General features: G+C 40.4%; 6 protein-coding genes across 6 annotated transcripts; 5 read left to right on the top strand and 1 right to left on the bottom strand.

Annotated features, from left to right (window-relative positions):
- The first annotated feature begins 7659 nt into the window (after positions 1-7659).
- On the top strand, positions 7660-8595 carry LOC101967460 (olfactory receptor 2L13). The gene has a single exon (XM_005342363.2). It carries the CDS (start codon positions 7660-7662, stop codon positions 8593-8595), a length of 936 nt encoding a protein of 311 aa, XP_005342420.2.
- Positions 8596-19635: 11040 nt separating this feature from the next.
- Positions 19636-20574, top strand: LOC101967170 (olfactory receptor 2L13). The gene has a single exon (XM_005342362.1). It carries the CDS (start codon positions 19636-19638, stop codon positions 20572-20574), a length of 939 nt encoding a protein of 312 aa, XP_005342419.1.
- Positions 20575-31280: 10706 nt separating this feature from the next.
- LOC101968607 (olfactory receptor 2L13) lies at positions 31281-32219 on the top strand. Its single transcript, XM_005342367.3, has one exon. The coding sequence runs from the start codon at positions 31281-31283 to the stop codon at positions 32217-32219; it is 939 nt and encodes a 312-aa protein (XP_005342424.3).
- Positions 32220-48255: 16036 nt separating this feature from the next.
- On the top strand, positions 48256-49194 carry LOC101966883 (olfactory receptor 2L13). The gene has a single exon (XM_005342361.2). It carries the CDS (start codon positions 48256-48258, stop codon positions 49192-49194), a length of 939 nt encoding a protein of 312 aa, XP_005342418.2.
- A 7547-nt stretch (positions 49195-56741) lies between these two features.
- On the top strand, positions 56742-57680 carry LOC144366665 (olfactory receptor 2L13-like). The gene has a single exon (XM_078021250.1). It carries the CDS (start codon positions 56742-56744, stop codon positions 57678-57680), a length of 939 nt encoding a protein of 312 aa, XP_077877376.1.
- A 9612-nt stretch (positions 57681-67292) lies between these two features.
- LOC101966304 (olfactory receptor 2L3) lies at positions 67293-68225 on the bottom strand. Its single transcript, XM_005342359.3, has one exon. It carries the CDS (start codon positions 68223-68225, stop codon positions 67293-67295), a length of 933 nt encoding a protein of 310 aa, XP_005342416.2.
- Between the last annotated feature and the right edge of the window lie 3864 nt (positions 68226-72089).

Below are 72089 nucleotides of genomic sequence, written 5' to 3'. Positions count from 1 at the left end.
CCAAGAAGGAAAAAACCCACACCATTACTACCTATTATCATAGATTTAACTCCTACATTGCAGCTTCAAGGAACATTTTGTGCTTTCTGCAGCTGATATCATATGAGAATTTTGCCAAGTCTTTCTAATTTTATATTAAGGTAGATACACCTGGCTGATGGTGAAAGTGATAAGAACAGTGGCTTCTATGGGAATGGGTCCACTGCCCTCTTGGTTTCACCAAAATCTGCCTGCTGGCCAGAGATCACACACTAGAGGATTCCATGGATAAGGGCATGTATGTCCAAGAATGGCAGTGCAGATTCTCAGGCTGTGCTACTGCCCACTAAGGCAGTTGCACATGCTGTCAAATACATAGGCTAAAACGTGTGCCCATCTGTTGGACAACAAGCCGACGTCCTCCACAGCATGGAAGAGTCCCGGTGAACCTGCCTCCACTGTGGCTGCTCATTGCTTCAGTGAATGGGTCTGTATTAGAGGCTAAGCTTTGGTTTCTACTGCTGAGAGGCAGGATATGAATCATGTAACTCTTGATAAAATGAAGGAAAACCTGAACAGACTTCTAAATGGATCATGAATGATCAGCCTATGAAAATGCTCAATATCCTAAGTTATCAAGGAAAGGCAAACCTAAACCACAGTGAGACATCATTTAAACCAAGTTAGAAAGGCTTTTATTAAAATGCAAAAAAGGCTGAAATCACAAATGCTGATGAAGATGTGAAGAAAGGGTAAATCTTAACACTGTTGGTGATAATACAAATTGCTACAGCCATTATAGAAAACAGCTTGTGGGTTCCCAGAAAGACCAAAAAGTGAACTCTCACAGGATCCAGCAATCCTGCTACCTGGTATAGAACAAAGGAAAAGGAAGGGATTACATCAAAGGGATGCCTGCAACTTGATGTTTCTTGTAGCAATATTTATAAAGGCCAATATATGGAATCAACCAAGGTGTGCCTCAGTGGGTATATGGGTAAAGAAAATGTTGTGCCATAGAAAGAATGAAGCATCAGGAATGGTACTGGTAGTCATTGAAAGAGACAGACAGACACTGAAAGACAAATGCCATCTGTTATCACTCAATGGTGGAAACTAAAGTGTTGATCTCATAGAAGAATGGGTAAAATGGTGGCGATGAGATTAGCAAGACAGTGGGGAGCAGAGAGAGCAGGAAGTGGGAGAAGTCATAAACATAGGAGGAGGAGGAGGAGCAGCTTTGCTTTTCTCTGCACAGTAGGGTAAAGGCAGGCTACAGTGAGAGGTGGTATATTTAAGAATGTCTAGAGCAACGTGAAGCTTCCCAGGACACTGGAGCAATCAATGTCTGAGGAGTAGAAAGTGTTTATTGCCCACATTTGCTCATTTTACACTATATAAATCCCTAGGATCTCCCAGAATGATGAATCAATATTATGTCTCAGCCATAGGAGCAAATTAGCACTGGCGACGCCAAGCTCATGTTGATGAGCTCCTGCACTGACCCCAAACCACCACAGCCACTTTCTGAAGGGCCCATGGAGTAAGTTGGCATTTCCTGGAGAGGGTGATTATTTGAACCAATTATTGGAGCCCTTCATAAAATTTTTCATGCTGAAGCACTTAGAGCAGATGGATATAATCACTGTCCCAAGGGTCCATTTATACATGCTTTTCCAAAAAGTCACCATTCTTCATCTTGCTCTTACTGGCCACTTGTGGTTGACCACACTGAAGATCTGGTTACTAATAAGTACCTGGCCTCACACTCTTCTAAAATTCATAAGCACCTGTCACCCCAAGTTCCCCTGTGCTGGCAACGTGCTCTCCGAAGGACCTCTTCACCAGCCTCACCTACCCAGTAAGTGTGAAGAATTCCCCATTCAGTCTAAGCTCCCAGATTCCAGGAGACACCACCCAGAGTAGTCCCTTGACTCTCTCTCCCCTCCTTGATCAGAGTCCTGAAACTCCTTATCCATAACAGCCACATCATTCCACCTCAATCATGAGCAACTTCTGTCTCCACAAACAGAATAAGTTGCTCCACAAAATGTCACACCCTTTAATTTTAATATTGGTTTAGAAAGCATGATTAGTTTCCATATGGCCAAACTTTTCCTCTAAAAAATTATGTTTATATAACTATGAGGAGGATATGGCTGAGAGAAAATGGAGAGAGGAGATGAAGAGAGAGAGGAGTCCCGTGCAAGAGCAGGAGGGTGGGCTCAAGCAACAGCAGGGCCACCTCCTGCACTAACCCCAGAAGCAGTCTGAGTATGTGGGTGCAGCGTGAAGAAGGCTAAAGCTGGGAGTGCAGGAGAGTTGAATTTTGACCATCTTGTTTCCCCACCAAGTCTCTTATTTTCCAAGTTGAGTAAAGGGCACCTGAAGGGGTAGTTCACCTGCTACTAATGTAGCCATTACACAGCTGAACACTTGTAAGAGATGCTTGCTTCTTGTTGATCCTTATGTGTCTAACTTGCAAAACCAGAGGATTTGGGTGAACATTACCAAATACTTCTTAGATCTCTCCATCCTGTTCTGGAATAGCTGAGCTCATCCCTCTTGAGGCGAATTCTGGGCAGCAGGCCAGAGCTACAGAGCTGAGCAGGTTGGTGGAGTTGCTCTAAGTCTGAGCTAAGTTCTTTTCAAGTCAGCAGAGTCAGATGATGGCCAAGGATCCTGTGTCTGGGGGCTTGGACATGGGGGATCAATTAGAGGGAAAGGAAAACATGTGAGGCTTGCTGGAGGAAGGTCCTGCACACCAGGGGTGGCAGCTCGTCCTATGTTCCCCGTGTAAAGTCTGAGTAAGGGTGAGATGTTTTGGCTTGTGCAAGGTAATAGGAAAGGGAAATGTGTAAGCAAAGCACTAACTTAGGGAAGCATTGCATAGGGAGAAGAGCTCTGTGAGTTCAGCAGAAGGGAACACTAGAGGTGGGAGCTGTGAGCACTGAAGGTGTTCTCTTAATTTCCTCCTGATGCCTTTGACTTCTCACATGAGGAGAGCTTGCTGAGATCCAGGGCTGCTGCTCAGTGGCAGAACCTAGCTGAGATCCAAGGCTGCTGCTCAGTGGCAGGACCTAGCTGAGATCCAGGGCTGCTGCTCAGTGGCAGGACCTGGCAGAGTGTGAGCGTGGCTTGGGGTTTAAAGAATCCAGTGGACTGTCAGAAGATAGTGTTTTAATTATAGAACTATTTCTCTCAAAATACAAACTCAAGAACCTCAGACAAGGTGAGTCAAGATGATGCTTTTGAACTAAGTTGATTTGGGTTAGATTTAACTAATAGAGACATTTTGGAGATGTGGTTTTCCTATCATAAGGAGACACTTTCTGATGTACAAAGTATACACCATTCTGTAACAAGTTGGACAAACTAAGAACAAACTTAAGAGTAAAATGAAGTCATGTAAACCTGTTAAAATTCTACAATGTGCTGCAATTCTAGTCAAGATAATAGATTTCTCAGGGCCTGAATCTTCTCAAGGTTTGAAGTATGGAAAGAAGAGAGGAGATCAACACATATTCAGGACTTTACATGCTAAACACAGAGGTCACTTAATTCTACCTTATAGCTGTCATATGAGATGGTTGGAATTGAGTTAGTTGAGGCTCAGAGAAACAATTTGCTTATTGGTCTTGGGATATTGTTCATAATATTTTTTAAGGTGTATGTTACCTGTTACTTCTGCAAGATAAACACTTGCTACATTAACATTTATTACGCCCTGTTAAATGAGGGTTTTGCTGACTCTAGATATTTGAGCAATGTGACTCAGGATGATCAAAGGAGATGCTACAAGACCCAACTTGTAGCCATAGGAACAATAATTTCAAGGGTTAACATGCCCAAGAGTGTGATGTTTCATGTAATTCTGGTGCATGAAATAAGTTCTCATATTAAATAATAAAAGTTACGTGGAAAGTCTGTGAAGAGTGTTCCATGGAAATAGACCCTCAGGTCTAACTCCAATGTCATGGATCCTAAAAGTCCCAATCTCAAATACACAGGAACCCGGAAGTGCATGGCCAGCAAGGAGGTCCACAGAACAGGGTAGAGGAGAGTGTGGCTGTGGAGTCACTAATCAAGACCTCTGGAGACCAAGCAGGAAGCAGGTCTGATTTTATTGCGCAGTTATCATTTATATATACTCAGGCAGTAGCTGAGAAAATTACAGGCAGCCACTAGTACAATGTCTGCTAACTGTCCTTGCAGCCACCAATGGAGGAGTGGGTCGTGGAGCAAGTGCAGTGACTGCCACACATGGCCTCACACCCAGGGCTGTGCCTATGGAATAAGTGGCCTGCTGCTCACAGCCTAGCATGAGGGGAAGGCCTGCCACTAAGATGCCCTTAACGTATGTCATGTATGAGTTCTCCATGCACTTGTCCCCACATGGAAGGAAGCATTTTTATCCATTTCCTAACAACAAGGAAGTTTTCTACTTATGAATAAATAGTCATCACCGTATTAAGTATAATCAAACCATTGTTATGATACTTTGAACTGTAACCTACCTGGCAAAGAATCTAACTGTAAACACATTTCCCTTAGAGTGACTGACACGAGGGACACATGACCTTGAAGCAGAATGTGCTCACTGTTTGGCACTGCCAGGGCTGCTGGCACCTTTCTTCCTCTGAAACAGAACATACACTAAACAGAGGGATAAAGGAAGTGCCACACGAGGTTCTCACGTCCTGCTTCACAGGTGTGTGCACTATAGACTGATTAAAACATTACCTAGTCACATTTTATTAGTTTGGTCTACATTACTAATTTATTTCTGAGGTTCATACTTGGTTCAATTAATCAGCAGATTGGCTGAGAGCCTTCTATGCAATAGCCCCTGAGCCAAGGGACAGAGACAGAGGATTCAATGGGTCCCAACCTGTCCCTAAGCAGCACCCAGCTGTGCTGATGTGCCCAGGCCTCAGGGTTCTCTTGCATGCTTGGCTTCCTTTGTTAAACCCAGAGTAGCCCCAGCTATCCTCATTGCCCACTGCCCACTATCTGCCCTGGGCTCCTCCTCTCAGCTCTTTCCTCAACCAGAGCCTCCTGTGTGAGCTCCAGAAGGGGACTAGACCCCATGCCACACCCACTGGCCTCTCACTGGTCCAGAGCAGCGTCTGAGTCCTCACTCCTCCCTATACACTTGCACTGGGGCCTGAGCTTCCAGAGCCCTCTTGTCCCTGATGCTGCCCTGATGACCCAGGCATGATCCCCCAGGGCTGGTCCTGCTCCTCAGTCTGTGCAGAGTAGTCCAGAGCCTGAGGGCTCCAGCAACACCTCCTTGGAGTGGCTTCCTCAGTGCTGCTGCCCAGCTGTCCCTCTGTTCTTCCTTCTCACTTTATCTTTTTCTAATATGAATGAATATATCACCTCATAGTATATATTTGAACGTGTTGTTTTATTACCTATACCACCCATTAATTTTAGCTACAAATTGCAGAATCTTGTATATTTTAGGCACTAGCAAGTCGATACCTAGTGGCGCTGACATAAAACAGAGACAGTGAGCATATTTTTAAAGAACGAATGCATGAGAGTGACGGGAACTCTGTGTTTATACCTTGAGTTTTTGTTTCTGACAGTGGTAGAAGCAGAGAAGCCTGTGATCCCACCTCCCCTACTGCCAGGGACTCAGGGCTCCTCTTGGGCTGCTGCCCGTACACTTCTCACTCTTGACACTTTTTAATTACACAGCTATAAAAGCCCAATCCCAGTTTTTATTGCAAGAGCTCTTTCATAGTTTTACTCATATTCACTAACTATAAAGCAAAACTTGATGTTAAGTTGCCACCTGGGAATGAGGGCTGCTGCCCAGTACTTGCTATTCTTTCCTGTTGAAAAGACCATAATCCAAGATGACTTTCCAATTAACATCATGGACAGGATGTGGCACATACATGTCTTTCAGATGGAAGGACACAAATATAGAAAGCAGAAAGCCACACCAAGACTAGATGAGGGAGGCAGTTAAACATTTATATTGCAAACAGAAGAAATGACACAATCACAGTTAGTGTGTATTTGGGAGAACAAATGAAATAAAAGAGGCACTTGCCAGAATGAGCTGGCATTGAGAGGAGAGCAGAGGCTCTGAGGGACTGAGGGCAGATGCCCATTCACAGGAAGGGTCTGGGCAACAAAAATCAAGAAAAAGATATAAGAACAGAAATTTAATGTTTTTTTTTATGAATTCTCTGTAGGATTGACATGTGGTTTTTGTTTTACTTCCCCTACAAAATCAAGTCTGTGGAGGGCAAGAACAATCATGTAAGCTGAAGTCAGGAAGCTACCTGTGCTTAGGTGACTCCCAAGGTGAACTGCTCCTCAGCAGTACCTCCTGTCTGTGCCTTAGGAAGTTAAACTGCAGGAAAGGAAGAAAGAAACATTCTCTCCATGGTCCATCTGCCTGGCCTAGACTGAATACAGGAATTGGGCATGATTTTTTTTTGAGCAACAAAATAAAAACAAAAGTTATATTGAATAATATTTTTGACACAGAGAAAACAATTACCCAATAATTGTTAAATTTGATATTTAAAATTGGTTAGCACTTGGAAGGCAGAGGCTCAAAGTTTGGTCCAAGGCCTAAACGTATCTGAGAATGTTATTCTTCAAATCTTCTTTTTATGTTTAGAAAATGAAGACATTAGTGCCTAAATTCATGAAATTTGGGCTGTGGGCAGATTATAATCAATTAAGTAATCTGAAAAAGAGTTCATACATGTTATCACTTATCAAAGATTTCTACATAGACAGAAGGAATGTCTGATGGTGTGTTTAATTTTTCCATATCTATGTATGTTTCCATTATGATATGAGTTCTAGCATGCCACCATGTCAGGCAGAATGAAAACCTTGCATATTGTTAAATCTGTCATTTTTATCATTTTAATTTGCTTACTCAAAGAAAGGAAAATTTTTATGAAAATCTATGTGCTTGATTTTAATTTTTTAGGGCTTTAGAAAATGGAAAACTTACTAGGAGAAAATATACAAACAATGCATTATAACTAGGGTGGATCTTAAGGGACTCATGATACCTTTACAACCTAAGAAAGATGCTTTTGAATGATGACCCACTTCTAGGACCAGATGAGCAGCTTCTGTGTAGGAGGTGAACAGCACAGCACCTGGGAGAAGACCCTGGCTTACTCAGCTGCAGCAGTGCTAGTGGGGAGGGGAGAGCAGGCACTAAAGGTGTGGAGGAGGCAAGGTCACTGAGGATGCAGACTCAAGCACACAGGGCACTTCTGTGTCCCACAGGCCATGTCTGTGGTGAACCTGAGTGCTGAGTTGGGCAGCTGGGAAAGCAGGATCCTGGCTTCCTCCAGGGCTGAGCCTGGTGCATAGTCCTAGAAATGCTCCTGCCAGGAGTCAGCAGGCAGGAAGGCTCCAGCTACCTCACTGGGTTTCCTGTGCCTGGTATAGACTTTGTATCCCAAGACCATGTATGTGTCTAGGATGTGCTGAGATGGTTACAGAGAGAACTGGGGCAGGAACATTCTATTCAGGTCTTAAAATCAATAAAACAAAAGCTATGGTGTTGGAGGAAAATAAATTATTAATAAAGTCAATTTCTTCTTATTCTTCCTCTAGTTTCATTTTATCCTTATTGCTTAGCATTAATTTTTTCATTTTCTTTCAAGAAATTTAAAGCAGTAGGTTTTAATGGAGAAATGGAACCAAACTTCAGATGACTTTATTTTGTTGGGGTTGTTTCCCCCAAATCAGAAAGGCCTATTTCTCTTGCTCCTGATCATCTCTGTGTTTGTTCTCGCCTGTTTGGGGAACTCAGGGATGACTGCCCTCATCTTCTTGGACCCCCGGCTCCACATCCCCATGTACTTTCTCCTCAGCCAGCTCTCCCTCATGGACTTGATGTACATCTCCTCCACGGTCCCCAAGATGGCCATCAACTTCCTCTCTGGCCAAAAGAGCATCTCCTTCCTGGGCTGTGGTGTGCAAAGCTTCTTCTTTCTGACAATGGCATGTTCTGAAGGCTTACTTCTGGCCTCCATGGCCTATGATCGCTTTGTGGCCATCTGCCACCCCCTCCACTACCCCATTCACATGAGTAAAATGAAGTGTGTGAAGATGATCCTGGTGTCCTGGACACTGGGCTCCATCAACTCCATGGCACACACTGTCTATGCCCTGCATCTTCCTTACTGCAGGTCCAGGACCATCAATCATTTCTTCTGTGATGTCCCTGCCATGTTGCCCCTGGCCTGTGTGGACACCTGGGACTATGAGTACATGGTGTTTGTGAGCACAAGTCTGTTTCTCCTCCTCCCTTTCCTTGGCATCATGGCCTCCTATGGACGAGTCCTTTTTGCTGTCTTCCACATGCGTTCAAAAGAGGGGAGGAAAAAGGCCTTCACCACGTGCTCCACACATTTAACTGTGGTGACATTTTACTATGCTCCTTTTGTCTACACTTACCTCCGTCCCAGGAATCTCCGCTCCCCAGCAGAGGATAAGATCCTTGCAGTTTTCTACACCATCCTCACTCCCATGCTCAATCCCATCATCTATAGCCTGAGGAACAAGGAGGTCCTGGGGGCCATGAGAAGAGTGTGTGGGATGTTCTCCAAAAAGAAGTGAGCATGGTCATCTCTGCTCCTGTGTATGGCTTCTTTCCATGCAGACTGGAACTCTCTAGAACAGTGCTGACCTATAGATGCATACATAAATATATGTGAGCCATGTATGTCATTTAAGAATTTCTAGTTATATATTTAAAAGCAATATTAATTTAATAGATAATTATATATAGTTATCACAATTATTAATTTATTTCACTGAAGAAAACATTACAGTTAATTTTATTAACAATTAATTAAAATTTTACATTGTGTTCCATTGTCTTATAAGTGGTATGGTTTGTTTGTAAATATACTACTACCAGTGTAATAATATTTATATTGATGTGTAATGTTATAATGTTCTATATATTTGACATACAATTATTACTGTGCTTGCATAGTTTGTTTTCATTTTAAACTGTCAAAGTGTTGTATTTCCCACTCATAGCAAACAGCAACCTGGATCATACACATTTCAAGGGCCCCATTGCCACTATAGCCAGTGTGCATAGAAGTGCAGGACCTCAGGGTGACTTAGAGTCCTCCCCTTCAGGGCTAGATGTGGCTTCTTTTTCTGACTATTATTACTGCTATTGGGTAATTTTACTTTATTTCAAACTGTAAGTTTTTAAAATGTTATTCTTCTATCAATGCAAGATAACTTTAAATAATGTTTGGGTTCATTTTTACAAAAATCATACATTCTGGAATTCTATTTTAGTCTATTTCAGTCCCCAGTGCATCTCCCCTTTCCTTTCCTCTTCCCTCCCTTTTTTAAATTCCTCTACCAGTTTTTATTTTATTCATTTTAAAGTTTTTGATTGATGCTTCCTACATATACAGAAAAAAAATCAAGTTCCCTGTGGTATATTTATATACATATATTGTGATTTTGTTAAATTCATTCTGCATTTCCTCCCTTTCCCCATCCTTCCCTCCGTCTCAATCTCCTTCTTAAATTCCTCTGATCTTTGCTCTATGATATCTATTCCTCTCCTTTTACACTATTTTGTTCTGGTTTCTGCATATGCGAGACAACATTTGATCCTTGATCTGCTGAGTCTGGCTTATTTCACTCAGCATGATGTTCCTCACTTCCATCCATTTATTTGGAAAATGCCATGATTTCATTATTCTTTATGGCTTGAGTAAAACTTCATTGTTTATATGTACCGCATTGTGTTAATCCATTCTTCTATTTAATGGGCAGGCACCTGGAGGAGTTCTATAACTCAGCTATTGTCAATTGTGCTATTATAAACATTCATGTGGCTGCATTGCTGCAGTATGCTGAGTCCAGTTCTTTGGAGGAATCCTGAGCAGTGGCATAACTAGATCTCATGGTGGTTTTCTTCCTAGTTTTGTGAGGAATCTCCCCACTGCTTTCCATAGTGGTTTCACTAATTTGCAGTCCCAATAACAGTAAATGAGTGTGATTTTTCTCCAAATCCCCCACAACATTTATTATTTATATTCCTGATAATTGTCATTATGATTGTAGTGGAGATGGAATTTTAATATGGGTTTATTTTGCATTTCCCCAATTGCTAGAGATAGCAAAATTTTTTCACATTTTTTTTGCATCTGTTCCTTTGAGAAATGTCTGTTGAGTTCTTTGACCCTTCTATTGGTTATCTGTTTTAGTGGTGACCTCTTTGAGTTCTTTTTTAATTCTGGCTATTATTCTCCTGTCAGAGGAAAAGCTGGCAAACATTCTCTCCCACTCTGTAGGCTCTTTATCCTCTTAACCAGTCACTTTTCAGCACTGAATCTTTTTAATTTGATCCATCCAACTTGTTAATTCTTCATTTTATTTCTTGAGCTTTAGTGTTTGTATTAAGGAAAGCAATTCCTGCACCACCATGTTGGAGTGTACATGCTGTTCTTTCCTAGAAGTTGCAAATATTCTGATTTCATTCCTGAGTGTTTGATCCACTTTGATTTGGCTGTTCTTCAGGATAAGAAAATACGAATCTCATTTCATTCTTCTACATGTTTCCTAGCACTATTTGTTAAAAAGGCTATTTCTTCTGCAATAGTCATTTTTTGCACCTTTGTCAAGTATCAGAGGACTGTAAGTATATATATAAGTTTTCTTTTTGTCTTCAATTCTATTCCTTCAGTATTCACGTTTGTTTGATACCACTAATGTACTGTTTTTATTACTAGTGTTCTGTAGCATAATTTGAAATCAAGTATTCTGTTGTGTCCAGCATCCCTCCTCTTGCTCAGGACTGTTTTGGTTATTCTAAGTCTCTTAATCTTTAAAATGAATTTTAGAACTGGATGTTCTTATTATGGTTCTGTGAAGAATGCCCCTGGTATTTTGATGGAGATTGCATTGAATGTGAATACTAATTTTGACAAAATTAATTCTGCTTATCTATGAACATGGGAAGTCTTTCCATATTCTAAGGTCTTCTTCAATTTTTTTCTTCATGGTTCTACAATTTCAATTTTAGAGACCTTTCAACTCCTTTGTTAGATTAATTTCTGAGTATTTTATTTTATTTGTTTGAGGTTATCATGAATGGAACTATTTTCCCGATTTCCTTCTCAGCAGAATCACTTTTGGAGTATATAGAAAAGCTATTGATTTATAAGTGTTGACCTCATATTCTGCTACTTTGCTAAATTCATTTATCAGTTCTAGAAGTCCTCTGGTACTAACTATGGTACCAGAAGCCTTTTCATGGTACCAGTTTTTCAAATACCAACAATGAGTTGGAATTTGAAAAGTTAAATAAGATTCACAAACCCTTAGCCAAACTAACCAAAGAGAGAGAGAGAAGACCCCAAAACAATCCTACATGTCAAAGTATTATTGAGTTCACGTGGGGTTAGTTTATGCGTAGACTTAAACTGCTATTAATTGGTTGAGATTTGAATATTGCTTAGCAACAGGATCTCTACTCCATGAACTTGAATTGTTCCAATCATTTTCCGACCCTTCTTAGAGAAAGGGGAAGCCAGGAATAGAAAGACTGTTAGCACCTGAGGTATAGCTTTAAAATAAATGTCTAGGAATGGTGTGGTCAGAATTTAACATCCACACCATGAAACAACCATGAATTAGATCAGACATAAAGCAGCAGGTGTTGACTATGCCATCTACCGAATTAAAAATTACAAGAAAATGAATGCATCAGAAATTACTTAAACTATATAATTCTATCAAATTGTATAATTATGACTTTTTAAAATTGCATAGACAATAGGGTAGGAAGTCAATGGACAGATTGAAATATCTAAAAAATGAGCAGAGGAGAAACAGAAGTAGCAGGTGGTGGTTATAACGAAAGAGGAGCAGAACATAACTAAGGCAATAAAATAATGAGAGAAGAAGGTAGAACAGGAAAGCTTGGCTGTTAGTTGAGGAAGAAGGGAAAAACCAAGGTGGACACAAGTGAGTGTAAGATGGGAACAACTCAAGCTCACATACAGTTTACCCCATAGAGTCAAACTGAGGCTACATAATAAGTGGGTGAAGAAAGCAATTGAAATGAATGTAAAAATTATATGAAAATATATACCCAATCTACCTATCTGCACAGTGATTGTGAGTACAGTATGTACTCACAATCATGCAAAATGCTAAAACACAACAAATAGATAAAATAAAACAATAAGTACAATTTTTAGAGAGTAAAGAGCTGAAAGACCTCTATAAGAAAAACCACAGTACACTAAAGAAAGAAACTGAAGAAGACCTTAGAAAATGAAAAAATATGAGATGTTCTTGGATAGGCGGAATGAATATTGTCAAAATGGTCATGCTACCAAGAGTACCTTACAGATTTAATGCAATTTCTATTAAAATTCCAATACATCCTTCATAGAACTAGAAAAAGCAAATGTGAAATTCACTTGGAAAAATAAGAGACCCAGAATAGTTCAAGCAATCCTTAGTGAGAAAAGCGAAGCAGGAAGCATCCCAATAACAGACCTTACATTATACTACAGAGCTATAATAACAAAATGGCATGATACTGGAACCAGAACAGACATGAAGACCAATGGTACAGAATAGAAGACACAGTTACAAACCCACATAAATACAGTTACCTTGTACTAGACAAAGATACCATAAACATACTTTGGAGAAGAGATATCCTCTTCAACAAATGGTGCTAGGAGAACTGGAAATCTATATGTTGTAGAATAAAATTTAACCCCTATCTTTCACCCCATGCATAACTCAACTCAAAGTGGATCAAGGATGTAGGCATTAGACCAGAGGCCCTGTGCCTACTAAAAGAAAATGGAGGCCCAACTCTCCATAAAGTCAGCTTAGGAACTGAATTCCTCAACAAGACTTATAAAACGCAAGAAGTAAAATCAAGGATCAGTAAATGGGATGGTATTGAACTATGATACTTCTTCACAGCAAGCAAAGAAAACAATCAGAACTTGAAGAGAGAGCCTATAGAATGGGAAAAAATCTTTACCATATGCACCTCAGATAGAGCACTAATCTCCAGGATATATAAAGAACTCAAACAACACCAAAACAGAAACAAATAACTGAATCAATAAGTGGGCAAAGGAACTGAACAGGCATTTCACAGAAGAATAAGTATAAATGGTAAAAAAAATATTAAAAATATTCAACACCTTTATCAATTAGAGAAATGCTAATTAAAACTACATTGAGATTCCATCTCACTCCAGTCAGAATGACAATTGTCAAAATACAAGCAACAATAAATGTAGGAGAGGATATGGGGGAAAGGTACACTCATACACTACTGGTGGGATTGCAAACTGGTGCAACCACTCTGTAAAGCAGCATGGAGATTCGATAGAAAACTTGTAATGGAATCATTTTGACCCAGTTATCCCACTCATGGATATATATCTAAAGATTTTAAATCAGCAAACTACAATGAAGCAGCCACATCAATGTTTATAGCAGCTCAATTCACAATAGCTAAGCTATGGAGCCAACCTAGGTGCCCTTCAACAGATGAAAGGATAAAGAAATTGTGGTATATTTTCACCACGGAAAATTGCTCAGCCATAAAGAATAATAAAATTATGGCAATTACAGGTCAATAGATGGAACTGGAGACTAACATACTAAGTGAAATAAGCCAAATCCCAAAAGCCAAGGGCCAGTTTTTTTCTCTGATATGTGGATGCTAATACATAATAAACAGGGGAGGGAAGAATAGAAGTTCATTGGATTATATAATGGGAATGAAGGGAAGGGAAGGGGAATGAGAAAAAAGAGAACCTTCTAGGTCAAGGATTTCACAAAGTCATTTCTGATAGCCTCAAAGTTTTCCATATTTGCTGGAAGGAAAATTACTGGTGAGAAAGATTACATCATCTCTGACCTTTGTGGGATGTCAGTGTGGAAGTCAATCAAAAAGTCAAAGACAATTGAGAGATGAGTCTACAGAAAACGAATCTTTTCTGGGAATAAAGAATAGGTTTGTAGCTCAGGACACTGGCTCACAGGTGTGGGTGGACTCCAGCTATGTCTGAAGCCATGGAAGGATCTGTGGTTTGTTGGGAAGGGGAGTGTGCACACACCTTTCATGCAGCTGTGACACCATGAAGCATGTGTCCAGCAGTTACTGTATGAGGTCAGTCTTAAGGTCTTGGGTGGCAGCAGTTCCACCAATCAGATGCTCAGAAAAAACATGCTCTTCAAGATAACAGACTGCCTTCCTGCAGAGGCCTGCTGGGGCAGTTCCTGGGAGAGTTGTTAGGGACCTAAAGTTTAGGATTTTGTGAGACAACTATTTATGACTAAAATGTTTTGCAAGAAATTTGAAGATTTATGGTATAGAACCATCTTTCTTTTAATTTCAGTGGGCTATGAATGCTTTCTAGCCATACAGGAACTTGCAAATTACCTAAGTCAGATGCTCTAGTTAAAAAATCAATAAGTTCATACTGAATGAATATGATCTACTTAGGTTTTTGTTATTGTGATCAAAGACCTGAAAAGAACAATGGAGAGGAGAAAAAGTTTATTTTGGCTCATATTTTTTTTGAACTTTAAAAAAAATTCTTTTTACATATACATGACAATATATTTTGACGTTTGATACATACCTGGGATATAACTTATTCTAATTAGGACCCCATTTTTCTAGTTGTCCATGATATGAAGTTTCACTGGTCATACGTTCATAGATGCACAAATTAAAATTATTTGATCCATTCATTTTACTGTCTTTCTTATTCCCACCCCATCCCTTTCCTTCATTCTCTTTGTCTAATCCAACGAACTTGTATTCTAACCCACCTCACATTATTGTGTGTTAGCATCGGCATATCAGAAAGAACATTTGGCGGTTGGTTTTGGAGACTGGTTTATTTCACTAAGTATGTTAGTCTTCGGTTCCTCTGTTTACCGGCAAATGTCATAATACATAATTTTTCTTTAAGGAAGAGTAATATTCCATTGTGTATAGATACCGCATTTTCTTTATCCATTCATCAATTGAAGGGCATCTAGGTTGGTTCCATAGCTTAGATATTGTGAGTTGTTGGCTCACAGTTTTTGAGGTTCAGTCCATGGTTGGCTGACTCTGCAGCTGTGGGCCCAAGTGTGAGGTGGAGCACATGGTGGAAGATGTGTTGGAGGGATGCAGCTTAGGACACAGCAGTCAGGACGTGGAGAGAAGCTCCACTCACCAGGCACTGAATCAAACACTGAATCAAACACTCGGAGCAAATGAAAATAATCACATACCTGAGGAGTCCATATACATGTGCCAACCCAAAAAGTCACCATTCTACATCTTGCTATTCCCAATCCCCTCTAGCCATTTGTCATCACCTACTGTGAAGAGCTGGGACTCATTGTACCTGCTTCAATGAGTCCCTTCTCTGCCATCCTAATCTTCCAAAGTAAGCTGGACCTGAATGCCATTCTCTTGAGGAGGGACTGTCATACCAAGTGCCCCTGTGCTGGCAAAGTCTCCTCAGGAGGACCTCTTCACCCTGGGGAACCCAGGATCACCTTCCCAGTAAGTGTGAAGAATTTCTCCCTTCAGCCTAATTCCCCAGACTGAGGTGGACTCCACCTGGAATAGTCTCTTATACTCTGGATCTCCTCCTTGATCACATTCTTAAAACTCCTTCCCACAATATATGGGAGGGGCTGGGTATGGTGGTGCTCACTTGTAATCCCAACAGCTTGGGAGGCTGAGCCAGGAGGATCACAATTTGAAGGTCAACAACTAAGCAAGGCCTGTATCAAAATAAAAATATAAAAAAGGGCTGTGTTTGTGGCTCAGTGGTTGGCATCCCTGGACACAATTCCTGAGACCAAAAGAAACAAAACATAAAACCATATTGTGACACATTACAGGGGCCAAGATGAGGTTTATGATCTGAAATGAAAAGAGTTCAGTCATCATGGCCTGCTGTCTCTCCAGCCATGTGTCAGTGACCCACATGGATTCTCATAGCCTGCTGACAGGCCGGAGGTGGGATCAGCTGGGCTGGCATCGAGCAGGTAAAGGCAGTGGGTGACACTGCCCAGGGGAAGACAGAAGCTTCACACAGAAGTCAGCAGTGACAGTGACAATAGAAACCTCTGTTTCTGTACCTTATCCAGTCACCTTATCTAAAACTTGTTGAGTTTTGCACTTCATCCTATTTCCATGATACTGGCCACAAATATTTATTGAATACAATCTCACAGAATGATATTGCTGTCTCTTTTCATGATAAAAGGCCACAGGACACAGACAAGTACCCCAAAACTTCAAATGCTCACCTCTCTGGTTTACAATCTGTTGACTGGATGGGAGGCTGAGGGATCCTATGTCTGCCCATTCCGACCCTGTAACAGACACTTTGCAAACACTTGGCAGCCATACTTCCAGGCACGTCTAAATTATCCCTCCATTAGTCTTGTTTTAAGACTTGGCAACAAACTAATATCTTCTGTATATTTTCCAATATAGTGTCCTAATAAGGGGTAGACCTAAGGCCTCATTTCATCACAAGGCCTCTGAGATTACTTTTCTTCCAGGCACATCTAGACTATCCCTTGTCTTGTTTTAAGGACTTGGCAACAAACTAATGTCTCAAGTCAACCTCTCAGCTCAGTCTCCTTGTCAGGGTGGCGCTGGCGGGTTAGACCTCTCTCTCTGTGTCTAAGGCCTCATTTTATCACAAGACTCTCAGTCTCCTTTCTACATTTGCATATTTGCTGAGTGCATGAGTTATTTCACTAATCATCTGTCTGCCTCTCAAAGAGAAGGAAGTATGTTGCCATAGCATAATTTAATTTCGTCACAATCACCAATAAATGCGGTGGAAACTAGACTGTAGGAGGTAACTGCTCCTGCTATCATGCATCTGTTACTCATCTGAACACTCGTAAGAGCTGCCTGCATCTTGTTGATCATGAAGTCTCTCACTTCCAAAACCAGAGGATTTTCATGAACATTAGAAAATATCACTTAGCTCTCCATTCTCTTCTGAGATAGCTCGGTTCCTCCCTCCTGAGACTAACCTGGGCAGCAGGCCAGAGCTTCAGAGCTGAGCAGGTTTGAACTGAGCTCATCTCCAAGTCAGAAAAGTCAGGAGAAATGGCCACAGCTCCTGTCCCTGTGGATTTTGACATTGGGGATCAATTAGAGGGAAAGGAGGCCATGTAAGGCTTGCAGGAGGAAGGTTGTGCACACCTTCCTGAGGGGCAGCAGCTCATCCTTCTTCTGTAGAACCTGAATACGTAAGTATGACATGTCTTAATTTATTTTGGCTTTGGATAATAGCAAAGGAAGATTATAGAAAGAATAATAGGATGGGGAATACTGCACAACATGAAGGCTTTGTGATTTCAGCATGAGGATGATGGCTACAGGAGGGAGCAGTGGGAACCACATGTGTCCTGAGGATTCCTTCCTGGTGCCTTTGGCTTCTCCTGTCAGGGGAGCTTGGTGGGATCCAGGCCTGCTGCTCAGTGGCAGGAACCAGCTGCCAAGCCTGGCAGCTTGTGTGGGCGTGGCTTTGGTTTAAACCTTTGAAGAGTTCAATAAGTTCTCAAGCAGGGTGTCTTCTAATTATGAGGCTACTTCTTCTCTCAAAATGCAAACTCACGGACTTCAGGCAAGGTGAGTCAAAGATGACATTATTATACTGAGTTGATCTGAGCTGAGTTTAAATAAGGGAGACATTTTGTCCATGTGGTTTTCCTATCATACGGAAACTCAGTTTAACAAGGAACAGATTGTTACATAACGAATTGGAATAACTTAGAGCAATCTTAAATGTAAAGTGAATTGATGTGAGTCCATTAAAATTTATTAAAATTCTTCCATGCCCTGCTCTCCTGTGGTGTGCCTTTAATTGACATCTACATTTTTCTGGGGCTGAGAGTCCTCAGAGCTTAAAGTATGGAAGGAAGAGGGGAGATGGTCACACCTTCAAGTCCTGCTGGACCCACAGAGCTCACCTACTCCATCTCCACAGCTCTCACCTGTGGATATTAGGACCGAGTGAGCAGAGGCTCAACAGTTTCCCAATTAGTCATGGACTGATTGTCCATAAGACTCTTAAAACTCTTTTCCTTACAAGTTCTAAAAAGAAACTTAGCGTGTTAGACTTGATACTCTTACATATATTAGGCCACATCAGAAAATTATTCATAGATGAAAGTAGACACTTACGTCTAACTCCCAGGTCCCAAAAGCTTCAAACCTCAGATTCACACCATTCTGAAAATTACAGATACACAGACTTGTGTCATGGATGGACCATAATAAATGTAATCATGGGAAGAAGAGTCGAGAGAAGTTCTGGAGTTGTAATGTCACACACACAGAAAGTAAAGTGAGTGTGTGTTTCCATTGTCCACACCATGTTATATTTCTGTTGCCACCCTGGTTCTAGCTGCTGTAAGCAAACAGTGTGAAAGCCATGTGCATTATTCATTCTGTTCACCTTTACCATGGTCATTGGCTTACACAAAGAAAAGAGAGATGTGTGTGGATATTGGGTTTGTAAGCCTCAGAAAATAGAAACTTTATTCTGGCAGAAACAGTAACTAAGGAGCACCTTATGATCAGGCGGGTCTCATAGGGCACAGAAGACCTGTACAGGTCAAGAACAATGATTGTGTATGGTGATACACTGAGAGACCAGGAGTGGACTGTCTTTTAGAAGGTTAGCGGTACAGTCCTGGGGAGAAGATCCCAGTTTACTGAGTGGCAAGAGTGACATCAGGGGAGGGAAGGTCAGAAATGAGGGATGCAAAGAGGCAAGGTCCCGAGCACCTAGCGTCACGCCCACAGGTGTGAGGAGAGTCTGTGCTGGGACTGGGTGCTGAGGCTGCTGTGTGGCCCTGGGGAAGGCTCCTGCCATGAGTGCTCTAGGAAGAAGGCTCCAGCGGCCCCTTTTGTGTTTGATACCTGGGCCACTTTGTCTTCTTAGAATTTATACATGGCTGTAGGATGTATTTATATGCATACAATGAGTATCATTTCCCATTATTCTCCTTGTGGATGAGTTACATTGTTCATGTGTTCATATGTGCACCCAGGGAAGTTATGTCCAAATCATTCTATTATCTTTCCTATTCCCTTTCCCTCTCCCTTCTCTTCATTTCCCTTTATCTAATTTAAAGTACTTATAATCTTCCCTAACAACCCCCTGACATGTGTTAGCATCCACATATCAGAGAAAACATTTGGCCTTTGCTTCTTCATTCAGCATAACAGTCCCAAATTCTATCTATTTACCAGCAGATGCCATAATTCCATTTCTCTTTATGGCTGAGTAGAATTCCATCGTGTAAATGTACCACATTTTCTTTATCCACTCATCCAGATTGTACTTGACTTTATATTTCTTATGTTTGTCTATTGTGTCGTACTCAGGTGGTTACCAGAAGCAATTGCAACAGGAACAAGCAATTTAGATTTTAAAGTCAATTCTGGAAAAGGTACAGTGTTGAAGAAAAAGCAATTCATTCTAAACAATAATAAAGTTGACTTCTTTTTATTTTCCTTTTCTGCTTCATTGCAGGTGTAGTGGATAGTTTCTTGCTTCTGTTTTTCTTTCAAACAAATCAAAGCAGTGCATTTCCATGGAGAAATGGAACCAAACTTCAAATGATTTTATTTTGTTGGGGCTGTTACCCCATAACCAAACTGGCCTCCTTCTCTTGCTCTTGATCATCTCTGTGTTTGTTCTCGCCTGTTTGGGGAACTCAGGGATGACTGCCCTCATCTTCTTGGACCTGCGGCTCCATACCCCCATGTACTTTCTCCTAAGCCAGCTCTCCCTCATGGACCTTATGTACATCTCCTCCACCGTCCCCAAAATGACATATAACTTCCTCTCTGGCCAGAGAAGCATCTCTGTCCTGGGGTGTGCCATGCAGATCTTCTTCTTCATAACCATGGGATGTTCTGAAGGCTTACTCCTGGCCTCCATGGCCTATGACCGCTTTGTGGCCATCTGCCACCCCCTCCACTACCCCATACACATGAATAAAAGGGTATGTGTGAAGATGATCCTGGGGTCCTGGGCACTGGGCTCCATCAACTCCCTGGCACACACCATCTATACTTTTCAGATTCCTTACTGCAGATCTAGAGAAATCAATCATTTCTTCTGTGACATCCCAGCCATGATGCCTCTGGCCTGTATGGACACCTGGGTCTATGAGTACATGGTGTTTGTGAGCACCACCCTGTTTCTCTTCCTGCCTTTCCTTGGCATCATGGTCTCCTATGGACGGGTCCTTTTTGCTGTCTTCCACATGCGTTCAAAAGAGGGAAGGAAAAAGGCCTTCACCACGTGCGCCACACATTTAACTGTGGTGACATTTTACTATGCTCCTTTTGTCTACACTTATCTCCGTCCCAGGAGTCTCCGCTCACCAGAAGAGGACAAAATTCTTGCAGTTTTCTACAGCGTCCTCACCCCCATGCTCAACCCAATTGTCTACAGCCTGAGGAACAAGGAGGTGCTGGGGGCCATGAGGAGAGTGTGTGGGATGCTCTCCTCCAGGAAGAAGTGAGCATGGCTGTCCCTGCTCCTCTGTATGGCTTCTCTCCATGCAGACTAAGCAGTGTTCAGAAGGGCTGACCAATACAAGTATGAGACACATATGCAATTAAAGTTTACTAGTCAAACATGTAAAAATAAATAAAATTCATTATGATATCTTGGTGATTATTAAAAATTGCATTAATTATTGATATTTGTATTGAATTGAAAACATTGCAATCAATGTTAATATTAACAGTGATGAATTAATTGAAGATCAATTTATATCATAGGATATTTTACACCATCTGTTTGTACACACATTGATATTTATATAATAGTATTTGTTATGACATTGACATTATGTCTACCTATTTATGCATTATATTATTACTGTGATTTATATTTTATTTTTATTCTAAATTTTCAAGGCCTGTGTGTACATTATATTTTTAGCACATAGAAATATGTATTGTCCACATTTCAAGTGTCCACAGCACATGTGATCTGGCCAGAGTCTACAAAAGTGCAAGACTGGTGGGATTTTTAATCCTCTCCTTCAGAGACTGTTTTTCAAAGATTTCTGTTTTGGGGGCAAAGAATTTTCTGTTGAACTCTAAAACACAGCCATTTATTATTTTCTTCTAATTTTAATTTTATTCTTGTAGAGATATGGAACCATGTGGCTCCTAAAACCTCAGTTATTCCCACCTCTAATTGGTCTCCTGGCATGTTATATGTAAAGAAGCTTTCTTTGTCTTGAGGACAAATGCTAGACTTTTTCCTGTTGTTGTTTACTTCCCTGTTTAACTCCTTGATTCAACACTGTGGATGCTCCTTGGCTTTACTGAAACAGTCATCCTTGGCTTTTATCATCATTGGCTCATCTGAGCTGGATTTTGGGGTCTCAGGTTTGCTAAACTATGGATAGATACTGATATGTGCCTCTCTACAGCACATGCATTTCCAAGGCAAAGCATCACAGAGAGACTTGTGCATAGAGTTGTGTTTTCATTAGCAGCTTAACACATGACAATCAGGAAGCAGAGAGAGTGCTAGCTCTCCAAGAAGAACATATACCCACAAAGGCATGCCCCCATGACACAACACCTCTACACACCTTCTACATGACTGCAGCTGTCACCCAGTTAATCATAATCACACTCTCATAACCTGGTCATTTCACTTCTGAACTTTCTGGCATTGTCTCAAACATGAACTTTTGGGGGACACCTAATACTAAACCATAACAAGTTATCACTGTGTCTCATCCTTTCTAACCGGTTTACCTGACCATTTTGGTGAGCCATCTGCAACATGCCCAGATCTCCCTGGGGTAACTCTCCTTCTTGTGCCCTGTCCACATTCCCAAGTCCATGCTCATGAGCTGCCATCCTGCTTTTTAAATTTTTTAAGTGTAGATGGACACAACACCTTTATTTTCTTTATTCATTTTATGTGGTTCTGAGGCTTGAACCCAGTGCCTTCAATGTATGCGACACTTAGATATCTAACTTTGGTTGATATACAATTTTTTATGTAATCACTATTAAAAGACTGATGAAACACTTATTCCTTGAAGTATTTCCTCCACACAACATTTTAAAGGCAAATAGAAAAAAAAACTGTATAACTGCGTTGAAGTAAATCTCAAAACAGGAAGTTCATTATTATTATATTCCACCATATCACAGTGCTGAAAGCCCCATTGTGATAAAAAGATACTCATCTGTCAAAATTGAAAGGAAAGTAATACTATATTTCCTCAAATCAAACTTATTAAATTAATTTATAATAAAACTGTAAATGCACACACTGCCTGTTATAAAACCATAAAATAAGATACAACATGCTATAAAATTTGCCTCTCACAGTTGAAGGAGAAAATATAATGCATGAGAGGAAGGGCAATATAATGACTACATATTGATAGTTGTCTGAAAATGGCCAAAATTGTGCACAGTGAAGTGGGCTCTAGGGACACTGTGAGGTGCAGATGATGTGGGTGAGTCTTCCCAAGAGGCATCCTTGCTCACCACTTGAGGTTGACTAGAAGCTACTAAAGAAGGTATAGGAAATCTGAATTCTCCGTGTTACCTACATTCTACTGTCATGGGCTAAGAGGAAAGGAGTGCCCCTGGTTCAGTCCCATGTCAGTGCTCTTCTCATTCATATGCTGGGCACTGCTCTTGGTGTGCACCTGCAGCCTGATTGCTCTTCTCATTCATGTGCTGGACATTGTCCTTGGTGTGCACCTGCAGGATGATTGCTCTTCTCATTCACATGTTGCTTCATTTTGTTCCTGAGCCAGAGGACTTGGTAGGGCAAGGGATTTTAGAAAGTTTCTGGTAATTAAGATTTACAAGCACGAAAATTGGATTAAATGTGACATTTGCAGCAGTGTCAATGTGAAAGTCAACCAAACAGGCAAAAAGTAAAAAAAAAATAAGTCTTAAAAAAAGGAATTTCCTCTGGGAATGGAGCGTGTAGGACACCAGTGCACAGGCTGGGCGGACTGCAGTGTGTCTGGAGAACACAGAACAGGCTGCGGGTTTATTAGGAGGAGGAATCATCAGGATTGTTCAGCAAGCTCTGAAAGGAGGTCCAGCAGGTCCAGCAGCTACCTGGAGAGCTAGTCTCAAGGTCATGGTAGAAAGTTCCATCAACAGTTGTTAAGGAAGAAAATGTAGTCTTGAAGATCAGAAACTGCTCCCCTGGATTGTCCTGCTGGGGCTGTTGTGCTGTGCTTGTGTGTCACCTTGGTGCCTCCTCCTTCTGGCACCTCAGCTCTGCCTTAGAGGGTGTTACAAGAGTGTTTCTTGTACCGTGTGCTGAACTTCCACATCAGCAAGAGGGGCTTGAGAGACTCCACTGCAGACGTGGTGGGGCACAGTGCTCCCATTCGTTCAAAGACATGCACGGGTTCCACAAGGCTATGGTCTTTGAGAGAAGAGTGGACCAGGCTTTCCATTCCCCTGTCATTCCCTACCCAGAAGGAGCACAGGGCCCGCACTCAGCACCTCTACTGAATTCAATGTCCTTCCAGTTTGTTCCAGGGACAGCAAGAGACCAGAACAGCAGTGACTTCACCTTAGAGCAAACAAGCTGTGGTGACAAGAGACCTTCATGTAGGAAGCCTATCAGCAATGCACATCTATTTCTGATTCAGTGTGTGGTGGGGGCTGCATCCTGGTGAAACATGGGGCCCTCTTGCTGTGTCCTCACATGGTGGAATGGGAACAAACTCTAGGAGCTGGTCCATTTGTCAGATCTGACATTCATAACTATTGATTTCTTCCCAAAGACCCTCCCTCCAATGCCATCCCTGTGCGGTTAGAATTTTAACACGCATTTGGGGAGGACACAAACTTTCCCCATTTAACATTCTCATCTATACCTGCATTTCCATAATGTCCTTATTATCCTACCCCTTTGTTCTTTCCTTCCTCAGGTTGCCTTGGGACATATGACCTGGGCACTGGCCTGGTATGTTATGCTCTAAAGCCCCCACATTGATTTATGGCTGTGCTGCTGCCACATTGGAGTTCCTAATTATTTCATCTCTGGTCATGCATAAAATCTGAGTTGCTCAGCAAGTGGCAGCATCAGCGGGGTATAGTCCAGCAGCAGGGCTCGCATGTTTGCTCTCAAGCAACATGTACATGAAGAAATCAGCTGTGCTTCTCATGGGCACACAGACTCCTTGGAGCAGCTCATGGTTCCATGGAACCCAGGGAGCTGCAGACATGTGATGGGGTGAGATGATGCTAGTGATGGCAGCAGCAGCAGATGTAAGAGGTGTGCCTAGTGGACAGTCCCCAGAGAGAGCAGGAGCCTCGGCTGGCAGAGGTTCTACCCATGGAGGAGGCTGGTTTCCTCCTCTGTTCATAGCCCTTTCCTGTGGAGTCTGTAAAACTCTTTCCATCTCATCTACATTCTAGGAAAGGAGATACCTGACAGGCTAAAGATCAAACATCACCATGAAATTATTACAAAATTAAAGTGTACATATAAGCACATAACGATTCTATGGATTTGGACATGGAAATTACAAAGGGAACTCTTACCACTTGAAATATTGAAACAAAATGATGGATCACCTGGAGATTTAAGAAATTAAAAGGAAAGATTTTTGAGACTTAAAATGCTCTTTAATTACAAAGAACAGAATGAACCGAGTATTAACAGTAAAGTAAATCTGTAGTTTACCTTGTAGTTGAAGATAGATCAGGTGATAAAATGCATAAATAAGCATTGAAGTATGCATTCCCTCTGGGCTTTTCTTAAACAGAAACAAAACAACACAAAAAAAAACAACAAAACAACTTCTATGCATTACCAGAAGGTGAGAATCATGCTACTGGCAAGTTTGTATTTAAATCAAGGCCTCAGGTACAGCTCAGTGGAGAAGCCCTTGCCTCCTAGGCAAGAGACACTGGGTTAGACAGTCAGCACTGCCAAAATCCAAATAACCAATGGACAGCAACAAATACCTCCCGGAGGATTACACACTTCAGTCACCATGAACACTTTATTTAGAAAAACATTTATCAGAAATTCATCACAATACTTTTTTACCTGTAACCCTCTGGACAACCCTAGAGCTATAAGAAATATTTTTCTCGGAATTAAACTATTAAAATGGATTGTCATATAGCATGGTAAGAATGAGTGAGACCACTTGGTCCACACCTGTTCACTGTCCCCGACCCTCTTCAATAGACACATGAAGCACAGCACCTGGGAAGCAAAGTCTCTTTGCAGACATGGTCTGGTCCACGAGTAGCCATGCCCCGTGGGGTGTAAGTGGGTTGTGTGCTGAACATGGGGAGGATGCCAGGAATGGCCTCCATATTCCTAACTCCACTCGCCACACTAAACCCTCGACCCATCCATCTTAGAGTCCACCTCCCCTCACTCTTTCCTATGCTGGTCCCTCCCATGTTTGATTGTTGGACATTGCCTTAGACTTCATCCCCTATAAGAAACATTACACTATCGTGTCATCAAAAGTGAAAACTTCAGAAACACTACAGGGCTGGGGACGTGGTGCAGTGGTGAAGCACCCCTTGGCTCAATTCTTGTGACCAAAAGAAATAAAACACAAAACAAAAAGTCTTCTTGTGACACACTACAGGAGCCAAGATGAGGTTTGTGCTCCTAAATGACAAGAGTTCAGTCATCATGGCCTGCTGTCTCTCCAGCCATGTGTCAGTGACCCTCATGGATTCTCATAGCCTGCTGACAGGCCGGAAGTGGGATCAGCTGGGCTGGCATCGAGCAGGTAAAGGCAGTGGGTGACACTGCCCAGAGGAAGACAGAAGCTGCACACAGAAGTCAGCAGTGACAGTGACAATAGAAACCTCTACATTTCTGTACCTTATCCACTCGCCTTGTCCAAAACTTGTTGAGTTTTTGCACTTCATCCTATTTCCATGATACTGGCCACAAATATTTATTGAATACAGTCTCATGGAATGATATTGCTGTCTCTTTTCATGATAAAAGGCCACAGGACATAGACAAGTACCCCATAAATTTCAAATGCTCACCTCTCTGGTTTACAATCTGTGGACTGGATGGGAGACTGAGGGATCCTATGTCTGCCCATTCTGACCCTGCAACAGACACTTTGCAAACACTTGGCAGCCATACTTCCAGGCACGTCTAGACTATCCCTCCATTAGTCTTGTTTTAAGGACTTGGCAACAAACTAATGTCTTCTGTATATTTTCCAGTATAGTGTCCTAATAAGGGGTAGACCTAAGACCTCATTTCATCACAAGGCCTCTAAGATTACTTTCTACTTTAGTATAACTTCTGAGTGCATTGGGATTTTTAGTATTCATCTGTCTGCTTCTCAAAGAGAAGGAAGGATGTTGTCATAGCAAATTTAATTTAGTCACAATCACCAATAAATGCCTCTGGAAACTATGTTGGACAAGGTCATTGCTCCTGCTACTATAACTCAGCAAAGTACTAGTAAGAGCTGCCTGCTTCATGTTGATCCTGAGTTCTATTGCTTATAAACCAGAGGATTTTGATGAACATTACTAAATATCTCATACAGCTCTCCATCCTGTTCTAGAATAGCTGGGTTCATCCCCCTGGAGACTAATTCTGGGCAGCAGGCCAGAGCTGCAGAGCTGAGCAGGTGGGTGGAGTTGCTCTTAAGTTTGAGCTGAGTTCATCTCCAAGTCAGCAGAGTCAGGTGAAATGGCCAATACACCTGTCCCTGTGAGCTTTGACATTGAGGGTCCATTAGAGGCAAAGGGAGGGCATGTGAGGCTTGGTAGAGGAAGGTTCTGCATATCTGGTGCAGCAGCTCATCCTTCTGTCCTCCTGTAGACCTTGAGGAAGCAAGTGTGACATGTCTTACTGTGTGAGCAAAGCAATAACAGAGGGAACACTGCACAAGGTGAAGAGCTTTGAGATTTCAGCATAAAGACTTGGTAGAGATTGGAGCAGTGGGCGCTGCATGTGTCCTGAGGATTCTCTCCTGTGTCTTTGTTTTCTCCTGTCAGGAGAGCTTGGTGAGATCCAGGCCTGTTGCTCAGTGGCAGGAGCTAGCTGCTGAACGCTGCAGACTATTTAAACATATTGAAGAATTCATTAAACTCTCAGCAGACAAACTTTTAATTATAAACCTATTCCTTTCATAGTGCAAACTCAAGAACTTCAGACAAGGTGAGTCAAACTGATACTATGAAACCCAGTCGATTTGGGCTAGATGTAAACAAGAGACATATTTTTGAAGTGTGACTTTCCTAACATAAGGACACACTTTCTGTTGAACAGAGATCAGTTTGTTCCATAACACACTGGAAAAAGCAAGAACAATCTTAAGTGACTGTATTGATGTGAACTGTTAAAATTCTACCCTGGGGTACCCGCCAGTGGTGTGAATTTAATTGAGATATGGATTTTTCTGTGTCTGAGTGTCCTCATGGATTAATGCAGGGAAGAAAGAGGGGAGAGGGACATACCTTCAGGCCCCTCTATGAGCTGGATACACACAAGTTACTTACTCTATCCCCACAGCTCTTACCTGAGGATGTTGAGACCAAGTCAGCTGCAGGTCAATAATTTCCCGATTAGTCTTGGACTGACTGTCTACAAGACTTTTAAAATTATTTTCTTATGACTTCCAGAGATAAACTCAGAGTGCCACACTTGGTACTCATACATGTATTTTGCCCTATCACATGAGGTTAGTTTTTTTTTAAATTCTATATATTTAAGCAGTATGACTTGTAGCATGGTCAAGAGGGACACAGATCTTGCACCCAACTGAAGTCACAAGAACAACACTGTCCAAGTTATATTGTTACCCAGAAGTCGGTGTTTCATGTAATTGTGATGCATGAAATAAGGAAGTCTCCCACAAGAAAAAAAATCAGTATTCCTGGATGGAAATAGACCCTCTGGCTAGCTCCAATGTCTCAGATCCTAAAAGCTTCAAATACCAGATATTCAGGATTCCGAAAATCACTGTCTGCAATGATTGCCTGACAACGTGAAACTTGTCAGTGTAGATAAAAAATGTACAGCTGTAGTAACTATCATTGAACCATTGATATAATACTCTGAACTCCAATTACTCAGCAGATAATCTAAATATAAACAAAAGCCTTCCTTCAAAATGACTGGTTCAGAGAAAACGTAAATTTACAGTAGACTGTGTGCTCCGGGCTTGGCACTACCAGGACTATTGGTATCTTTCCTCCTCTGAAATTAAGTGAGGACTAAACCTAGAAAGGAGGAAGGCAGCACAAGAGGTTCTCATGCCCTACACGAAAGGATCTATATGTTAAATGTTGATATATAAAATGATCTAGTCACTTTTTCGTAGTTTGGTCTATTTTGCTAATTTACCTCTGAGGTTCATATTTGGTTCTGTTAATCAGCAGAACTTCTGAGAGCCCACTGTGAACTAACCCCTGAGCCAAGCAGCAGAGAGGGGTGGTTCAATGGGTCCTACCCTGTCCCTAAGCAGCCCCCAGCTGAGCTGATGTGCCCAGGGGTCCCTGGCATGCTTGGCTTCCTTTGCTAAACCCAGGGTAGCCCCAGCTGTCCTCATTGCCCACTGCCCAGTCTCTGCCCTAGGCTCCTCCTCTCAGCTCTCTCCTCAACCAGAGCCTCCTGTGTGAGCTCCAGAAGGGGACCTGACCCCATGCCACACCCACTGGCCTCTCACCTGGTCCAGAGCAGAGTCTGAGTCCTCTCCTCCTTACACACTTGCCCTGGGGCCTGAGCTTCCAGAGCCTTCTTGTTCCTGCTGCTGCACTGATGACCCAGGCAGGCTCCCTCCAGGACTGGTCCTGCTCCTCAGTCTGTGCAGAGTGGTCCAGAGCCTGAGGGCCCCAATAGCACCTCCTTGGAGTGGTATTCAGTGCTGTTGCCCAGCTGTCCCTCTGTCCTTCCTCCTTGCACTTTGGTTCTTGGTGTCACTAATGTCCACACAACTCACAGCATGTGTCTGAGCTGCTGCTCTGTTGTCTGTCACCCACTAAATATGAGCTCTAGATTGTGGAATGTTGTCTATTTTAACCACTAAAGTAAGTCGATACCTGAAGCACGGCCACAAAACAGAAGCAGTGAGCACATTAAGGATGAATGTGTCATGATGGTGGGATCAATGCTTTTTATTTTTCTATGAGGTCATGAGTCTTTGCTTCTCAAAGTTGTTAGAAGCAAAGGAGCCTGGGGATCCCACCCCTCCTGTTGCCCAGGGCTTGGTGCTGCTGCTGGGGACATGAGCAGGTATTCTCACTCTCAGCATCTGACAACTGCAGAGATCTAACAATGTACTTTCATTTTTATGATAAACTCTCTTTCAAAATTTTATTCCTGTTTACCCAGTTACAAAAAGCAACAATTTTGTTTAAGTTACCAAAGGTGATTAATAGTATCAAACTATCAATTACTGTTTTTTTCTGAGAAAATAGCAATGATCCAAGATGACTATCAAAATTAATATCTAAGACAGGATCTGGCACCATTGTGGCTTTCAGATGGAAGAGCACCAACATATTAAGTGCAAAAGCCAAAACCAAGTGCAGGGAAGAAGTCAGACTCACATACTGAAATTGAAAGAAATGCTATGATACGTTTTATGCATATTTGGAAAAATGAAAGAAGAACAAAAGCAATTGCCAGACATGGATGGCAGAAAGGGAAAAAGAAAGGCTGTAATGAGTTGAGATAAAAGTTGCCAAGTAAAGACCTGTACATAAAAAGTAAGAAAAAAATATCAAGAAAGGTAAAGTCACTCATTTTTTCATCTTTTTCATTTTTTTTGCTGTCCATGCGGAACGTCTAGTTTTTGTTATTCTCTTGTATAATGCACACAGCTCACATCCTTCCTCCTTGAACAGCTTAGCTGCACAGTCGCCCTCCTGCCTGCTCATCTGACAACCATCCACAGGACAGGAAGTGCAGGTGATCAGTCCCCCTTAGCTCTGTGCGCCTTAATTAACCTAGGTGGAAATATGGAATGCAATATGATTTATTTTGGGGAGGACTAGTAATTACACATATTGAATTGAATGAATAAATTTACACACAGTAAATCATTCATCAATTACTAAATTTGGCATTTTAGAAGATTAGAAATGTGAACTAGGCACACAGATTCAGGGTCTGATCCCAGGCATAGCTGTATTCTTCACATCAATGAGCACTACCATTTGCATTTGGAAAATGAGGGTATTAACACAGAAATATACAGATTAGTGTTAGGGATGGGCAATAATAAGTGTAATTATGTGAAAAATAGTTCAGAGAATTTAGGGAATGTCAATGTTTCATACATAGAAAGAATATGTGAGTGTGTGGTTCTGTTGTCCACATCCACAATATATTTCTGTTACCACACTGGTTCTAGGTGATTCAAGCAAAGAGCACAAAATCTACATGAATTATTTACTCTGTCACTCTAATCATGGGTCATTGGTTTACACAAAGAAAAGAAAAATATGCATGAAAATCTAGATGTTGGATATTGGGTTTGTAGGGCCTCAGATAATGGAAGACTCGTTAGGAAAAAAAAAAACACTAAAGAACACATTATGACCAGGTGGATCTCACAGGACATAGAAGCCTTTTACAGTTTGATTGTGTTTGGTGACACACTGAGGGACCAGGAGAGGACTGTCTTTTAGAAGGTGAGCTGTACAGTACTGGGGAGAAGATCCCAGTTTATTGAGTGTCAAGAGTGACATCTGGGGAGGAAAGGTCAGAAATGAGGGATGTGGAAGAGGCAAGATCATGAGCACCTAGCGTCACATGAGCCCATAGGGGTCTTCTGAGCACACAGGTCGTGTGTGTGGTAAACGTGAGTGTTGAATTAAGGAGGCCAGAAAGGAGGGATCCCGGCTTCCTCAGTGCTGAGACCATTCATACAGCCTTGAGGAAGGTCCCCTGCAGGAGTCACCAGGAAGGAGCCTCCAGCTGCTTCACTGAGTTTGCTGTGCCTGTTACTAGGCTGTATTTCAGGACTATGTTTGTGTCTATGACTTGTTAAGATGCTTACCAGTGAGGACTGGGAAAGGAATGTTTAATTCAGGTTAAAATCAATTCAACAAGAGCTGTGATGTTGAATGAAAAAAGATTTCAATCTAAACAAGGTTTCATAAAGTCAATTCCTTGTTATTCTCCTGTGCTGATTCATTTGATGTTTCATTCTTAGCTTTTCTATTTATTTTTCTTTCAAGCATATCAAAGCAGTGCATTTCCATGGAGAAATGGAACCAAACTTCAAGTGATTTCATTTTATTGGGGCTGTTACCGCAAAACCAAGCTGGTCTACTTCTCTTGCTCCTGATCGTCTCTGTGTTTGTTTTTGCCTGTTTGGGGAACTCAGGGATGACTGCCCTCATCTTCTTGGACCCCCGGCTCCACACCCCCATGTACTTTCTCCTCAGCCAGCTCTCCCTCATGGACCTGATGTACATCTCCTCCACGGTCCCCAAGATGGTATACAACTTCCTCTCTGGGCAGAAAAGCATCTCCTTCCTGGGCTGTGGTGTACAAATCTTCTTCTTTGTGACATTGGCATGTTCTGAAGGCTTACTTCTGGCCTCCATGGCCTATGATCGCTTTGTGGCCATCTGCCACCCCCTCCACTACCCCATACGCATGAGTAAAAGGGTATGTGTGAAGATGATCCTGGGGTCCTGGACGCTGAGCTCCATCAACTCCCTGGCACACACCATCTATACTTTTCAGATTCCTTACTGCAGATCTAGAGCCATCAATCATTTCTACTGTGACATCCCAGCCATGATGCCTCTGGCCTGTGTGGACACCTGGGACTATGAGTACATGGTGTTTGTGAGTGCAGTCCTGTTTCTCCTCCTCCCATTCCTTGGCATCACGGCCTCCTATGGACGGGTCCTTTTTGCTGTCTTCCACATGCGCTCAAAAGAGGGGAGAAAAAAGGCCTTCACCACGTGTGCCACACATTTAACTGTGGTGATATTTTACTACACACCTTTTGTCTACACTTATCTGCGTCCCAGGAGTCTCCGCTTACCTGAAGAGGACAAGATCCTTGCAGTTTTCTACAGTGTCCTCACTCCCATGCTCAACCCAATTGTCTACAGCCTGAGGAACAAGGAGGTCCTGGGGGCCATGAGGAGAGTGTGGGGGATGTTCTCCTCCAGGAAGAATTGACGGTGGCTATCCCTGCTCTTTGCTGTTGCTTCTCCCAGGCAGATTCAAGAGGTGTGATGTCCAATAGAAAGTATAAGACACATATGCAATTAAAGTTTTCCAGTTACACGTTTAACTGTAAAATAAATTTAAATGATATTTGATGTTTATAAGCTTCTATATTTATTATTAATATTTTTATTTAATTGAAAATATTGCAATCCATGTTAATATTAATCAAACTGATATTTTTTAATTTTTAAAAATTATTAATTAAAGATAATAATTATAGATTATTTTATATCATACTCTATTTTACACCATTTGATTGTATACATATTAATATTAGTGTAATAAAATTCTTATGAGATTGATATTTACTATGGCTTCATATTACTTTCCACATTTCAAGTGTCCACACCACATATGGTCAGTGTCTACAACAATGCAAGAGCTGGTTGATTCATAATCCTCTACCTCTGGGAGAGTTGTTCCATGATTTCTGTTCTTGGGATAAAGCATTGTCCTATGTACTCTTAAAATCAAGCATTCATTTTTAAAAATTTTTAATGTTAGTCTTGTAGTGATGTGGAACTCCATGTGGGTCCTAGAAACCAGTTTTTCACATCTCTAATTATTCTGTGGCCATGTTGTGTGTAATTTTGCCTTGAGGACAAATGCTACAATTTGTGTGTGTGTGTGTGTGTGTGTGTGTGTGTGTGTGTGTGTTTATTGCCCTGTTCACCTTCTTCAACACTTTGGATGGTCCTGGACATGCAGCTTGATTGCTCTTCTTATGTGTGTGCTGAGCACTGTCCTTGGTGTATACCTGCAGCCTGATTGCTCTGAGCCACCATTTGGCTTTCAAGTGTTCCTTCCTTTTTCTTTTAGTGGGTGCTAATTTCTTTCATTCTCCTTCAATTTAAAATCGTGTGTGATACAATCTGATTTCAAGGCCAATTTGAATGTAACTAGAAAATTCTATGGACATTAAGGGCCGTGGTTATAATGATGGAGGTGGATAAAAATATTTTTGAATAATTAGGAGACGGAAGTATGAAGTTTTTTTTTTTATTTTTTGGACTTGTGAAAGTGGAATAAAAGGACTCATTGAAGGCCAAAATGTTAATCTGACCTCCATTTTATGAAACATTACATACCCACCTTTGGGTGACAGGCAATGTTGTATGTACTCACTACTCAGAGACTTTTGATAAAACACCTACTCCTGGATATAATTGTTTTTTTTTTCCCACACACACATTTGAAAAGCAAAGAGAAAAAAGTGAGTATCTTGGTTGAGGTTTTTCTTAAATCAGGAATTAATCATTACTACATTCCACATTATCACACTGCTGAAAAATATTTGTGAAAAAAGATTTCCATCTGTCAATATAGAAAGAAAGCAGTACCTTTTTCTTTCCATAAATTAAACTTTATTAAATCAATTTATATCAAACTGTGAATGCACACACTGTCCATTATAAAACAGATAACACGTGCTCTAAATTTTGCATCTCACAGTTGGAGGATACAATTTAATTAATGAGAGGAAGGGCAATATAATGACTGCAGATTCATAGTTGTCTGAAATGGCTAAAATGATGCATAGTGAAGAGGGCTCTAGGGACACTGTGAGGTGGAGATGATGTGGGTGAGTCTCCTCAAGAGGTAACATTGCCCAACACTCAAGATTTCTACAGTAGAAGCTTCTAGAGAAGGTATTGGATGGCAGAAATTTGAACTTCTCTCTGTGTTTTCTACATTCAGTTTTCTAAGTCATGGGCTAAGAGGAAAAAACTGCCCTTGGTGCAGTCCCATGCCAGTGGGTGTTGCTTTATTGTGCTCCTGAGCCAGAGGACTTGCTAGGGCAAAGGATTCCACAAAGTCATTTCTGAGATCCTGTGGTTCTCCATATTTGCTGGTCGTCCAGAGTTATGGGCATAACATATTAGATTAACTGTGACCTCTGCAGCAAAATCAGTGTGACAAATCAATCAAACATGAAAACATAGGTGAATCTTCAGAAATATATTTTTCTCTGGGAATAAAGCATGCAGGATACCAGTGCACGGCTGGGTAGACTGCAGTGTGTCTGGAGAACACAGGGAGGTTGAGGGCTTATTAGGAGGAGTCTGCAGGAGTTGTTCAGTGAGCAGGCAAGCTCTGAAGGGAGTCCAGCAGCTACTTGATAAACCTAGTCTCCAGGTCATGGTGGACAGCTCCATCAACAGTGGTAGTGGCAGTTTTGAAGGTAACAGTTTCCCTTGATTGTCCTGCTGGGGCTGTTCTGCAGGAGTTGTGTGTCACCTTGGTGCTTCCTCCTTCTGGCACCCCAGCTCTGCCTTAGAGGGGTGTTACAAGGGTGGTTTTGTTTGTGTGCTTAGCTTCCACATCAGCAAGAGGGGATTGAGAGATTCCAGTGCTGATATTACAGGGCACAGTGCTGACATGAGTTCCCCAAGACCATGGTGTTTCAGAGGGGAGTGGACCAGGCTCCTGGTGGCCTCCACCATTCACTATCTAGTATGAACACAGGGCCTGCACTCAGCACCTTGCTGATTTCCGTATCCTTTGGATTCGTTCCAGGGACAGCAAGCGACCAGAAAAGATTGTACCTTCGTGCATTGAAGCTGCGATAACAAGACACCTTTAGGTAGGAGGCATATGAGCAATACAAATCTATCCCTGAAGATTCTGTGCAAGGTGAGGGCCGCATTCAGGTTAAATGTGGTGCCCACGTCCTGTGTCCCCATGTGAGGTGAGGGTGAACAAGCTCCCCAGAAGCGATTTTCAGAGCTCCCACTCATTTGTGAGGTCTTGCATTATGACTGATGGAGCACCTCCTGAACACCCCACCTCCAATACTACCACAGTGGGGTCGCATTTAATATGTGTTGGGGAGGACACAAACTTTCCGTGGTGTTCATTCTTGTCTCTACCTACAGCAGCAGAGCTCACACTTTTGCTTTCAAGCAACATGTGCACAGAGCAATTAAATTGTGCCTCTCATGTATTTACACACATCTTGGAGCTGCTCATGGTTTCCCTGCACCATGATGGCAGTGATGGCAGCAGCAGCAGACGTCCCAGAGGGCAGCAAGTGCCTTTGCCTGGGAGAGACAAAGAGCCTCTGTGGAGTCTGCAAGAAGTTTACCATGCAACCTGCTTGCCAAGACAGGAAATGCCCGTTCTTGGGCACTATATTTCACTAGAAAATTATAACTAAATAAGAGTATATATGTGATCATTGCAAAAATAGAAAAAAGGCACTTGTAAGAATTCATCAAGTTCATAATCTATGAATTTGAATACTCTGCACTACAAAGTAAACACCCACCTGTTATAAAACAGAGGTAAGAATAAAGGTCATTTAAAGATTTAAGTAATTATTAGTAGAGATTTTTGGATGGATAAAACATTATTTCATTATGAAGGGCCAGTTTAATCAGTTATTAATAGTAAAGAATTACTTGAATTTACCCTGTAATTGAGAAACCTGTTATAAAATATATAAATAGGCTTTGAATCATACATCCATACTATGTGTTTCAGATTTTTAAATATAATTTCTATAAATTACCATAAATGTAAGATTCATTTAAATATTATTGACTGTTTTTTCAATTTAAATCTAAAGCCTGATGTATATACCTTTCTGGTGGAGATCTTACTTCACAGACATAAGAACCCAAGTTAGATCCTTATAATTGCACAAAATCAACCAAACAAATTACAACATCAATAGCAATTCCCTCCACCCTCAATCAATCAGTCAATCAATAAATCTACCTATCTATCCACTTCTCTCTCTCTGACTCTCTTTCTCCAGGTTGACATGAAATTCATTTCCACAAAGAATTACATCTTTTTAGAAAAAAATTGCTCCATGAGAACCATCAGAATCAGACATATTGAAATTTGTATTTTGAAGTAATCATCAATTTATCTCAATGATTTTAAAATTTTTAAAGATTATAAAAAACACTAGAAAAACAAGGAAGAATATTATTCTCAAAATTAATCACAATTAAATCTAATTGCCACCTAACAGGTGTTAGGAGTGCCCACACATGTTCACTTTCTCTAATCCACTTGAATAGATGTTTGATACATAGTATACCTGTCATCTTTTTTGTTGCTATGATCAAAAGACTTGACAAAAACAATTTCAAGGAGGAATAGTTTATTTGGGGGTCACATTCTCAGAGGTCTCAGTCCGTAGATGGCTGACTCCATTCCTCAGGGCTGCAGAAGGATAGGGTACATGGCCACAGGAAGCAGAGAGAGACTACTCTGCTCAACAAAAACAAAATAAAATCCCCAAAGGCACACCCCTATGGACCCACCTTCTTCAACCACACCCTTCCTGCCAACAGTTGCCACCAGGTCATCCCTCAGTGGATAAATGCACCCAGTAGGCTAAGCGGCTCACAACCCAATTGTTGCACCTCTACATCCTCTTACATTGCCTCACACTTGAGCTTTTGGGAAACATGTCACATCTAAACCATCACATGGAGCAATGGGACATCTTGTCTGACAGACATGGCCTGATCCAGGAGTAGCAGTATCCATGTGTGATGTAAATGGAGTATGCTGAGGGTGGAGGAGAACTCTTGATAGAGGAGTGATCAGGTGCCTGTGAAAGAGGAGATAGTATCCAGAGAATCTCGGCAGAGATGCATAGGAAGTTCTGCTCCTGAAAAAAGATGAACATTGGACAATTTGCAAAACATTCCCCAAAAGCCTAAAATTTTTATGTGTTATCTTATAGCCAAAGTCACTGAATTTATGAGGAAATCTAACATCAGGAAGCAGTAAGTCCACACAGTGGAAACTTGCACTAAGACACAAAACCCACATATATGCATATATGTTAAGTTGAAAGTGATTTGAAGAATAAGCAAGAGAATGATCATTTTAAATAAAAGTTCAAAATTTCAGAGATATTTCAAGATATTACTGAAAGGACACACGTATCCTATCCTCAAGTTTTATAAGAGGAAGAGAAAATAAAATTCTGTTGGAAATCAAATTATACTTATTGAGAAATGAAGAAGAAAAAAGTTAAAAGACAAACTTGTTAAAATCTCCCAGAAGGAAAACAAAGCAGAAGCAATAATACTAGAGGACTGACATTTAGAAAAGGTAGAAAATCTAGGGGAGGAAAAAAAGAGAACTGATGTATGCTTGTTGGCTTTCCTAGAAATGTTTATAACGAAATAATAATAAGTTTCATATTGTGAAAGAAAAATTCTCAGAAATCAAATATCTGTGCTATTGTTTGAAAGCAGCATGAAAACATCACACAATGAATGAGGAATGTTTTATTGAAAGAATTTTCATGAGAAACTCTCTTTGGAAATGATATCCTAAAGTGTCAGAGAGAGCACTAGTGTTGACAATGAGAAGCCTGGAGTCCACCTTCCCCTGAGCCATTGAGAGGGACTCAGCCCCATGAAAGCCTGGGAGGAGGGTGAGCACCATGCAGAGGGTGATGTGGCCAGGAGCCAGTTCCCAGCCCCGGGCCAAGACCTGAGCCAGGAGTTGGTGCGTGGGCTGTGGGATTTGAAGAAGAAAAGCATGTGACTTGAGAACAAGTGGGCAAATATGGAGAAAAATGTAGAACTATTTGATGTCATTGCCTGGTGGTAGGAAGACACTTTGTCCTGTGCATTGCTGATCATGTCCACGCATTACCTGAGCTAAATCTTAATGTGGAATCATGTTGAGAATTTAACTCAGAGCGGCATCTTTGTACACAGTGAAAGGTTAAAATCTTATGCATTATGTAGAACAGGATGAATACACTCGCTTTCCTGGGCTCCATTCAATGAGCAATTGGAGGTGGAGCCTCAGAAGTCACACAAGAAGAATTAAATACAATTTTCCTATTTTGGGAAAAAAATAACACCATTGTTATTTTTATATGACATCATAACATACATGGGAAACCTCATGATTCCACACTCAGAAAACTGTTAGAGATAATAAATGACCAGGAGAGTTTGCCCAACAAAGATCCCAGTGACTCAGGAGGCTGAGGCAAGACGATCGAAAGTTCAAGGGCAGCCGCAGAAAAGTAGTGAGACGTTAAGCAACTTAGATTGTATCTCAGTGGCCAAACACCCCTGGGTTTAATTCTGAGGAAAGAAAGAAAGAAAGAAAGAAAGAAAGAAAGAAAGAAAGAAAGAAAGAAAGAAAGAAAGGAAGGAAGGAAGGAAGGAAGGAAGGAAGGAAGGAAGGAAGGAAGGAAGGAAGGAAGGAAGGAAGGAAGGAAGGAAGGAAGGAAGGAGAGAGAGAGGAAGGAAGGAAGGAAGGAAGGAAGGAAGAGGAAGGAAGGAAGGAAGGAAGGAAGAAAGAAAGAAAGAAAGAAAGAAAGAAAGAAAGAAAGAAAGGAAGGAAGGAAGGAAGAAAGGAAGGAAGGAAGGAAGGCCGGGTGCAGTGGCACCCGCCTGTAATTCCAGCAGCTCAGGAGGCTAACACAGGAGGATCATGAGTTCAAAGCCAGCCTCAGCAAAACTGAGGTGCTAAGTAGCTCAGTGAGACCCGAAATAAAATACACAGTAAGGCTGGGGATGTGGCTCAGTGATCAGGTTGCCCTGAGTTCAACCCCTAGTACCAATGAAAAAGAGAGATGAAAAGGAAAAAAGTGAAAATTTCAAAGTCTCAGCATCCAAAATTAATAATGATTACATGTTGTATTACTATAAACCAAAAATGACTCTGAAAATGTTTTTGTTAGAACAGTTCTATTCACAGAATCAATTAAAATAAATAAAGCACTTACAAGTAAACTACAGAGGCAAAAGGCTTGAACATTGACAGTGGTTGAGAGTTGATGAATCCAATTGAAGAAGACAACTAGATAGAAATAGAGCGGCAGTCATCGTCTGGAAGGCTTAACCCCATGTCACAATACACAAGTTGCCTAAAGTCATAAGGCAATCCCAATTAAAATCTGACTCCCCCCCTCCCCGGAAATAGAAATCCCATCATAAAATCTATATGAAATGTGCAGGCATTCTGAACAGCAAACACAATCTCAATTAACTTTTTTCTTTTTTTTAGATCGAGAGAAAAGAGAGAGAGAGAGAGAGAGAGAGAGAGAGAGAGAGAGAGAGAGAGAGAGAGAGAGAATTTTTTAATATTTATTTTTCAGTTTTCGGTGGACACAACATCTTCATTTTATTTTTTTTAATGTGGTGCTGAGGATCGAACCCAGCACCCCGCGCATGCCAGGCAAGCACGCTTCCACTTGAGCCACATCCTCAGCCCTTAATTTTCTTTTTTTAAAATAAAATTTCAAGACTGGTGGAAGGAGCAGAGGGAGGACGCGAACCCTCCACTTACACACAATTATCTATTGAGTGTTGTATTAGGGCGTCGTGATCATGCACAGCGTTGGGGCTCCTTTGACACACAATATGAATACAATCCACTCCAGGTCAGTGTCTAATACCTCCCTCTTTCTTCCCCTCCTCCCTATTCCTGTTCCCTTTCTGCTACTGAACTGGTTCTCTTCTATTTATTATAAACTTTTTAGCAATGGTGTATACTAAGAATATAAGTGAAGGTGAAGTTCACTGTGGAACATTCATGTGAGCACAAAGGAAGTTTGCTCAGATTCATCCCACTGTTCTTCCCTTATCCCATCCCTCCTGCCTCCCCCTCAATCCCTTCCTTTACACCACTGATCTCTATTCTATTTTCATGGGATTCCAATGGGAAGGAGTTCTCTGCCCACTTTGCTTCCCACAAGATCTGCCTGTTGGCCAGAGTCACACACTAGAGGATTCCATGGTTAGGTTTGTCCATCCAGGAATGACAGACAGTGCAGACTCCTGGAAGGGCTTCTGCCCACTGAAGTAATTGCACAGGCTGCCAAACCCAGAAGATGAACCGACTGACACCCTCTGAGGCTTGGAAGATTCCAGACAATCAGCCTGCCTCCAGGAGGCTGCTCAGTTTCTCTGAAGGAGGCCATGTTGAAGGCTAAGCTTTGGTTTACCTTGTTGGGAGATCAGATAGTAACTAAATCAGTCCTGAAGGAAAAAGTAACTATTGGTAAATGGGTAAAGATCTGAATAGATACTCTCAATGACGTGGGAATGGCAAAGTCTGTAAAAAGTGGTCAAAATGTCATGATGAAAATGCAAATTTAAACTGCATTTAAATAATTTAAATCATTAAAATCATCTCACTTATGTTAGAGAGGCTATAAAAAAGCAAAAATATATGAATAAATAAAAATATAAATAATTATGAGGCGATGGAAAAGGCGATCTCTTATTCACTGTTGGTGGAGATATAAATTAGCATAGCCATTATGGAAAACAGTTTGTGGGTTCTTAGAAATTAAAAATAGAACTCTCTCAGGATCCAGCAGTCCTATCACTGGGTATATGTCCAGGGGAAATAAAGTGATTCTGTCCAAGGCAGGGCTGTACTCCATGGACATTGCAGTACTATGCACAGGAGCCACGAGGTGGGATCCACCAAGGTTCCCAGCAAGAGATACGTGGGTGAGGAAATGTACTGATTCAAAACGGAATATTAAAGAGTGAAACCCTGTCATTTGCAGCAACATTAGATGCACTCATAGTTACTAAGTGACATAAGACAGTCACAGAAAGACAAATATCATATGCTGGCTACTGTCATCCATAATATATTCTAAAATAGCTGGAAGCCTGTGAAAATTCCCAACACAGAGAAATGATTAATGTTTGAGGAGCTTGAAGTGCTTACTGCCCTGATTTTTCTATAACATACTATAAAATGTATCAATTGTTTTGTGGGACCCCAGAAAGATGAATCAATATTAGGTCTCAATAATAATAACAACTTAGCCCTGGTGAGGTCAACCTCTTGCTGATAAGCTCCTGCACTGACTCTGTCTAAGCCACCATAGCCACTTCTAAAGGACCCGTGGAATAAACAACAAGGGACTAGAGGGACTGCTGGAATGCCCTGGAGAGTGTAAATATCTGCAGCTGTTTGGGGGCCTGAACAAACTTTTTGTACTGAAATCAGCATATAAATATGCTAAAAACATAATAACATTCCAAAAGGACCTATTTAAATATACCCATTTCCACAAAATCATAGAATTTGGAGGGAAATGGATGGCATTAGAGCAGATTATGCTAAGTGAAGCTAGTCAATCTTTAAAAAACAAATACCAAATGACCCCTTTGATATAAGGGGAGTAAACAAGGACAGGGTAGGGACGAAGAGCTTGAGAAGAAGATTTACATTAAACAGGGATGAAAGGTGGGAGGGAAAGGGAGTGAGAAGGGAAATCGCATGGAAATGGAAGGCGATCCTCAGGGTTATACAAAATGATATATAAGAGGAAAGGAGGGGTAAGACAAGATAATATAAATGGAAGAAATGATTTACAGTAGAAGGGGTAGAGAAAAGGGGAGGGGAGGGGAGGGGAGGGGAGGGGAGGGGAGGGGGGATAGTAGAGAATAGGATAGACAGCAGAATACATCAGACACTAGAAAGGCAATATGTCAATCAATGGAAGGGTAACTGATGGGATACAGCAATCTGTATACGGGGTAAAGTTGGGAGTTCATAACCCCGCTTGAATCAAACTGTGAAATATGATGTATTAAGAACTATGTAATGTTTTGAACGACCAACAATAAAAAAAAAAAACCAAGGCGCAAAGCAAAAATATATATATATATATATACCCATTTCCCAAAGTCACTATTCATCACCTAGTTGTTTCCCAACCCCTTAGTAGCCATTTGTCATTATCCACAATGGTAACTGGTGTATACCCTTTTCCTGGCCTCCTAGTCTTCCAAAGTCAGCCTGACGTGCTCTTGGGGAGTGCCCGTCACACCAGCTTTCACTGTCAAAGTCCTCCCAGGGGCCTCTTCACCTTGGCAACCCACCTTCCCTTGAACATGAAGTGGAAAGGATCTCTCCATATACACAAGGTCCTCTGGTCCTGGAGACACCACCCTGGAGCCGTCTCTTTCACCCTGGGCACCCTCTTGATCACCATCGTTGAAAACCCTTCTCCATCATTTCCGCCATTATTCTACCTTAAAAATGAGCCACTTCCATCTCTACAGGCAGAAAAAGAAACTCAATGTCAGGTCAGCTCCTTAAATATTTTTTGTAGGTTTAAAGAGCATTATTGAATTCCATAAACCCACCAATGGGCTAAAAATATTATGTTGCAATTTTTTAAAAAGATGCAGCTGAGAGAAAACTAGAACTAGGAGATGAAGGGCAGAATAAAGGCAGAAGGGTGGACTTGCTCAAGCACAGCTGCTTCCTGCACTGTCCCTGGACAAGAGGCTGAGCATGTGGGTGCAGAGTGCAGGAGGCCAGGTTCAGTGGAAGGAGGCGTCAATGCTGGCTGACCAGGTGCTGTGAACCCACTCATTCTTTTCCACATGGAGTGAGTCAAGAATGTGGAAGGACACTCGCATTCAGACAGGGAATGCCCCCCCTAAGTTTTAGGGAGGAAGAACATACTGTGACAAGCCAAAGGGGTCAGTGTGGGACCTGTGTTCATAAATGTGAGCCAAGATCCATCACCCTGGATGGCACTCTTCTCCAGCTCCACTCCCTGGTTCCCCATGGACTGTGCAGGTACAAGGCTCAGAAGTTCTGTAGGTCTACAGCAGAAGAACCTGCACATAGGGGAGACAGAAGTCATCCACAAAAGAAAAGCAGAAATGACAAGAACTTTCCTATGTTTATAACTGATCTACTCCTGAGATTTAAAGCAACAGAATCATTTGGATACTTCCATCTATGGGTCACAACTATGTATTGAATCCAATCTTATTAAATTAAATAATATCCTATAATTTCTTCTTCTGATAAAAGGTTCTATGTCACAGGAAAGTATCAAAAATACCTTGAAATGTGCATTTCTCTCTTTTGACAATGTGTGAAGTGAACAAGATAATAAAAGATTCTCATGTCTATTCATCCTATCTCTGCAACTGACACTTTTTGAACTCTTGGCGTACATACTTCCACCTAATTTCCAGATACTATTAGTCATTATTTTAAAATAATTTGGCAACAAACCATTGTCTTAAAAAAATCCAAATCAGTCTCCCAATCAGTGGTGGATGTGGCAGGCTAGACTCATCTTTCCAAGTCTAAATCCTCATTGTATCATGAGACCTCTGAGTCAACTTTTCACCTTAGTAGAATGTCTGACTGCATTAGTATTTTCATGAATCACTTACCTACCTCTCCTCAAATAGAAGAAAGTATTTTGTGATAGCATAATTTAAATTGATTACAAACATTTTAACTGCTTGTTTCATTCCATGAAAAAACATTAGTCACAAACAATAATTTGCTCTGGAAACTGACTATAGAAGGGATTGCTCCTGGTCAGCAGAAGGTTCATGTGATTCCCACCTATTGTTGATCCTGAGGTCTCTAACATACACAACAAGGGGTTTCAGTGATCTCTGCATGTCACCCCTTACAGCCCTTCAAACATGTTCTGGGATAACTGGTTCTTTCCTCCTGAGGCTAGTTTTGGGCAGCAGGCGACAGAGGCAGAGCTGAGCAGGTTGGTGGATTTGCTCTGAACTTGAGCTGATTGCATCTCCAAGTCAGCAAAGTCAGGTGATTGCTGAGGCTTCTTTCCCTGTGGGCATGGACATTGGGGATCAATTAGAGGGGATGGAGGACATGTAAAGCTCCTGAAGGAAGGCTCTGCACACCAGGTGGAGCAGCTGTCCTTCTCTCCCGCTGTGGAACCCCAGGAAGTGTGACAGGTCTCTTTGTTCTCACTTGAACAAGGTAATAGCAAAGGAGGATGTTTGAGCAAAATGGTAACATAGGGGACACTGCAAAAGGATGAAAGGCTCTGTGATTCAGCCTAAGGGAGTGCCATCAGTGGGGGTGGTCAATGCTAAATGTGTTCTAATGATTCCTTCGTCGTTGGTGCCTTTGGCTTCTTGTGCCAGAAGAGATTGGTGACATCCAGGGCTGCTGCTCAGAGGCAGAACCTAGTTGCTTAGCCTGGCAGTCTGGAACATGGCTTGGGGTTTTAATATTTTAAGGAACTCAATGAACTTTCAGCAATGAATGTCATAATTATAAAATTACTTCTCTCAAATAAAAACTCAGAACCTCAGACAAGGTAAGATCATGTGATATTATTGAATCGAGTTAAGTTTGGGTCAGGTTTATCTAAGGGGGACATTCTGGAGGCTTGTTTTTTCTAGGGTCAGGACACACTTTCTGCTGTTAAAGGATGGGCAGTTCCACAGCAAATTGGAAAAGCTAAGGTTAAGCTTCAACTTAAATGTAGGTGATAGGTACTTGTTAAAATTCAACAATGTGCTTCTCTCAGGGGGGCTGACCATAATTGAGACAGTCAATGCCTCTGGGCATGAGTTTCCTCCATTTTTGAGGTATGAAAGGAAAAGGGGAGGTGGATACAGCTTCAGGCCCTACTGTGTGCTGAACACACAGAGCTCGCTTACTCTCTCCACAGCTCCCACTTGGGGATGCTGGAAATGAGTTGGGTAAAGTTCAGGCAGCTTGCTCATTGGTCTTGCTCATTGGTGACTGGCTGCGATGTTTTTAAAACTGCATTACTTTTAATACTTGGAAGGTAAATCAAAGTCCTACACTTGTTACACTATATGTCCTGGTGAACTGAGGGTCGTTAAATTATATATTTGAAACATGTGCTTTGTAAGATGGTCAAAGAAAGACTCTCATCTTAGACCCACCTTGAAATCCCAGAAACTATATTCTCCAAGTTATATTGTAACCAGAGGGTTGTGTTTTATGTAATTCTGTTGCAAAAAATAACACCTCAACCCAATAAAGAATGAATAGACCCCCATGTCTAATTCCAAAGCCCCAGATCCTAAAAAATTCAGGTCCAAAGTGAATTATGGGATCCTGATGGAACTCTTCTCATTTATACTTGACAACATAAATATTTTCAATTTAGGGAAAAAATAGTTTTTCTGGTAACTAATATCAATCTATTTTATGATACTCTGAACTCTAATCTATATAAGAAAGAATCTAATATAAACATAGCCTACCTTTAAAATGACTAGCCCATGGAAGACATAAACTTAAAGCAAGAGTGTCTTCAGGGATTGATCCTACCAGGCTGTTGGCACCTTCCTTTCTCTCAATTTAAAATAGACACAGAGGACTCAGTGGGTCCCACCCTGTCCCTAAGAAGCACCCAGCTGTGCTGATGTGCAGGCCTCAAGGGTGTCCCTAGAATGCTTGGGATCCTTTAATAAACCCAGGGTAGCCCCAGCTGTACTCATTGCCCACTTCCCAGTCTCTTCCCTGGGCTCCTCCTCTCAACTCTCTGCTCAAGCAGAGCCTCCCATGTGAGCTCCAGAAGGGGACCTGACCCCATGCCACACCCACTGGCCTCTCACCTGGTCCAGAGCAGAGTCTGAGTCCTCCCCTCCCTACACACTTGCCCTGGGGCCTGGAGCTTCCAGAGCCCTGTTGTCTCTGCTGATGCTCTGATGACCCAGGCAGGCTCCCTCCAGGGCTGGTCCTGCTCCTCAGTCTGCGCAGAGTGGTCCAGAGCCTGAGGGCTCTAGCAGCACCTCCTTGGAGTGGTGTTCAGTGCTGCTGCCCTCTGTCCTTCTTCTTGATGTCACTAATGTCCACACACCTCACAGCGTGTGTCTGAGCTGCTGCTCTATTGTCTGTGTCACCCGCTAAATATGAGCTCCAGAGTGTGGAATCTTGTGTATTTTAACCACTAGAGCAAGTTGATACCCAGCAACAATGCCCCCAAATGGGAAACGTAATTTGAAGGAATGGATACATTGTGAAGATGGCGCCTTGCAGTTGTCTTTTCCTATGATGTCATTGGTTTTTATCTCTAAGTCATTCAAAACACAGCTGCCTGGGACCCCACCTCTCCTGCTACCCAGTGACCTAGTGGTTCTACTGTAGTCCTGTCCATGCAGGTTTTCACTGTCATATTTTGTCAACTAGCTAGTTCTAACAATGCATTGATACTTTTTATGATAAGCTCTCTTGCACAGTTTTTTTCATGATTACCACAGTTATATGAAGCAACAATTGTTCACATTTACTAAATGTGAATTTTTATAACAAAGAATTAATAATTTTTTAAAAAAATTAGTAACCCAGTTACTGGTTACCCAGTGGATATCTGTTACAAAATGGGACATCAACATTTCAGTTGGAAGAGCACAAATATGTAAAGCAGAAAATCCCATTCTGACACAAGATGTGAGAAAATGGAAATCACATATGTTGGGAACTTAAGAAATGATGCAATCACAGTGTACTTGGGAGAAGGAAAAACAAATTGTCAGAATTGAGATGACTTAATTTGGAAAGGATGCTACAAAGAGGAGCTGATTGACAGATGTAAGTTCCCAATTACAGGCCTGGGCATTTTAAGTCAGAAAAAAAAATTATCTAGGAAGGAAAGTTAATCATTAATTTCTGATTTTGATCTCTTTACTGTGAATGTTGACATCTAATTTATGTTGCTTTACTTAAATAAGTTCCTCTGAACAGGGCAAAAACACAACTGTCTAAACTATAGCCTGGAAGCCACCTCTGTTCACGTTCCCTCCTAGGTGAACAGCTCAGCAGCAGAGTCACCTCCTGCCTACACCTGGTGAAATTAAACCACTGGACAGGAAGGGAAATGAACATTCTCCCCCAGGTCTACATGCCTGACCTAGCCCAGAGTATGGAATTAGGCCTGACCTAGCCTGACTGAGCCTGGAGTATGGAGGAGAGCAATATTTATATAAACTGATTGAATGACTCTTGTATACATGGTAAAGCATTTAATAAACCCCTAGCATACAATTACAAACATGAAGTAGGCACACAGACTCGAAATCTGATCCTAAGCAAAATTTTATTTGAAAATGCTATCATGCCCATCAATGAATTCTACTGGTAATTTATGAAAAATGAAGACAATAAGACTTGAATTTATAGAACTGGGAGTACAAAGATGTGATGAATGAAGTGCTGTAAATGAAGGTAGGGCATCTCAAAGATTCACCTAAAAACAGGAAGAATATCTGAGTGTATGATTCTGTTTTTCATACTTATGTTACATGTCCATTATCACACTAGTTCTAGATGGTTGCTGGGAAAGATAGGGTGAAAACCTTGCATAATATTTCATCTTACTCATGTGCGATTTGTTTCTATGAAAAAAAAAGAAAAAAATGTGTATGAATATCTATGTGTTTGATTTTGAGATTGTGGGGATTCTAAAATGAAAACCTTATTGGGAATGAGAGACTGGCCAAAGAGCACATTATCATTAGCATGGATATTATATAATACCTGTATGTTATTAATGATATTACATAATGCTTACAATACCTTTATATTATTAATGATATTATAATATAATATCATTAATAATGTTTTTGAATGTTTTTGGATGGTAGCCTACCTTGAGGGTCAGCAGAGCAGCTTCTGTTTAGGAGGTGAGCAGCACAGCTCTGGGAGAAGACCCTGGCTTACTCAGCTGCAGCAGTGCCAGTGGGGAGGGGAGAGCAAGCACTAAAGGTGTGGAGGAGGCGAGGTCACTGAGGATGCAGACTCAAGCACACAGGGCACTTCTGCGCCCCACAGGCCATGTCTGCGGTGAACCTGAGTGCTGAGTTGAGGAGCTGGGAAAGCAGGATCCTGGCTTCCTCCAGGGCTGAGCCTAGTGCATAGTCCTAGGAATGCTTTTGCCAGGAGTCAGCAGGCAGGAAGGCTCCAGCTACCTCACTGAGTTTGACACAAATGGTACTTGAGTTTATATCTTAAGATCTTACATCTGTCTACAACTTCTGAGGTGATTACCTGAGAGAACTGGGCAGGAACATGGAAAACAAGTCTTAAAAGCAATTGAACAGAGTCTAAGGTATTGAAGGAAAAATAATTCATTTTAAAAAACACTAATAAAACTAATGTCTTTTTATTCCACTTTTATGCTTTATTTAATATTTAGTCGTTAGTTTCTATTTTTGTTCTTCTTTCAAGGAAAGTAATGCAGTACAATTTCATGGAGAAATGGAACCAAACTTCAAATGACTTTATTTTGTTGGGGTTGTTACCCCCAAATCAGAAAGGCCTACTTCTCTTGCTCCTGATCATCTTTGTGTTTGTTCTCGCCTGTTTGGGGAACTCAGGGATGACTGCCCTCATCTTCTTGGACCCCCGGCTCCACACCCCCATGTACTTTCTCCTCAGCCAGCTCTCCCTCATGGACCTGATGTACATCTCCTCCACTGTCCCCAAGATGGCCTTCAACTTCCTCTCTGGCCAGATGAGCATCTCCTTCCTGGGGTGTGCCATGCAGTTCTTTTTCTTTGCCACCATGGCATGTTCTGAAGGCTTACTTCTGGCCTCCATGGCCTATGACCGCTTTGTGGCCATCTGCCACCCCCTCCACTACCCCATCCGCATGAGTAAAAGGGTATGTTTGAAGATGATCCTCGGGTCCTGGACACTGGGCTCCATCAACTCTGTGTCACACACCACCTATACCCTTCATCTTCCTTACTGCAGGTCTAGGGCCATCAATCATTTCTACTGTGACATTACAGCCATGGTGCCTTTAGCCTGTGCAGATATCTCGGTCTACGAGTACATGATTTTTTTTAGTACAGTCATATTTCTTCTCCTCCCTTTCCTTGGCATCACGGCCTCCTATGGACGGGTCCTTTTTGCTGTCTTCCACATGCGCTCAAAAGAGGGGAGGAAAAAGGCCTTCACCACGTGCTCCACACATTTAACTGTGGTGATATTTTACTATGCTCCTTTTGCCTTCACTTATCTCCAGCCCAAGACTCTCCGCTCACCTGAAGAAGATAAGAACATGGCTGTCTTCTACACCATCCTCACCCCCATGCTCAATCCAATCATCTACAGCCTGAGGAACAAGGAGGTGCTGGGGGCCATGAGAAGAGTGTATGGGATGTTCTCCTCCAGGAAGAAATGAGCAGGGCTGTCCCTGCTCCTCAATATTTCCTCCTTCCATTCAAACTAAGACCTAGAGCTGCAATGACCAAGCTAAATGTAAGATATAGAGTCATAGCTTTTGTTGGACACACTTCAATGTGAAATTAATTTACAATATAATGATCATCACATATAACCATTTGTAAGGATTATTAATATATTAATTAGTTGAAAACATAAATAATTTAAAATTAACTGTTGTAATTAATTCTGGTATTTATAGTTTGTTATTATAACACATTGTTTGTTCCAATAGTATTATTAATGTAGTAAAACTTGTACTGATATTTACACGTTTTCATTTCTGTGAATTTATTATGAAAATATCACTTTTATTGTTGTCATTCTAAGTTGTCCACCCGTGTGTGCATTTTAAATTCATGGTACATAGCAAAGGACAGAAAATGCACTTCAAGTGTCTACTGCCATATGGGGCTGGTATTTCCAAAGTTCAGGACCTCTGTCAGGAACTGAAGGGGAAGGAGAGCCTCTGTGTGAATCACATGGCAGTGGGCATGACTAAAGTATTCTCTCACTCCAGAGGACCTACTGGTGAAGAATTTCAGAGTCATTTCTGAGTGCCTTAAAGTTTTCCATATTTGCTGGTAATAAAAAGTTCTTAGCATGAAAAGTTACACTATCTCTGATCTTTGAAGGAAAGTCAATCAATCAATCAATTTTATTGATTGCAAATCAATCAATCATAGAAACAAAAAAAGAGATGGACCTTCAAACAAGGCTTTTTCTCTGGGAATGAAGAATAGGTTCATAATACAGGGCACTGTTCACAGGTTGGAGGGACTCCGCTATGTCTGGAAAAAGGGGGAAAGGAGGAAGGGCTCATTAGGAAGAGGAATGTTCCTGAGTCATGGTGGGAGCAGGCAAGCTCTGAAAGTTAAGTCTAGCAGCTGTTTCATAAAATTAGTCTTAAGGTCACATTTTGCAGTTCCATCAAAACCTGCTGAGAACAACAAATGTAGTCATGAAGATAAACTGCTGGGCAGTTTGTGAAGCAGTTGTTTGTGATATTAGACTATCTTAGATCAGTCTTATCAGATTGCTTTTCTTTGTGTGCATGTTAAAATACACAAATAGGCACTATAAGCAAGAGGGGCTTGAGTGTGAGTCCATCACTGACATTGCAGGGCATAATGCTCCAGGTTGGCTCCCTAGCAAACGATGTTCAGAGAGATGCCAGGGTTCCCCAAGGCATGGTTGTTTCAGAGTGGACTACATTCCTGATTCCTTCTACTATTCACTGTCCGGAAGGAGGACAGGGCCTACACTAAACACTTTCACTTAATTTGCTCAGTATTTCTTAGGTCCTTTCCAAAGGAGAGCAACTGACAAGAACAGAAGAAACTGTACCTCAATCTGCTTTAACAGGATGTTTTAAACTAACTTATAAGTGACATAGTCCATTGCTCATGACCCTGGAACCCGGGAAGCTCAGGATCATGAGGCCTGCAGATTCAGTGTGTGGTGCGGACCGTGTCCTGATTAACCCTGGTGACTTCTCCTGTGTCCTCTAAAAAGTTCATATTTGGTGCTTCTGAGGCTTCTGAGGACAACTGAGCTGATAGGAGCCCACAAAGGAGAGGTGAAAGGAAGAAATGAGCTCCCTGCCAAAACAGGAGGGAATAGACTAGAGAAGGGACACTTCCTGCTCTGTCAGTGGAAACAAGGCTGCGTACCTGGGCCCAGAGTGAAGGAGACCAGTGACTTAGTGCAAGAGATCTGACTTTTGACTGTTGGTGTTTTCCTAACAACATTTTTCTTTTCCAAGCTTAGTTAAAGGAATGTAGAAGGCTGTTGGAGCTTGGTCAAGGCAAGCATTGCTAGATTTGGAGATTAAGAACACATAGTGACATCCAAAGGGAAAAATGGAGAGTTGTGTCCATCAAACTGAGCTCAGACCTGTCACTGTGGCTTGCAGTCCTCTCCAGCAACGTTTCATCCTGCCAAATGGACTTGACTGGCTGCAGGCTGGAGGTGGAGTTTAGCTGGCAGTTCTGCAGGCATATGCAATGGGAACCACTCTGAGCAAGGGGGCGGGGGAGAGAATGTATCCACAAAGATGAACAGCAATGGTAAAATATCTCTTTACAACTGATCCTCTAATGAGATTTAAAGCGGGGATAGTTCCATTACATGGGTAAAGTGTTTACAAAGTCCTATTTCATTAAACAATATTCTGCCATCACTTCCTAGCACAGGAATCTCCATGTCACAGATAAATGCCCGAGATAACATGAAATGTACACTTACATTGTTCCCAAATCTGAGGTTTTGTAAGATAATAAGAAATCCTCATTTTCATTAATTTCCACCCCTGCAAAAGATACTTGGCAGTCTTGTTAGTCTAATTAATCTTTAAGATAGTTCTTCAGTTAGTCTTATGTAATTTCCTAGCTTAGTTTCCCAGTCGGGGGTAAAGTTGGCAGTCTAGATTGTCTCTGAGCCCAAATCCTATTATTATCCCAGGACCTGTGTGTCAACTTTTCACTTTAGCCAAATCAGGGTATTTGTTCATAGAATAATTTAGTTTAGTCATGAATGCAAATTTTCCTTTGGGAACTGACAAGACAATAAAAGGTAATTATCCCTTCTTCTAATATTGCTGTTATTCAACTGAGCACTCATAATTAATTTCTGCATCTTCTTGATCCTACGTTCTCCAACTTATGCAAAGAGGGGATTTCAGAAATCACTACCTAGTATCCTTTACAGCTCTGCAATCACATTCTGGAGTAAGTGCTTACAACCCTGTAGAAATTAATTCTGGGTACAAAGACAGTGGCTCAAAATTCAATGAGTTGGTTGATATGTCCGAACTTAAACTGGAGTTGATCAGGCTAAAAAAATCAAGGATTCTCTTTTCTTGGGCTTGGGGATCAATTAGAGGAGAAAAAAAGGACATCTAAGAATTGACAGAAGAATATCATATGCATTAGCTTTTCCTATCCCTCTTATATAATCTAAGGAAGTAAGTGTGTCATTTCTATCTGTTTTCACTTGAACAAGATAATAGCAAAAGAAGATGTGTGAGCAAAGCAAAGGGAACACTGCACAAGGTGAAGAGCTTTGTGATTTCAGCATAAAGACAGTGGTAGAGGTGGGAGCAGTGAGTGCTCAATGTGTTGTGAGTGTCCCTTCCTGCTACCTGTGGTTTCTCTGCTCGGGAAGGCTTGGTGAGATTCAGGGCTGCTGTCCAGTGGCAGGACCAAGATGCTTAGCCTGGTTGACTATGAACATGGCCTTAGGTTTAAATATTTTAAATAGTTCAATGGACTCTCAGGAGGGGATCTTGTTGTTATAAAACTACATCTCCCACAATAAAAACTTCAGAACTCCAGACAATGTGAGTTGCGATGATACTATTGATCTCAGTTGATTTGGGTTAGCGTTAACTCAGGTTGATATTTTATTTTAGAGATGTGGTTTTTCTTTCATGAGGAAACACTTTATGTTGCACTCAGACACACACACACACACACACACACACACACACACACACATGCAATACTATAGTAAACCAGAAAGAATATGAGTAAACTTAATGTAAAATGAGGCTATGTAAACCTGGTGAAATTCCATGTGATGTGATCTTGAAATCATGAATTTCTCTGGGCTTGAGTGTCCTCAGTGTTTAATGTATGAGAGGAAGTGAAGGGATGGACACACAGTCAGCCCCTCTATGTGCTACACACAAAGTTCATTCAATTTCATCTTCTCAGCTCTCATATGAAACTGTTGGGACTGAGTTAGCTGAGGCTCAGAGGAAAAAATTACTTATAGGTCTTGGACTGATTATCTACAACACTTCTAAAAGTGTGCATTACGGGCTGGGGATATAGCTCAGTTGGTAGAGTGCTTGCCTCACATGTATGAGGCCCTGGGTTTAATCCACAGCACCAGAAAAAAAATAAAGTATGCATTTCTTGTGACTTTACCAAGATAAACTTAGCTTTCTACATTTGCTGCATCTACATGTATTAGGCCCTTTCCGGTGAGTTTCTTCACTTTCTGTATTTGAGCAGTGTGTCTTGTAGGATAATGAAGGGAGAGATTAAACTTCAACCTGGCTTATAGGAACAGGAAGGATATTATGCAAGAAATACAGTAGCCAAGAGCAGGTGTATTATGTAATTCTGGGGTATGGAATAAAATTCCATGCATGATTAAGTAAGCCACTGGTAATCAATGAAAATTGACCCTCATGTCTAATTCCAATGACCCAGATCCTAGAAGCTTAGACTCACAGATGTACGTGCCCTGAGATGATCTCAACTGTTGCCTGAAATGTGAGAGTTTAAATTTAGAAAAAAAAATTATTCTAGTAAACTACCATCAAAATTTCTTAATAATATTCTGAGTTGTAATGTATACAGTAGATAGTCTAAATGTAAGCACAGGTGTCTCTTCAAAATGAGGCATAAATTTATAGCATACTAAGTATTCAGGGTTGGCACTGCCAGGGCTATTGGCTTCTGTCTGCCTCTTAAGTTAAACTTGGACCAACCAAAGGAGTGGAGAAAGTCTCTGAGAGACGCTCATGCATACTTTTCAGGGTCTATAGGCTAAAGAAGGACTGATAACACTAGTCACATTTTCTCAGTTTGGTCTATATTCTGACTTACATCTGACGCTAATATTTGGTTCAGTTAATCCACAGATCTGCTAAGAGCCTACGGTGAAATAGTTCCTGAGCCAGGGGGCAGAGACAAAGGACTCAATGGGTCCCACCCTTTCCCTAAGCAGCACCCAACTGTAGTGATGTGCCCCGGCCTCAGGGGTCCCTGGCATGCTTGGCTTCCTTTGCTAAACCCAGGGTAACCCCAGCTGTCCTCATTGCCCACTGCCCCGTCTCTGGGCTCCTCCTCTCAGCTCTCTCCTCAACCAGAGCCTCCTGTGTGAGCTCCAGAAGGGGACCTGATCCCATGCCATACCCACTGGCCTCTCACCTGCTCCAGAGCAGAGTCTGAGTCCTCCCCTCCCTACACACTTACCCTGGGGCCTGAGCTTCCAGAGCCCTCTTGTCCCTGTTGCTGCCCTGATGACCCAGGCAGGCTCCCCCCAGGACTGGTCCTGCTCCTCAGTCTGTGCAGAGTGGTTCAGAGCCTGAGGGCCCCTGAAGCACCTCCTTGGAGTGGTGCTCAGTGCTGCTGCCCAGTTGTCCCTCTGCCCTTCCTTCCTGCTCTATGGTTCTTGCTGTCACTAATGTCCACACACCTCACAGCATGCATCTGAGCTACTGCTCTGTTGTCTGTGTCACCCACTAAATATGAGCTCCAGAATGTTGAATGTTGTCTATTTTAACCATTAAACCAAGTCAATAGCCAGGAACACTGCCATCAATAATTACTCAATACGAAGGAACAAATGTGTCACATGCTGTGGATCTGGTGTTTTTATCTTCTCTGTGAGATCTTGAGTTTTTGTTCCTAAAGTTATTAGAAGCAGAGGAGCCTGTGTTCCCATCTCTTTTGTGCTGTAATTCTATGCTCTTGGTGGGCTCCTGATCATGAATATTTAACTATCAGTATTTGTCAATTTCATAGCTATCAAAATTTTTTCTAAGTTTTATGATAAATTCTCACAGTTTTATTCATTCTTACTAAAGTTTTATAAAGTGATAGTTGATTTTAAATTATTAAATGTGAATAATGGCAAAAATTATTAATATCTTTTCCTTTCTTTTCAACATTGATAATGCAAAATAAGCATCAAAAGTAATAGCTGGGACAGGATGTGTCATCAGTATTTTTTTAAGATGGAAGACAAAAACATATAAAGTAGAAAATCTCATACCAAGTCTAGATAAATAAAGAAGTCAAAACACATAGACTAGAAATATAAGACATAATTCTGCATATTTTGGAGACTGAATGATAGAAAAACTTGCCATGACAGGAATGATACAAAGAGAAAAGAGAGGCCATGAAGGGTCCAAGTTCCAGGTATAAATTTCCTAGTTATGGCATGGGCAGAAGAAGCAATGATGTTATCTAGGAAGGGAATTTTACTCGTTTTTATTTTACTCCAAATGATTAACACCTAACTTTTGTTTTCTTTTTCTTAAATGATTAACTATGAAGATGATAATTACAAACATGTAAGCTACAAGTCAGTAAGGCACCACTGCTCCCCTTCCTAGTTGGACAGCTCAGCATAAGACCCACTCTCCTGCCTGGACTAGGTGAAATGTAACTATAGGACAGGAAAATAAAATGATCACCTGAAGTTCCCGTGATCTCATCTGGTCCCCATGTGGAATCAGGCATGATCTCTTGGAGGAGTCCAATGCTAACACGAATTGAATGAATCCTATACAGAAGAAAGCTTTTTCCAAAACATTACTAAATGATTAAAATAGGAAGTAGACGAGCTCATAGCCTGTTACCCAGAAGAACTCAGTATAACAATGTTATTCTTCACATTAATGAATTCCATTTTTAAAATGAAGACATTAATGCTTAAATTTACAGAATTTGAGCTGTTGATAAATTATAGGAAATAATGGAATATGATGAACAGTTCACAAAGTTGGGGCATCTAAAGATTCCCATAAAAATAAGAATTTCTGAGTGTGTGTATTTCCCATATCTACACCCATGTTTTATTTCCATTACTATATCTACACCGATGCTATATTTCCATTACCATGCTAGTTCTAACTGGTGCTCTGAAAATCAAGGTGAAAACTATTTTGCACATTATTTAATCTGTCACTTTTAACATGTTATTTGCTTATATGAAGACAATAAAAATGTATATGGATTTCTATGTGTTTGTTTTGGGTCTTTAGGCCATCAGAAAAAGGACACCTCTTCAGGAAAGAGACTATGCAAAGAACTTAGTGTAATTTGGTTGGATCTTATATAACATAAGATACCCTTAAATTTAAGAACAATGCTTTGGATGGTGACCGACTTCTAGGACCAGCCGAGCAGCTTCTGTTTAGGAGGTGAGCAGCACAGCTCTGGGAGAAGACCCTGGCTTACTCAGCTGCAGCAGTGCCAGTCAGGAGGGGAGAGCAGGCACTAAAGGTGTGGAGGAGGCGAGGTCACTGAGGATGCAGACTCAAGCACACAGGGCACTTCTGCACCCCACAGGCCATGTCTGTGGTGAACCTGAGTGCTGAGTTGGGGAGCTGGGAAAGCAGATCCTGGCTTCCTCCAGGGCTGAGCCTAGTGCATAGTCCTAGGAATTCTCTTGCCAGGAGTCAGCAGGCAGGAAGGCTCCAGCTATCTCACTGGGTTTCCTGTGCCTGGTATAGACTTTGTATTGCAAGACCATGTATGTGTCCAGGATATGCTGAGATGGTTACAGAGAGAACTGGGGCAGGAACATTCTATTCAGGTCTTAAATACAGTTGAACAAGGATATGGTGTTGAAGGAAAAATAATTCATTCTAAAAAACACAAATGAAGTCATTTCATTTTTTTTCTTTGCTGTGTCTTTTCAGGTTTAGGTCTTAGTGTTAATTTTGCTAATATTTCAAAGACATTAAAGCAGTACATTTTCATGGAGAAATGGAACCAAACTTTAAATGACTTTATTTTAATGGGCCTGTTACCCCAAAACCAAACTGGCCTCCTTCTCTTGCTCCTGATCATCTTTGTGTTTGTTCTCGCCTGTTTGGGGAACTCAGGGATGACTGCCCTCATCTTCTTGGACCCACGGCTCCACACCCCCATGTACTTTCTTCTCAGCCAGCTCTCCCTCATGGACCTGATGTACATCTCCACCACTGTCCCCAAGATGGCCATCAACTTCCTCTCTGGCCAGAAGAGCATCTCCTTCCTGGGCTGTGGTGTGCAAATGTTCTTCTTTGTCACCATTGCATGTTCTGAAGGCTTACTTCTGGCTTCTATGGCCTATGACCGCTTTGTGGCCATCTGCTACCCCCTCCATTACCCTGTCCGCATGAGTAAAATCATGTGTTTGAAGATGATCATAGGAACCTGGATACTGGGGTCCATTCACTCTCTGGTACATACCATCTATGCCCTTCATCTTCCTTACTGCAGGTCTAGGGTCATCAATCACTTTTTCTGTGAGGTCCCCACCATGTTGCCTCTGGTCTGTATGGACACCTGGGTCTATGAGTACACAATTTTTGGGAGCACAGTCATATTTCTTCTCCTCCCTTTCCTTGGCATCATGGCCTCCTATGGACGGGTCCTTTTTGCTGTCTTCCACATGCGCTCAAAAGAGGGGAGGAAAAAGGCCTTCACCACATGCTCCACACATTTAACTGTGGTGACATTTTACTATGCTCCTTTTGTCTACACTTATCTCCGGCCCAGGAGTCTCCGCACCCCAGCAGAGGATAAAAGCCTGGCTGTCTTCTACACCATCCTCACCCCCATGCTCAACCCCATCATCTATAGCCTGAGGAACAAGGAGGTGCTGGGGGCCATCAGAAGAGTGTGGGGGATGCTCTCTTCCAGAAAGAAGTGAGCATGGTCATCTCTGCTCTTCTGTATGGCTTCTCTCCATGCAGACTGGAACTCTCTAGAACAGTGCTGACCTATAGATGTATACTATAATCTACATATGTAATTACAGTTTTAGTAACATATTTATTAGCAAAATTAATTAGATATGTCAATTTCTAAGCATAAGTATAATAATTATTACATGTGTTTTTACAGGAAATGCTATAATTAATACAGCATGAACAATTAATTGATTTAATATTGTACTGTTGTTACAACTTTTTTACATAAAGTAATATTAATGTGAATATAGTTGTACTGAATTTGGCATTTATTATTTCTACATATCTGATATTATTACTGTGCTTTTATATCTTGTTTTCAATCTAATTTTGAAGACCCTTGTGTGGATTTTATAACTTATACCAACTTGCACTTTACATATTTCAGGTGCCCCAAGGTCACATGGCTCAGTGTCTACAGATGATAGGACCTCTGGTGACTTGCAGTCTTCTCCTTTAGTACACAATGTGCCTTATTGTTCTGACTATGTTCCTTTGTCTTGGGACAAAGAATTGTATTTGAAACTCTTAAAAAAGCCATTTTTCTTTTAATTTTTAGTTTTAATACTTACAACAATAGTTAGTTTCAAGAGGCTCCTAGTGTTATGCGCCAGGCTATATGGGCAGTGAGCAAACAGACTCCATTTTACCCTTAGACTTCATGTCATGTCATGTAAGAAATGCTTCTCCCATGGGAAAGCCCAGCCTCTGTACCCATTAATAGTTACCTAGCATAACATGCTTGGCAACACAAAATATCAATTCTTATACAATGTAAAATTGTTCTCTTTGGTTTCATTTTTCTTGGGCATGTACCCTGTCAGAGATTGATTTTCCAGATGTTAGTAACCACTCTCTAACTTGTACTCAACTAGGGTCATTTTGAACCACTTCCCTTCTGCTTCCTTGCTCCTTATGCCAACCTGGAAAGTCCCATGGGAAATACCAATGTACCCATTGCAATGCCGCTCTGACTGCCCAGTTCAGCTTCTGTACCTGCTTGCTTGCAGCTATATCAACTCCGATCTGGGTTTTGCAGTTTTTGTCTTTAAATATCTAAAATGCTTAGGCTTGGGGCTGTTCCTTGCAGAGTCAGTTATGGGTCCTGAGGGGATCAGTTGCCAGATGGCTAAATAAAGATTCTTCAATTTAGACAGAACTGGGACTTGGTGTGTTTTCTGAATGACCTGCCCCACAGCATCTGGAGGTCCCACCAAGACCTTCTTTTCTTGCATTCTTCAGATCACTCAGGACCACCAATGGAGGGGCCTTGGCAGAGAGATCACCTAGGGAAAGGCCTCTGAGAAGATGTTCCTCACTCCTGACCCCCACCACCTAAAACTACCAAGAGTTGTCTGTGTTTCCCTGGGAAAGTAAGTCTGGTCTGTGTGGATCCGCACCTGGAGAGGCTGGGGAAAGCTGGATGCGGCATTATTTTCTGAGTCTAGGGCTAGCAAGAGGTTGCTTAGTCCTCTGGTCTGTTTTTTCCTCACTCCTCTGCTCTGAGTCAGGTTTTTACTCAGCCCTCTGCTCCAAGTCTGGTTTTTACTCCGTCCTCTGGTCTCAGCCTGGTTTTCTTTCAGTCAAATTTGTCTTTGGCGCCTTACCTGTTGTGTGTTTTATTGTCTGTCTTGTGTTTTTGTCTTGTTTGTTATTGTTGTTCCCTTTTTGTTTTGTGTTAGTTTCTACCTCAGTTTGTCTTTTTAATATATATATATATATATATATATATATATATATATATATATAATATATAATATATATTTAGTTGTAGTTGGACACAATACCTTTATTTTATGTATGCATATGTGGTGCTGAGGACCCAGTGCTCTACCCCTGAACCACAAACCCAGCCCTACCTCAGTTTGTTTCTAGTGTTAAAAAATGGTTAAAAGGTTTTTAACTGTGCTCACTAAAGCTTGCATTAAAATGTAAATGGCTGCCAACAGCTCTAAAAAAAGGTCAAAAGTAAAAGCTAGAGGTTTAAAAAGAAAGCATTCTAGAGATTGCCTTCATTTAGGAACTGTGCCAAGTAGCCTGCAGGGTAGATAATGTCAGTTCCTACAGAGGGCAGATTAGAACTAAAGTGTTTTATAAAAGTATTATTTCTAAATTGTATAACAAAAAGCATAATTTTGTCTAGAAAATTTGGCTTTTGTTTCTCAGTATTTTCAAGCATGAAAAACTCCCAACTATTAAAAATGTCAGGCAAAAATTTGGTGGCTCCAATCCAAGACACCAGAAAAAACAGTTTAGAATGGGACCCCAACCTGGGGACTTTCCCAAGGAGACCAATGGAGCTGCATCTTTGGGAAGTTTCCTTCAGAGAGGAATATGGCCCCATCATTTGTCTTATGTTTCCTTAACTGGTTTCACCTTTGATGAACAGGACCACCTCAGGAAAAAGGCCAGGAAGACTTTAACAAATTCTATATTTGTTAAATTCATGATTTTGATCTGAAATGCCTAGGTTAATGTGTTTTTCTGATTATATTCTGCATTGTTCTGAGGGTTAACTCTCAATCTAATAGGTTTTTTAAAAATAACCTATGAGGCTTTTGTTTATCTGTTTGTTTTGTGTAGGTGTATTGGTGTACTGTCCATCTACATGGATTGTTATGTCTATTGCTATATTTGGTACCAAAATCGACATACAAGCTCATAAATTAAAATTTAAAAATGGATCCAAATACCTTTGGTTTAGATGATTTAAAAAGTTCAATTTAAATAGGGTAAATAAATAAGAGTATAAATTTATTTAAACTTACTAATGCACAGTTTTGTTTCGAGGTGATCAAACAGTTGTGAGTAAAATGTTAATGTCTATAAACTATCTAATATCCATTGTCTCTAGGATTTTTTCTTCAATAGGAAAAAAATGACTAATTCTATTTAAGGCACTTGTCTGATATCTTGGCTTTTTTTAAAAAAAAATTAAGTAAACTAGATCTGACATATATGAAATTAACCATGAATGTGTTTGTTAGAGACATATGATTGGTTTACAAAGTTAAAATGCTGTTAAATATAATATCAAAAACTCTTAATTCCTTAAATTTCATAAGGTAAAATACTTAAACATTATTGGTGCTTTCATAAATTGGTAAATTAAAGACATTTAAAATTACTTTTTGTCATAACTAAAACAAGAGTACTTGTTTTGTTTGTTGTTTGTTATTGTTTGTTCCCTTTTTGTTTTGTATTGGTTTCTACCTCAGTTTGTTTATATATATATATATATAGTTGTAGTTGCACACAGTACCTTTATTTTATGTATGCATATGTGGTGCTGAGGATCCAGTGCTCTATCCTTGAGCCACAACCCCAGCCCTACCTCAGTTTGTTTCTAATGTTAAAAAATGGTTAAAAGGTTTTAACTGTGCTCACTAAAGCTTGCATTAAAGTGTAAAAGGCTGCCAACAGCTCTTAAAAAAGGTCAAAAGTAAAAGCTAGAGGTTAAAAAAAAAGGCATTACAAGGGGCCCAAAGGCTTCCACTATAATTCAATTAAAGTATTGTAAATAACAAAGTATTTCATCTTATTAAAATAGAGTAATGTATATAAATTCAAAATTTATAAGAGTTATTTCAAAGTATAAGCAGAAAGGGATCAAAGGATTAAAAATTATTAAAAGTTTATAAATATAAAGATCTATTTAGTGAAAGGAAAAAAATATTTCCAGGTAAAAAAGACTTTATGTGTCAAAGTACAATTGTAATACATCAAAGTAAACAATAAGAGGGTCTAATTAAGTAATGTAAAGTCTATAAATAAAGGATAAATATTAAAAGTTTTATGTAAAACTAAATTGGTTATATATAAGTAACATAAACAGTTAAAACTGTTCTTGGTTGTTCCCTAAGAACAAATATTAATGTGTTGATATAAACCAAAGTTTGATCTATATGTTAAAGTAACAAAAACTTTTTTTTTTTAGGTTTAACATGTTTTATTATGACTCACTTTCTTGCACTTCACAGATATTGATTTATTTTGCAAAGTAAAGATTAGTGGCAGCCTGTGTCAATCAAGTCTATGGGGGCCAATTTTCCAACAGCATGTGCTCACATCATGTCTCTGTGTCACATTTTGGTAATTCTCATAATATTTCAACACTTTTATACCTATTATGTTTGTTATGGTGATCTTTGGTTAAAGATCTTTGATGTAACTATTGTAATTGTTTTATGGCACCAAGAACTGCACCCATATACAACAGCAAACTTAATTGATAAGTGTGTATATTCTCATGCTCCATTGACCAGCTATTCCCCTTCTCTCTCCCTCTCAGACTTCCTATTCCCTGAGATACAAGAATATTGAAAGTAGGCACATCGATAACCTTATGATGCCTCTAAGTATTCAATTGAAATGAAAAGTATCATACTTCCCTTTTTATATCAAAACTAAAAATGATGAAGTGTGGTAAAGGAAGCCATGTTGAAAACTAAACTTCACAGAAGAAGATATACAATCAGTCAATAAGCATATGAAAAATGTTCATCATCTCTAGCAATTAGAGAAATGCAAATCAAAACTGCTCTAAGACAGCAAAAGAAACAATCAGTGAGGTGAATCCAATATATATGATCTAAAAAAAAAGAGTAGTTTTGATTTGCATTTCTCTAACTGCTAGAGATGTTGAACCTTTTTTTCATATATTTGTTGATTGATTGTATATCTTCTTCTGAGAAGTGTCTGTTCAGTTCCTTGGCCCATTTATTGATTGGGTTATTATTATTATTATTATTTTGCTGTTAAGATTTTTTGAGTTCTTTATAATATTCTAGAGATTCGTGCTGTATCTGACATGAGTGTGGTAAGAATTTGTCCCCAAAGTAACAAAAACTTTAAAAAATACTAATTACATTGTGTCTGTCTTATTCTCTAGAGCAACTAGTCTTAGAAAAATTAAGGTTTTTACATCTGTGGTTAAACAGCAACTGCTATTTTAAAGTATTTTTCTGTCTTCTGAGAAGTGTCCAGGTCCTTGGCCCATTTATTGATTGGGCTATTTGATTTTTTGGGGTTTTTTTTGGAGTTAAGGTTTTTGAGTTCTTTATATAGCCTAGAGATTACTGCTCTATCTGATGTGTGGAAAAAAAATTTGCTCCAAAGATGTTGGCTCTCTATTCACCTCACAGATTATTTCTTTTGCTGAGAAGAAACTTTTTAGTTTAATTCCATCCATTTATTGATTCTTGGTTTTATTTCTTGCACTATAGGAGCCTTATTAAGGAAGTTGGGGCCAAATCTCACATGATGAAGATTAGGGCCTACTTTTTCTTCTATTAGAGGCAGGGTCTCTGGTTTAATTCCTAGGTCCTTGACTCACTTTGAGTTGAGTTTTGTACAGGGTGAGAGGAATTTCATTTCATCTTGTTGCATATGGATTTCCAATTTTCCCAGCACCATTTGTTGAAGAGGCTATCTTTTCTACAATGTATGTTTTTGACACCTTTGTTTAATATAAGACAGTGTAATTCTGTGGGTTAGCCTTTGTGTCCGCAATTCTGTATCATTGGTCTACCAATCTGTTTTGGTGCCAATACTATGCTGTTTTGTCACTATTGCTATGTAGTACAGTTTAAGGTCTCGTATAGTGGTGCCATCTGCTTCACTCTTCTTGCTGAGGATTGCTTTAGCTATTCTGGGTCTCTTATTTTTCCAGATGAATTTCATGACTGCTTTTTCTATTTCTATGGAATGCCATTGGGATTTTGATCAGAATTGCATTAAATCTGAATAGTGCTTTTGGTATTATGGTCATTTTGATAATATTAATTCTGCCTATCCAAAAACAAGGTAGACCTTTCCATCTTCTAAGGCCTTCTAGGATTACTTTCTTTAGCAATCTTTAGTTTTTATTGTACAGATCTTTCATCTCTTTTGTTGATTCCCAAATATTTTTTTAGGCTATTGTAAATGAGGTAGTTTTTCTCATTTCCCTTTAAGAGGATTTGTCACAGATATACAGAAATGCTTTTGATTTATAGGTATTGGTTTTATATCCTGCGACTTTCACTTACTGAATTCACTTACTATTTCTAGAAGTTTTTTGGTGAGACTTTTTGGGTCTTTTAGGTATAGAACCATATCACCAGCAAATAGTGCTAATTTAAGTTCTTCTTTTCCTATGTATATCCCTTTGATTTCTTTTGTCTAATTGCTCTGGCCAGTGTTTCAAGAACTATGTTAAATAGAAGTGGTGAAAGAGGGCTTACCCCCTCCCCCCCCAGTTTTTAGAGGCAATGCCTTTAATTTTTCTCTGTTTAGAATGATGTTGGCCTGGGGATTAGTGTAGACAGCCTTTATGATGTTGAGCTATGTTCCTGTTATCCCTGAAAATTAAAAGGAAATTTACAAAAGTGATTTTCAAATGTTAAATGCATTAAAAAAACACAATTGACACAAATTGCCTTTAAAAACCAAATCTGAATAACCTGTAGCACAGCTGCCAATACTATGATGACCTCAATTGTTTCTATTAATAACTAATTAAAACAAATAAAAATTTAAAAAAGAAAGAAAAAAATTAGGACAGCATGCTCTTACTAGAAGCCATTATTCATCTTCATATAAAAATAGCACCAGTAATTTCCAAGTAGTTAATTGGAATAATGAAAATTCACAGAAGGTAATTTAGTAAGCATAAAGCAGTATTAAGATTATAAAGAGAATCATATAATTAATCGCCACTCATGGCAAATCAAATGTAGAAAACAAAACAACAACAACAAAAAAGCAAAACCAAAACAATTCAGAATCCATGTATAAAAAAAGGAATCACATCCTTACTATGAACTCAGGCTCTGGGTGTTCAGTTCATTCTCCAGCCTCACCTGTCCATCATAGCATACTCCCAGGCAATGTGCCCCACCTCTTCCATTACCCCATCCCCCTGCACAGCCAGAGAGCACATTTGTGAATGGGCTGGAAATCACTTCCTGTGTCCTGTGTTCCTGTGTCCTGTGTTTCATGCCCCAGGATTTCTACTGAATGATGTGATTAAACATTTAACCACTGGTCCTCAAATTCAAGTTCAAATCTCTTTTTGAAGTAGACATTTCTTCTCCCACATGATGAATAAAAATAAACATTTAGATTGGATAAGTATATTTTATTACCCCTACATTCAAATCTCACTGCTTTGTTTACCTGTGTTCAGTGTTTACCAGTGAACAAGTCACTTTCTGGGTAACCTACTTGACTCTTTTTCACACATACCTCTTCCTCACCCCTCTTCCTCTTCACATCTTAAGATATCTCTATGGAGAAAAGCAGCAGGCATGGATCCGGTCTTCTTCCATCAGGGCTGAGGGCAATGATTTGCTTTTATTCATGAGGGTGTCCTTGACACCTGGAAAACAGAGGCCACTTCAGGAATGACACAAAACAGCCTTGGGCCAGAGTTGAGGAGTGAGGTTCAGCAAGGTGTTGAGGTGTTTTCAAGGCATGTCAAGGGTTGTCATGTACAGAAAAAAAAACAAATATATTCACTGAGATTATCTCAGTATTACTCTGTCCTATGTTTTATACATTCTTATTTAGTATATGCATGTTAATGGCACAGAGTCATGTTTCTCAATATATGCATTCCTTTCTCAGTTTGGTTTATATTGCAAAAGGTACATTACTATAAAATGAACCTAGATTAATAAAAACACATGATGGAATTTCTATAATATTGATTACATGGAATTTATTAACATATTTTAGGTATCATAGGTTCACATTTTTCTTTTGGAAATGCCCATTAAATTATAAAACAGGTATCTCCTTATCTCCTATTAAATAGTTAATGAATAGTACTTTATTTCTGTTTTTTAAAATATTATTTTAAAATATTCATCAATTAGGGCTGTAGCTCAGAGCTAGATGCTTGCCTTGGGCTCAGTCTATAGCACACACAAAAAATATTATCAGCAATAAAGTTTATATTGCATATAGTAGCTAACACATTAACACATTTCACATGGTTTTTATTAGATAAAGTAATCTCATTTTCAGGAAGGATAAATTTGGTCCATTTTAAATTTCTAAGGTCTTAAGAATATTTGAATTTTTAATCTTTGATGGTAAGATGCTCCTGCAAGGCAAACTGCACTGACTTTTCAATGTTCTTGCATGTGAGAAGTTGGGGCACTTGCTACTTTTAACAAATTGCCTTTGAGTGGTAGAGCAGGTGCACATCCTGCCCACTCTGAGCTGGGACTATGGCTCCACTAGAGGACTCCACTCCTTTGCACTTAAGGAGGAGGTGCTGATAATCCTCATTTGTGTGGGAATAAGGGATTGGAAAGAATTTCTACAAGAACGACACACTTCTTGAGTGGTGACCCCAAGTACACACTGGAGTCAGGTACTGGGATGTAACACTGGAGACAGGAACATCATGCAGTGAGCATAATACACCAGGCAGGCCATGGTCTGAGTCTCAGGATAAATTCACCCCTAGATCCCATAATGTCAATGGGTATGGTAAAAAGAAGTGTTGGCACATCAGGCTGTCTGTGTGGGCAGAAAGAGAAGCACTGAGGGAGAAACCCTCTCAACTTGTACCCAATGCAGGAGACCTGCAAAAGGAAGGCTCCTTAAGTGCCACTTTTGTCACCAAGGGGGCCAAGCATGGAGGCATCAAACACTTCACACTTCCCCAGAAGAACTCTAGTACTGAGATTGGAGTGATCCAAAATTTTTGGGTTATTCTAAAGGAAAACATGAGAATAGAATTTTAAATAAACTGGAGCTATTATAATACTATGTTAAAATTTCTTTGATTCATATGAATAATTCTTAAATTACATGGTCTTTAAGATAGTAATCATGTTTACTCATTTTGATAAAGAAACTCCATACTGTGTCTCCAACATCCAAAATTCTGCTGACAGACATTTATGTGGGTCAAGATGTTGGCATGGCCTCCAGCCCCAATCACTCAGAAGACTGAGGTAGGAGGTTCTCTTGAGCCCAGGAGTTGGATGCCAGCCTGGCACATAGTGCAAACCCTATCTCAGAAAACTTTGTGAGTGATCTGTGAAATTAAAAAAACATCATACTTATTAATGGGATATGGATGAATTTATTTGATTCAAAAATTGTCATATATATGTTAGAAAATATTTAGTTGATAATCAAGTTTCTTGATAGAGAAAATATTTTGTTTAAACAAATTATTCTCTGGATTCCAAGAAGCCAGTCTCAAATGCCATCAATTTTATGGTGAACTTTACAGGCTAATACGGGGACTGAGAATAAGTAATCCATATTTAAAGTGAAATAAATGAAGATAATCAGTAAACAATATCTAGGCATATAGAGAAGACAGGATTTAGCTGCTGATGGTTAAGAGCTATGGAGTGAGAGTAAAATTGGATAATATAAAATAAAAAGACCTTATTTCAAATTACAAACATTAATAAAAAATTTTGTACAGAGATGAGCAGTTTTCTTTTTTTCCAGATTATGTGTAGTCTCTTCATGATAGTCACAAAATTATATTTTCAGTTACCAACATTACTGAAAGGACTTGCAGATAATTCCTGGGGGATGAGGCAGAAAGTTTATCTACATTACACAGAACAGATTCTTTGAGTCAATCTGCTGAAAGCCCCCATCACCTCCTTGTTCCTCAGGCTGTAGATGATGGGGTTGAGCATTGGAGTGAGGATGGTGTAGAAGACAGCCAGAACCTTGTCCTCTGCTGGAGAGCGGAGGGATCTTGGGTGTAGGTAAGTGTAAGCAAAAGGTGCATAGTAGAAGGTCACCACAGTGAGGTGGGTGCTGCAGGTGGAGTAGGCCTTCTTCCTCCCCTCCCCTGAGTGCATATGGCAGATGGCAAGGAGAATACGACCATAGGAGCAAACAATTACAATGAATGGAAACACCAGAAAAAGTGTAGTGCTCACAAACACTGTGTACTCATAGACCCAGGTGTCCATGCAGGCCAGGGTCAACATGGCAGGGACATCACAGAAGAAATGATTGATGATCCTGGATCTGCAGTAAGGGATATGGAGAGCATATATGGTGTGGGCACAGGAGTTGACAGAGCCCATCATCCAAGATCCCAATATCATGAGCACACAAATTCTTTTGTTCATGCGGATGGGATAGTGGAGAGGACAGCAAATTGCCACATAACGGTCATAGGCCATAGATGTCAACAATAGTGTTTCTGCACCTGCTAAAGTCAGGAAAAAGAAACTCTGAATCCCACATCCAATGAATGAGATAGACTTGTTTCCAAAGAGGAAAGCAGAAGCCATCTTAGGAACAATTGTGGAGATGTAGCTTATGTCAATGAGGGAGAGCTGACTAAGCAGGAAATACATGGGTGTGTGGAGATGGATATCCAGGAGGATGAGAAGGGTCATGGTCAGGTTGCCTATTAGAGCCACTAGGAAGATGAGAGCAACGAAAATGAAGAGGAAAAGGCCACTTCTTGATGATGGGAACAATCCCAATAAAATGAAATCAGTTGATGTTTGATTGTAATATTCCATATAGGATTCATATGGTTTAGCCTAAAGGAAGATACAAAAATTAGTTAGGTCCAATACATTCTATGAAGCTATTTGGAAAAATTCCTTAGTGTATTTAGACTCTTTGGCTTATTCATAAAATTTATGCCTCTTAAACAAAAAACCAGTATTACTTACTTGTAAAAAAAGTCCAATATTCTTCCTTAGAGATTGGTACTTTCTGAGACAGCAATTTATGATAAAAATATTTTATGAGAAATCTGAAAATTTATTGAACAAAAATATTTGTGTTTCAATTTCTTAGTATGTATGCTTTATGGTTGCACACAAACTTTTATGTTATCCAAGTCAGAAGGTACCCTTAAAGTACATGCATAGAAAATTCATGTAAATGCACAAATGTAGGTTTATAAATAAAAACATGTTAAAACCCTCACAGTATGACTCATTTATTCCATATTTATTGCTTAAGACTTAAGTCTAAAATTTTAGATTTGTTTCTCATGGTAAAGATTTTTTGTTTCTTCTTGAGTAGGATTTGTACAATAAATTCATTAGCAAATTCTTTTAAATCAATAATTATTATTTGGTTTTCTGTTCAGAAATCTAGACTAGATTATTATATGGAAGATTGCAAATTAGAGGAAGGATACACTTCCTAGAATTTACTTTGTACCTGCCCAAGAAAGTGGGATGACTGTTCCATAGAAAGGTGAGTGACTAATGGAACTCATTGAAACATACACTGAAGTGTAAAGGAAACATTGTACAACCCAGAGATTCAGGCAGTTCAAAGACAATGTAAGAAATAATATGCTAGAGATGCACCAAATTGATTAGTAGCAGCAGGTAGCAGTTGCACCTGCTGAGGGGAGGGATAGAATATAGAAAGAAAAGACATTGTGTTGGATAAAATAAGAATATTAGAATAATTGCCTTGAGAGGAGATGTGGAATAGGGAAGGAGCTTAACTTAATGGTCCCAGTGTTGGTGGGGAAGTTGTTCAGGAAAACCAACTAATGTGTGGATAGCTCATCCAGGATCACCAGTGTGGAAACTGGTGGCCAAATTTGGAAACATCTGTAAGTGCTGCATGTCAGCACTTTTATGCAGTTTGTAAAAGATGTTGGAAGTAGTCACCAGTTAAGGTCCTCAGAATATGTCTGAAACAGAATGACTGAAGTAGATACTAAGAAGATTCCATATGGAGCATTAGAAGCTCCAGATACCAAGGAAATCGTGCACTTTTTGTTGTTGATGCCCCTTAAGAGCTATTGGGAAGATGTCTGTAAGAGTCACACAGGTGCATCTTCACACAAGGGCACATACCCAACAATTTATATTCATAACAGTGAATATAAAATCTGTGGAGTGTTAGTTCCTATACCCTAGTTTTACCAGTGATCTCACAAATCCAGATGTTCAGCAAAGTTCAATATCCCCCTAGACATAGGGGGTCGGATCAAATCTCAAACACCCAAACTGAGGCAAGACCAAACCTCAACTACTGGCACTTCTGATTCATAACTCTGTACAGCCTGCTACAGTAGAGACACAGTTACTCAACATCCCCTAGTCAATTGTACCCTGCACAGGGAGACAGGGAGGTGACAGTTACTACAACTAGTTTTGGCTTCCAGACACAAAGGCTGCTAGCTGAATGAGGAGCACAAAATAATTAAACTTTAAAAAGCCTAGGCCTTGACTTAAGGCTTACAGAGCCAAAAATTAATATAAAGACTTGCCCATGTCCTGTGTGAGCAGTGGGAATGGGGTTCCCCTTGGGTGGAATGGGAGGTCTGAGAAATAAAACCTAGGAAAATTAGAAAGGTGGAAAAAACACAGAAAATAGGGAATTTCAAAGCAGGGGCAGGACAGGCAAGCTGATCAGGCAGATGGAGCTTCTAGACAAAACAGAGGCTGTGCTTGCTTTATTTATATCAGGGAACATTAAAGAGATTCTATACAATGTTCTCTTCTAATAATGGTTAAAGGTGGGCAGTTCAGTTCCTATTGGTTTACGCCCATGTCCAGAGCTATTATGAGGAGCCTTCCTAGCAGAGCAGAAGGGAAGGTCACAGGCATTGGGCAATCTATTGCTGGGGGAGAGCCATGGAAAGTTCCCAGTGCCAGACCTCACTCTCCCTGGCTTCCACGCTGACAGAAGTTCCTCATGCATTTCATGGATGGCTTCCCACAATAAAAAATAAAAATCTACAACTGCGCACAGTTTTAACCACCTAAGCAAAAACAAGCTCCTCACTTCTCATTAAGGCTTTCTTATATCACTTCTTTTCTCATGTCTTTTTACTGTTTTGTTCTATGTATTCCCTCATATTGTTTTTTTTTTTACTTTTTAAATACATTTTAACTATCAAAAACTTTCAAGTATCATTTTGTTGTATTTCATTCTTTTTTTCCACTGAACAATATTCCATTTGTTTTGTGTGTGGAGATGGGTGAGTGTGTGTTTTCTCACCTCGTACATACATTAAAATATATATGTATATATGAGGACATGAGGAGATATATATATATATATATATATATATATATGCACATATGTGAATGTATATATTATGGGTTTAAGGTGTTTTAATCTGGCATTTACTTTTTTTTGATACCTTGGTTTTTGTCCCTCTTCTTGCAACTTGACTATTTCCTAATTAATGGATCAATTTTCCTTTTCCTCTTTTAAATTTTATTCCTTTTTCTTCCAGATGCCATCTGCTACCTATCTCTTGCCTGTATTCTGCACACTTTTTATGGTATTCTAGTCTTCTTCTTGCCTTCCTATCCTTTTTTCTCTCCACTCACAAAATTCAAATCTCTGATAGAATTACAAATAAATTATATGCCTAACCCATTCATATTTTTATAGTTATTAATTCAGTGGACAACATAGTAGCAACCTGCTATTTAATTTCTGATCTAGTTCATAGATTTTATTGTTGATACTGATGTTAAACAGTAACCTCACCATTTCTATACAAATGGCAATTAGTATTACAGAAGATATTTATCTTGAGGCTGTATATCTGTTGCTAATGTTAGCGCTCTTCCTGGTTCCACTTTCTACCAATAGCGCCTGGAGAGTGATTAGAATACGTTACAGAGTAGAGATCCTGCAGCTGAATAGCACTCAAAACTCAGCCAAGTAAAAGTGGATCTTTCCCCATACAGATCTAACCACATATGAGATCAACATTTTTTCAACACATAGAATTGGGGAGTCTACAATCACAAACCAATAACCAAGCCAAGGAGGAACAACCCCAAAAGGTCTCAGATCACACTCCTGAACATATACTTGTATGTGGATGAACTCTGAAACAAACAAACAAACAAAAACTACACAAAAAGGACACCCATATTAATGAAGGGGAATCAAATTCAGATGAAGCCCAAGTCCAAGACCTTTGAACATATAAAAAAAAGACAAATAAATCTTATCCCTAAATTCACAATTCACTAACAAAAGATCCTACAGATGAATTAAATCCAGAGAAATAATATAAAAATGATTTTTAAAATGTTCTATGAATTAAAAGAACAACTACAGGAGATGAAATACTACTTCAATAAAGCATAGAGATGATAAAAATCAACAAATGATACCAGTAAATGAAACAATGAATGAAATTAAAAATCACTTTAAAGCTTGACTAACAAATTAGATTGCATAGAAAATAGAACATCAGCCCTTGCAGACAGAACCTCAGGCCTTGAAGACAGTCTACATGAACTAGAATACTCAGTATGCAATAAAGGAAAAAAAAAGAACCTAATCAAAATAAAAAAAGAAGTCTGAGTATACATCAAGAGACCAAACCTGAGAGTCATTGGGCAGGAGAGAACATGAATATTCACTCTAAAGGCAGTAAG

This window comes from Ictidomys tridecemlineatus, chromosome 1 (assembly GCF_052094955.1).
Source record: "Ictidomys tridecemlineatus isolate mIctTri1 chromosome 1, mIctTri1.hap1, whole genome shotgun sequence".
Lineage (NCBI taxonomy): Eukaryota > Metazoa > Chordata > Mammalia > Rodentia > Sciuridae > Ictidomys > Ictidomys tridecemlineatus.
This window is presented reverse-complemented; position numbering and strand designations above follow the sequence as displayed.

Excerpts from the sequence above, each read along its gene's own strand:
- LOC101967460 (XM_005342363.2), top strand. The coding sequence starts at position 7,660 with ATGGAGAAATGGAACCAAACTTCAGATGACTTTATTTTGTTGGGGTTG.
- LOC101967170 (XM_005342362.1), top strand. The coding sequence starts at position 19,636 with ATGGAGAAATGGAACCAAACTTCAAATGATTTTATTTTGTTGGGGCTG.
- LOC101968607 (XM_005342367.3), top strand. The coding sequence starts at position 31,281 with ATGGAGAAATGGAACCAAACTTCAAGTGATTTCATTTTATTGGGGCTG.
- LOC101966883 (XM_005342361.2), top strand. The coding sequence starts at position 48,256 with ATGGAGAAATGGAACCAAACTTCAAATGACTTTATTTTGTTGGGGTTG.
- LOC144366665 (XM_078021250.1), top strand. The coding sequence starts at position 56,742 with ATGGAGAAATGGAACCAAACTTTAAATGACTTTATTTTAATGGGCCTG.
- LOC101966304 (XM_005342359.3), bottom strand. The coding sequence starts at position 68,225 with ATGGAATATTACAATCAAACATCAACTGATTTCATTTTATTGGGATTG.